At 38.9% G+C, this 60948-nt stretch overlaps 1 protein-coding gene across 1 annotated transcript; it reads right to left on the bottom strand.

The window, feature by feature from the left end:
- Positions 1-2818: 2818 nt before the first annotated feature.
- Positions 2819-38778, bottom strand: BOD1L1 (biorientation of chromosomes in cell division 1 like 1). Its single transcript, XM_027736215.2, has 25 exons — positions 38569-38778; positions 38107-38231; positions 36640-36830; positions 34752-35372; positions 34135-34281; positions 32608-32777; positions 31500-31623; positions 30996-31140; positions 30261-30336; positions 23265-29358; positions 21178-21245; positions 19640-19709; positions 17682-17725; positions 16677-16764; positions 15532-15608; positions 14809-14893; positions 14060-14133; positions 12729-12804; positions 12614-12648; positions 10646-10691; positions 7784-7818; positions 7585-7669; positions 6990-7143; positions 5249-5392; positions 2819-4198 (listed from the first exon to the last, which is right to left on the bottom strand). Exons 1-25 carry the CDS (start codon positions 38761-38763, stop codon positions 4090-4092), a joined length of 9078 nt encoding a protein of 3025 aa, XP_027592016.2. The 5' UTR covers positions 38764-38778; the 3' UTR covers positions 2819-4089.
- Between the last annotated feature and the right edge of the window lie 22170 nt (positions 38779-60948).

The following is a 60948-nucleotide window of genomic DNA, read 5'->3' as shown; positions in this document are numbered from 1 at the left end:
ACTGCTGAGCGCCCCTACTGACTTTGGATCAGGTTCTAGAGGGAAATGTCACCAGTTGCAAGAGTTACAAGCTTGCCAGACCCCATCAAAAAACGAAAACTGCAAATGAACTTTCACTGGTGACTCTTTAGCTGGTTTCAAAAAACACCAACATGATGAAAAACAACTGAACAAAATCCATTTCTGTGATTTAAAAATCTATATAGTACATAACCCCATAGTATTTTTAGGTTGATAACAGTTAAGACATGTAAATAGCCTTATTCAAGTAGAATGCACTAGAAATATAAAGAGATACTGAGAGCTAGCCAACAGTCAGCTGGTAACAGGTAAGCAGGACTCAAGTTCCTGTTCTGTAAAACTCAGCAGGGGGGACTTCAACTCTATCTCTCCTGAACCGCTTTCAGGACATTCTGTTTCATCACGGTGCAGGACAGAATTCTTTTCCTGACCTCTCTAAATTTGCATGGGCTAGGAAAGTATCTTTGCTTTACACATATCAAGATTCAAGTTGGAGTAGGAGCCTAACTTCCAAACAAGAGGAATGTGCATGACTGTGGGGAAAGACAGTGGAGTCTTTCCACGTATCCTCCCCCCCTCCCCTTCTTGCAATTGTCTTTGATGGGCCATATAATTTGTCCAAAGATAAGAACACCAGGTGGGAATTGCAGGAGGGACTGCCTGGATGCTCACAAAATAAATGCATTCTAGAGACCAGGGAGCTGTGATGATGGTAACTGATCTTTGGTACACCTGGGCTGCAAGAGGGTAGAAAATGCTGCCAGAGATGGGTGTCCTGGTTCCGGCCAGGATAGGGCTAATTTTTTGCAGTAGCCTTGAGGGGACATGGTTACGACCCAGAGGTTATTCTGTACCACCTCAAATCCCTGCCAGAGCATGGGGAAAGGGACTCCAGTCTGGGGAGAAGGGGCTCTTGCTGGTCATGGCATACATCAAACCTGAATATAGGGAACAATCCCTTCTGGATGTGTGCACAAGTAAAAGCACTAAGATCCAGTTACACATGGAATTAAAATCCTAAAGTAGCTCCCATAGGTGCTTTGTCACTTTGCCATTGTGCATTGGGCAAGGACAAAGACTGTAAATGTGAACGTTTCTAGCTGGACCTGCTTACATTATAACATTTTAGACCCGCTGATCTTATACACTGCATTGGCATTATTTACATACTGTCTTAGCAATAAATTTAATCATAATCATCCATATAACCAGCATCGCACTTCTTGTGCCTGATCGAGAGTCTCCTCTCTACTACTCTGCCACAATGTGACTCCTGCTGCATCCAAGGGAAGAACAATTCTCCCCCTCCCTGTTTTCTGCTCAGAAAGGACTTTGGGAGACAGAAGGTATGAAAGACCTGAAAACTGTAAACATTCACTCACAGAATCATTAAGGTTGGAAAAGATCTCCAAGATCATTGAGTCCAACCTTTGACCAACCACCACATGAACTAAATCATCAAGGTATTTCTGGAGCGCTTCCTGCAACGGTGACTCCACCACCTCCCTGGGCAGCCCATTCCAATGTCTAACACTTTCAGAAAAGGAATTCTTCCCGACATCCAGACTGAACCTCCCAAGTTATGCTTAACTACAGTAGACTATCCCTGTAAAGCATAATAGTAATTTAGATGACACTTTGAAAGTACTTGTAATTTGAGACTACTGAACAAACAAACAAAAACTCCAAATAGGGATTGACAGTGATTGTGGCCTGGCAGAAATGTCTATTTTGTTCATAAGGAAGAAGCTGCCAGTGAGTAAAACATGTGTAAGCTGAAAATTTATGGAACCGGCAGTTTTTACCCTCCCTTTAAGGAAAAGTGGCTCTCCTGCTGAAAGATAATTCCTTTAATGCCTTCATATTACAGAATAATTTAATGAGATACACTGCCTAAACAAGATGTTCCTAAATGTTATCCATCACTAAGGGGAAGGACAGTAGAAGATCTTCCAGGAGCTTAGCTTAAAGAGACTAGCATTGATCTTCAGAGCTGTATTTCTCTACTGAAATCATTAGACAACAGCCAGTCAGAAGGATGTGCCACAAAACACACAAGTGCTTTGTCAATCACTATAATCCATCAGAAGAGCTGTGCCTGTGAAATAGGCAAACACAAACTGTACCACAGCAGGACAGGTACTACCAGCAGAGAGAATAAATCATAACAACGTACAGTGTGCAACGGGGGGCTTCCTTAGGAACCTCCTGAGCAATCTCAGTACTGAATTCAGTGTAAGGAAACAAATGGAACAGATGCAGGGAAGGACTCCAAATCCCATCTACAAGACAGTAGATGCACCCTTTGAAAAACAAACAGTTCTTGTTGAGCCTCAAAGAACAAAGGCTGAGATGAAATCTACAGCTTTGGTCTATGCATACTGCAGGGGGTGAAGGGAAAGAAAAACAGGAAAAAAAGAAAATATTCAACTTATCCTACAACTGCACACAAAAAAGAGTATACGCATTAGTATCAGTAATATATAGGAATGTATCAAGCAGTATGTTAACAAGGTATGTATTAGTATGGCAGTTAGTAGGAGTTATTTTTCAGAGCAAGGATATTTTCTTTTTAGACTAATTTGCTTAGAAAAATATTATGTGTGCACTTTTACAGCGTGCTAAGCCAGGTAAACATGTTCCCTACCGTTTATATACCTAAAATATAAGCACCTGTAAACATTTTTTAAAGACATTAACCAGGTAAAACTTATAGATATGACTCCAACCACACGCATTTGTAAAAACAAGTTCCACAGCAAAACAATCAAAGGAAAATAAAATATGGCAACTCGGGTTTTTGGCAAACATTTTATAATTTTTATATAAAAATCTCAGTAAGAAACCTAGCAGAATATCTGACGGAAACATCTGCCTTACAACAAGTTCAAAAAAAACTCACAAAAAAAAAGAAATAAAGAAAAAAAAGTAAAATTCCAACCCCCAAAATATTTTTTAATTATAAACCAGAATATCAACAAAACACTTAAAATAATCTCAGATTGTTTGGCAATTCATCACATCATAACAAGAGACACATTTGATCATATGAAAAGTTTAACTTTATATACAACTTCACTTGAACATTTGCTCTTACCAGAGTTAATATACATTAAAAAAAGATTCTGGCAATAATACCAGGTTCTGTTTTTAATACCTGTGTATAAAATGTAACATAAAATGCTGAAGCTCTATAGTTAGGAGAAGTGACATTTGATTTCAATGGGTCCCTCTTTGTTGAAAAAGACAAATACTGAAAGAACAGCTGTTTAGTTGCAAAATAAAACTGTTTCATTTTAGGGTGGTGTTGGCTGTGAATAAATCTAACCTAATACTATTTACTTCTTGAGGTCGGTAGTAAATTTACAAGTGAAAATATAATCTAGTTAGATTACATTTTAAATTTCATACTTTGTCACAAATGTGAACAGAAAGGAACCAAGTCCCCTTCACTATGCTAAACTACTTTAATGCATGCGAGAAAAATACTTTACCAACTGTCTGAGCATATTTTAGAGAATTTCAGACTTTCGACAGTCCTGGGGGAGCAGAGGGGAAGTTTCCTACTGACATCTGCATAGAATGTAAAATATATAATTAAAAAACCCTAAGGTATATACTAAAGTTTACAGACCAATGCTTTCCATATAATAAATAAAATGTCCATCATCGATTAGATTCATACACAGAGTAAAATACAACCTATTTTTACAAGTTTATGTACAAAGTCTATTAGTAGGCACATGTGTGCCTTATGGGTTGGAAGCATTTGCATTAGCATGTCACATTGGGAAACTCCAACTTTCCAAGTCAGTGATAAAATATATAACTACTTTGTTTTTCATTCAGATACAAAGTAAACTTATTTTTCATCTGAAATAAATGTACATAATATTCTGTATAAACAATAGTTTATAAAGCTGTTTAAAATGTAACTTAAAAGTACTGCATTGTTTAACTTAGAGCTCTGAAACAAGCACGTGCAAATCCCTTTGCTTTAAAAAAAATAGAAGCACAGATGTTTTTCTTCCTTTTGACTTTTTCAGGAAGAGTACTAGCTGGTAGAGATTATCGTTTTGCTTTCTTTCCTGGTGTTTCCTCTGTTTTCTGCTGGCCTTTTCTCCGTACCACTGTTGGGCTGTCCTCCCTTTTACGCTTTGCAGACTGCGCCTTTAACCTGAAAGGCATTATTAATAATTATTTTAACAATGGTAGGGTCTGTAAAAAAAAGAAGTGGTCAGGCACAATTCTCTTTAGAGGACTAAACTAAATTGTCTATCTCTGATGAATTACGAGGATATATTATTTAAAAATACTACTAACACACTCACATGCTCCCATCACATCTTAACAGGACACTGTGTGCTAATAATTCTGTATTTTGAAGAGTGCACCATATGCAGAATTCTCCTTCCTTCTCTTCTTTGGAAAGATTTGTGGGTTATAACAGAATATAATGGACTACATTACCTTGTACCCTGTCTCACAAAGACAGAATAGCGGCAACAGCAGCTCAAGTCTTGCATACACAAGAGGGAGTAAAGGCCAGAGATCATATACCCTTACCTCTATTTAAGCATACATCTATAAGCACACCATATTTCAGATGCAACTGGCTTAAACTCTTGGCCATTCTAACCATTCAAAGAAATGAACATGAGGTGAACTGTGATGGCCCATCAGTGCACGATACACGTGTCTCGGTTCAGTTTGAAGATACTGCCACATTTCACAGAGGATGACAGATACATTTGGCATATAACACATTAAAAAGTGTACCAGGAAAGGAGGGAAAGGTACTCAAAATTTGATATGAGGACTCTCAGAGTTTCTCCTCTTTTTATCAGCTAAACTTAGACTTTTTTAAGCATTAGAATCATGTCATTATATTTGGCTTTAACATGAATTATCGATGTTCTTTCCCCCCATCTGGGAAAGAATCACGGCTGAAGTTAAAATACTGAATAACACCATTTTCAGATTCTCCCAGATTTCAGGTTTCTGAGGATGTAAAGAAAAAAATCTAGTCTTCCAAATGTTAAAGAAAGGAAGAAAAATAAAAACATAAACAGAAGAAAATCTTTTAAAAGCTTTTATATATCACAAGAGAACAGAACAAAACTAGACTGATGTTCAGATTTTGAAACAGTGTATTACATATAAGGAAAGGATCAATGTAGTGGCTTCCAAAACAAATACTCAAAGTGGATTCAACTTTAATACTTACTGTGTCAATGGAGGAGATTTATTAATTTTTGCATCACTTGGAGATCTTTTTTTAGTTGCTAGTTTCTGTCGTTTTCTAGGAGAAACTGAACTTGGACTGCTGCCTTTAGAAGTTGCACGTGTGGTTGGCTTGCAGGGCTGTTTTCTGTAATACAAAAGAATGATGAATGCATATATAACAAGATACTTTTACAAAGTCACTTTCTTCTTGCATTCCAAGTGCAGCAAATTAAGACTACACAGCATTTGCAACTAGTATATAAAAGTTGCCAAAAGAAACAGTGAAAAAACTGTATTTGCTGCTTCAAGACAAACTTCAATGCCAAGCTGTGTATTTTCAAATGGCTACTTTACTGACAATATTTAGCATTTAACTAAATAAAAATACTCATTCCAAGTCCGCAATAATTTTGGTACATAAGTGTCCTTGTTTAAAAAAGCAACTTGTTATGAATTCACTCATATGAGCTTTGGTATCCACTACTTCAGAAACACGAAAAACTTGTTACTGGCCACTAACTTCATAGTTTGGAAAACAGGTTACTTAAGTCAGAGAAACTGTTAATCCAGCAATGCTGAAAATGAAGCATCATCCCCTTCTACAGAATTATTCCCAAATGCTGCTTATAAAATGCAGACTGTATATAGCACCTTAAGGTAGAGATGCTTTGTTACAATTGGAGCTAGAAAGGCAGCACTGGAAAACTGAGACACAACCCCAAATCTATAAAAAGTAGATGTTTCCACAAGCAATCAGAATAAAACCACTAATATCTAAACCTTTATTACAATTTTAGAGTTAACAATTATGTGAGACTAACAGAAGTCCCTCTGCCTTTACCAAAACAAAACTATTGTTTACTAAGTGGTAAATGTTCTGAGTTTTTATTTAAATGAAAATCCCATAACTGCTTTCTGATTCAGCTCTGAAATTATCAGTTCAAGAGCATAGTGTGAACTGTGCTTCAAATAGGGCCCAGGGGCTAACATATAACATATAATATCTTTATGACTGAAGTAAAACCGGTCAATTTAAAGAAATCTCACACTAACATAAAAAAAAGCTTGGACTCCAATTCTGTTCTGGGTGGCAGCAACATAAATCAGAACTTTCCAAAGCTGCTTTCTTTCACTGTTTCCCCAATAAAATCAAGAGGATAAGCTCTGCTAGAATTCAGTTTGCCTACAAACTGTGCTAAGGGAAATGAGAACAGCTTCATAAAAGAGCTCTTGCTACCACACCAGTCTTTTACAGTAAGATTGCTCTCCAATCTTGCAGATAACCACACTAGAAATTAAATCCTCCAGCACTGCAGATTCATGTATTTAAAAACCAGGAACTTACATGGATAATCATATTTTCACATTGTTCCAACTCCAAATACTAAATGGTGAATTGCAGAGTCAAGTCAGAGGTCCCATTTTTACCTATCAGAACTAAGTGTCCTTAGACTCAGCTTCTGAGGCATCACTTAGGATGAAGACTGACAACAGGACCAATTCTTACCTTCTTACATACTCAAGTATGCCTTTATGAGATCCTAACAGTTTCCCCCCACCCTTCACCTTTTGTCTCTTCATCCCTAGGAAAGCTGTACTAGAATTAGAATCATAATTATTTGGGAAGCTCTCATCAATTTAGAGCACATAAACAAAAAAAAGACAAAAAAAGGAAGTAACAATCAGTTACAGTTAAGACCAATGCAGAAAAAAGCTTGCTATTGGTGTCTCTATGCAGTTACCTTTGAGCCTCTAATCTTGTGGCTGATCTAGTTGTGGCCCTGGAATGTGCATCATCATCTTCCTCACCATCCTCTTCCTCAGCTTCCTCTTGCTCTTTTAGTTCATCTTCAGAAGATGTTAATTTCCGACGTTTTTTCTCTGGTTCCAGTGTTTCTGTCCATGTAAAAGTTTACACATGTGTTATAATTTTCCAAAAGCCCTCCAAAATGACATGAACACTTAACTTAGAAAAGGTATTCTAGTCACAAATCCCATTTCCAGTAATTTTCCATTTCCTTCATGCTTCAACATTTTTAATTCACACTTGTTTGACTTAATCTTGCTAACACATTCACCATAGTTTACTTACACAGCTCATAGCCAGTATTCATAGAAAATTCATGAGGCTTTACAGAAGCATCTGGGATGTAGCAATTCTGACATGAGATTACAGCAATTTACACATATTTACATAATATTTACACTAGCTGTAACTCAATGATTTTTCCTCAAGAAAGGAAAATTGAATAAAGCTTATCTTGTTGCTATTAGTAAACAGAAAGGCACAGTAATATCTTCTAATTCTTATGGAGTAGCACAGTTTCATGCTTTTACCAGTTTCTTCTGACTGAACCAGAGAACGTCTGGACTTTCTTCCCCTTTTACGCACAGCCATTTCTGCTTTCTCAGCTTCATCTTCCTGAAAAAACAAAATGGAAGCAAGTAAGTCAAGAACAATTTACTTTACATAGAAGACAGACATTTTTCGTTACATACAGCTTATAGATTTACAAATTACAATGGTTGCACTTACATGTGTTGTTTCTTTCTTATCGGATACATCTGTACCTAAAAAAAGGAAAGAAAAAAACTTAATCCTGAACTTCAAAACTTAATCCTGAACTTCAAATCTTTCACCCATCAATTTGAAAGGGTGTTCTTTCATACTCTGTCAACTTCGCATAAACATCACAGAAGATCAGAAAGCATTTAAAGTCTCTTTTTAATTTAGAATATGGCTTTCTTGTATTTTGTTATATACAAAGACTGGGACAATGATTAATTTTTTTAAGTACTTAAGGCTTTATACGACTGACAGTATTTATTGCTTTGTTGCATATGTTGTTTTGTTTTCATGGAAAAGCAAAAGTTACTCCCTTTTAATTACTGTCAACTAATGACAGAATCACAGAAAAATTTAGCTTGGAAAGGGCTTCTGGAGGTCATCTAGTCCAACCTCCTGTTCAAAGCATGGCTAAATTAATTGATCTGATCAAGATCTTGTTCAGTCCAATTTTGAAAGTCTCCAAGTACATGGTTCCTCCATGTGTTCTAGGCAATCTGTTCTAGTGCTTAACTGTGCCCATGGTGAGGCACCAAGATGACTGTAGCTCAAAAAGACACTATTTAAAACCTGTCTAATACCTAGTATGCAAATTACATGACTCTCTGCTGAAGTACTTCTTACTTCCAATTCAGTAATTTTTGCTGACTGGCCTGTGCATGTTAAAACACATCTATAACTCTACAACTCATGTCTCAACCCAGCCTGTGTCTGTGGTTACCATTTCTACCATGACTAACTCTATATCCCCATATCACCACTGGTGAATCAGAGCTCAAATCAGTCCAGCAGTTTAATTACCTAGGTAGCCTCATCTCCTCAGATGGTAAGACTGATGGGGAGATAGACAACAGGTTAGCAAAAGCATATAGTGCCTTCGGAAAGCTTCATAAAAGAGTTTGGTGAAATAAACACTTGAAGAAAAGTACCAAGATCAGTGTTTACAGAGCCATAGTGCTGTCTACTCTTTTATATGGATCCGAATCATGGGTCATCTACTGCCAACACCTCCGACTCCTAGATCGCTTCCATCAACGCTGTCTCCGTACATCCTAAACATCCACTGGTCAGATTATGTGACCAATACATCTGTTCTAGAACAAGCAGCAGTCACAAGTATTGAGGCCATGTTGATGAGAACACAGCTGCACTGGGCAGGGCACATCTCCAGGATGAAGGACCACCGCCTCCCTAAGATCTTGCTTTAGGGTGAACTTGCCACCGGCTGCTGCAAGAGAGGAGCCCCAAAGAGGAGATACAAGGACTCCCTGAAACAACATCTCAGCCTCGGCCATATTGATCACCATAACTGGTCTACTCTGGCCTCAAATCGGGAGGTCTGGAGACACACCATCTACAATGCTGCCGCTTCCTTTGAGAACACACGCAGGATCGCTCTCGAGGAGAAAAGACAACGCAGAAAGAACCGTGTCTTGCAGAATATACCATCTAAGGGGTCTTTCTGCTGTGCCTTTTGCAACCGGACGTGCCTATCTCGCATTGGCCTTTTTAGCCACCAATGCACTTGTAACAAACGTGGGTAGAGCCCTCCCCAAATCTTCTTTCGTGAAGCCTGGCCATGATGAATTAGTTTCAAGTTCAGTGTCTGTGCTATGGAAGAATGCTGCCTTCAGAAAACAGATGTCTCAACTTCCTCTGCTGTACCGACCAAAAAGAAACTCTCTGCACCCCACTCCATATGCGAGTCTGTCCCTGCCACGAACACCCAGAAATCACCAGATTGAGTGAACTGCACAGAGGGATTCTACTTTGCTTTCTCTTCACTGCCAGGGGTTTTCAAATCCTTTTGTCACATGAATGCTAACAGAGGATGAAAAGTTTAACAGTGTATTTCATCTACTTTATACACTCTTTTTAACATCACTGTGACATTAACAGCCTTTTACCTGGAAAATGGAATTAAGCTTTAATTACACAGTCAAGTGACTGTCCTTGTCAATAAAAAGTAAACCAGAATGTAGTTTGACTCCTTTGTCACATTCTTGTTTTTTCTCTTTGTGTTGATAAAAGCCAAGTAGCACACAACCAGCTAACCCTTCAGAGACAATTCTGAAGCAAATGGATTAAAGCTGACATTTTAACAAATGTGGAGAAAATAGGAAACAGTTCATATGTGCAGTGCAGTCAGATTAATATCTCTGTAGAAACAAACTTTTGGAAACTCTAGAAGATTTGTTTTGAAGATTTGTTTTCCAGGTTTGTTGCATGTTTGTTTATATTTCTTTACAAACCACTTTTTAAAACCTGCCTTTCAGGTTCATCTGCTTCCTGCCATGGGTTTTAAAGTCTGTTTTATGAATGGTCATAATTAAAATGATATGTTTAAACAACCAGTGCAGTTCAGACTCTATACACAAGAAAAATTAGGAAAGCAATAGTAAAGTATTTCACTTAATTTGATTTTAGTTTGAAGCACCAAAAGTACATTTCTCAGTCAAGCTACGCAATCATCTTCTAAAGATCTTTCAGCAGCTGTGAAAGGGGAAAGAAATATCCCCTCGAGATACCACTAAGTTCTTTAGACACATATCCACAGATAGGTCAATTAACTGAACAAAATTTAAAATTTTAAGAGTTAATGTAGTGTGATTAATAGTCACTGTATGAAAGAAAATCAAAATTAAAAACTTGGTAGCAATTAGGGACAAGTCCTCAATTCATCTGTTTACTCAGATGTTTTTGTTCATGAATAACACTGACTGCCAGAGACGATGTTTAGGAAGGACACATGCGATTTTCTTTTTCTTGAAAACCCACCTCTGTTTCTTCTATCTTTTGTTTTATATGGTAAAGGAGATATAACTTTCTTACCTATTTGAGGTGTTTTCCCTCTACTTGCAAAGGTAGAAAACTGCAGCTGAAAATAAAAAAAAGTGGGTTTCTTAATTTAAAGAAAACCAGAAAAATCCAGCATTGTATTACATAATCACAGAGACTTGCTTACATGCATTGTAGAGCTTATCTGTCAATCTAGAAGACATGAACACTCTAATGAGCACCACAAAGTTTGTACTGAGTTTAACATAGGATACATTTTTCCATTTCTGATAAAAATCAGAAACAAGTCAAGTCAGCCCATAAACAAATAACAGCAGTTCCAGTAACCTAATTTACACTAGTCATTGCAATAAAAGACACAAAAGGTAAAAGTCCTTTCAGTCAAATACATTTCCGAAAATTTAACTATCAACAATACAAAAAAGTTTAGTTCAGTCACTTGATGTAATCGCACAAACAGATTTACAGAATTACAAATCACCAGAATTTTTAATTTACTCAGAATGCAACAAAGCTATGTATAATTACACAATCTCCTATGAGTGTCCAAAAAATCATATTCTTTCATCACTGAACAACTCCACTAGGATGCCTATGCTTCCTCTGAAGTAGCACCATGTTCCCAAAGCAGCCCTGAGGAAACTGTCATGCAAAGGTAGTATCTCACCTTACAGAACCCTCATCTCAGATGGGGGCAGGTAACGCTCCTCCCAGAGCCAGCCTGTAACTGACTGACACCACTCACTCATCACTAAGAAGTACAGGACCTTTACAACAGTTGAACCAGAACAAGATGGTTCTGTTCCAGTACTGAGGCTGCCAAGGTACATCTATTTCTGAGTGTGATTTTAAAATTAGTTTTAATTCTTAACCAAACAAAAAAAAACCCCAAAAAACAATCAAACAAAATCCAATCCAAAACATCAGAACAGAAAAACCAAATACCAAACCCCACACCAGTTCAAATTATATTTCATTAAATTAATATTGGGGGGAAAAAAATCAATTAGGAAACATTAGGAATTTTGAAACAAAACTGCAGTAGACCTGTAGAAGGGACAGGACTCAAAGAGTTGCCTGAAATGCTGTGAGGAAAGAGCAAGCAGGGATAAGAACTCCTGCTATCCATATCCGAGGTGAATTTCCAAGATTTCTGACAGCCATGCCAGCCGGTGCCTCACCAGGCAAGCAGGCAGAAAACACATATTCCAACACACCTTCACTTTTAAAATCATCCCTTTTCTACACAATAACGTTGATTCTGATATACAAGAATTCCCAAGGGAGGAGCCTTCCACTAGAATAAATCCAACTACTTGTACTCCACAAATATGCCTGATCCGTTACTACCCTGTGTTGTAATCCAGTTGGATTGCATAAACAATACCAACAGAACACTCTCTTAGCAGTGAATGTACTTCAAAGGGTTAAGAAATTAAACTACTGCTGAGCTTTAAAAGACATGTTTCATGAGCTCTTAAGTTACCAACCAGCATGTCTCAAGCTCTTGAATGAACTGTAATGTTGCAATACAGGTAATACAACTGCTTTACATAATATTTTATTTTACAGCTATTAAGAGATACTATGAGCTATTTTTATGATACATTCATTAGAGGAAAAAAAAATTCAAGTTTCTGAAACAAAGTCACCCTCGCTCTTCAGGACAAAATTAACTCTCAGCACAAGTTAAAAGACACGTGTGCACACAATCAAAATTTCACCCTGCCCACAGGTATATGTTGCCAGCTAGTGTAACAGTTGAGATTTCTACTAAGTGAACTAAGTTTGAAGCTGATAGGTTATTTGCTACATTCTGACTTTTTCCTTAAAAGGTTCAGCTATATTAGGAGATAACATTAATAGTTTTTGTTTGCTTAGAATGAACTCAATGATCAAGTTTTCCATAAGATGTTTCTGAAATGCTGTTAACTATTAAACAGATAAATGGCTCTTGAATTACTGTGTTTAAATGCACCCAAACAAAATAAAGGCACTTACATTCCCAGTGCTCATATCAGCTTTTGACTCCCCACCTGAGGGAAGAAATATGAGTTCAGAACTTGAATGTCACTATTTTCCTTGTTTTTCCACATAGGTATTATGAACTACTTACCACCAGGTTGTACTGCTTCAAGAGGGTATTTACGAGGCCGTCCCCTTTTCCTTTTCACTACTACAGGCTGATTTTCCTATTAAAAGTAAAGGAAGAACATATTTTAGTTACTGAAAGTGACATTTAGCATTTGAGCAATACAATGCAAAGACTGCTGATAACCAAATTCATAATGTGATAGCGGCAGAAGTACTGCCTGTCAGTTAAAAAATACAGATGAGGCAGATTTCACAGGAAGAGACACAGCCTTTTATGAAATCAACTAATATAGCTGAAAAGAAACAAGACAGCTCCCAGTTATGCAAAATTCTCTGTGGCTGAGCTCAGGCACAAAAAATGCAGTGCCTTCTTCTCCCTTCCCCACAATGGTCTCACAGATGCTGCTGCCTTACCCTATACAAGAACTCCAACCTTTGTATCTTGTCAGTCCCGTTCCCCAGTGCCTCACAGCATAGGCTACATCCTATAACAGTTGAGCAGGTGCTATCAAACAGTTAATATCCCAGTTATCCCAATACACAGATTGCTGACATTCTCTACATAAACAGGGTCTTTAGCAAAAAAAGGCCCCTTATTTTGAAGTTTGAGCTTTGAAGGACAACTTTAAGTAACAAATATGGTCAGATGTTCAGACTGCAAAATCCCCAATAACAGACTTTCTCCTATTTACGAGGAAAGATTAAATGCCTCATTCAGCATTTACTGAAGTCTAGCAGTATCTCCAGAAGGGTTCTTAGTGACTCAAGCCTTGAGTGAACAAACAAAAACATATTCTTTAAGTTTTCTTCCACTTCCAAATCTGAGGCAAGATGATGAAACCCAATGCCTTTATGAGATCAGCATCAATTTTCACCTCTAGGGTTCAGACATTTGTTTACAACCACCACTGCAGATTACCACAAGTATATGCCTAAGTGATAATGTATAGACTTTTAAAACTGCTAAAAGATAATATTTTTGTAAAGCCAAGTCATATTTGTTAGTGACTAAACTGTCCACATCAATTACAGGATTTTCAGGGAACATGATCACTATACAATACAACTCTACAGAACTGCTTTTTAGACAATTTGTAAGTACTATTAAGTGTATGAAGGGAGTTACTCTCACTTCAATAATCAGCCACTGATGCTTTATGGTCTGTGAGTTTATACTTTGTGACAAAGCACGACATGAGTCTTTGGTACTTTAGAGTACCAAACAAATTTCCACAACTATTTCTATGTAGGTGAAATCATAGTTTTAATATTGCTGTCAACAAAATTTAAAGTACTTATTTTCAGTGTGAACTTGCACTATCTTAGTTAGTTAATATGAATAAAACCACTCACCTCTGGAGAATTTTCATTTAGTTCTACACAGTGTTTTTTATTTTCAGACATTTCTTCTTCGATGCTAAATTCATCTTCACACATGCAAAAAAAAAAAAAAAGTTGTATACCTTTGCTTTATTAGGCAAAGAAGGCAAAGAAAAAGGTACAAGCCATAACCTCTGCACTGAAAACATGATTTCATTCTCTAGTCTAAAATTCCCTAAAAAAACCCATCAGATATTAACACTGTGGATACATCTTTTATTATTTATTTTAGTGCAATTCATAAGTCAACTACAACAGTGCAATTTGCATGCTCATTCCTAGTTGGTTTCTCTACAGAAACAAACAGGATTGATGATGGTGAATACATAATAATTTTTACACGAAAGGACACCTCTTGCTTGTGGTCAAAGCTAGGAGAAATTCTTGTCACATAATCCTAACTGTGCTATTTTTCCATCTACCTGTTTTTTTCCAAAGTTTATTTATTATCTCAGATTAGCTTTCCTTCCCAAGGTACATACTGAAGCAATAATGGAGCAAATGGGTGACAGCACAGCAGAAACATCAAAACTTCTCTCACCATTAAGGAACTAAGATTAATGCATTACTTGATAGCAGTAATAGAACAGACATCAACTAGAGAATATATGCAAGTTTTTACTGGGATCAAGTTCATAATTTTTCTTAAAATCATTCAAATGAAAAGAAATTAGCCTTTCGTATGGGTTCAGAAAATCTACCATAGTGGGCAGTTTCATTACCTTTTTCTTCTGCAGTACCTTTAGGAGGTGTACACATTACATCAATTTCTTTGGACACTTCCGCGGTATCACCTGAAATAACGTCCTACATTATTTTGAAACAAGAAAGAAAAGAGAATCTTACTACAAATTAAAGATCAGTCAGTTACGTACACTAAAAAACAACCACAGTCCAATACATGAGTATTGTACTCATCAAGATTTTGTAATGTCTCTAAAACACTTTGGTGCTGAGAAGCTTCATCAGAAATCAGTGTGTAAGCCAGTCTGAAAAATTTTCCACATACTCCTAAAAAGAATACCCGTTTTGTCCTGAATTCCTGTTTTGACTTAGTAGGAATCAGTGCAAACCCAAAACTCAGGTGAAGTCCAGTACCCTCTTGAGGATCTCAGATCAGTATGACCATGTAGGTGCTCAACTGACTGGACAGCTGGGATCCAGCAAAGTTCCACACTACCCTAAGCTCCTAACTATTGTGCAAATCAGCCCACCACACCTTGAAGGGATACAACAGAGACTCCAGCCTTTTTTTTTTTTAAATTGTCTCCCCCTTGAAAAAGTAACATTCTCTAGTCAGTTTGTATTCAAGACAACGCAAAAGTAGTTCAGAGTTAATAATGAAAACGTCCCCCAGAATAAACTCCTGTAGAAATAAAGACCTGGATTTTAATCTTATTTACATTGTAGTTGCAGAACATTAACAAAAAAGTTCTTGAAAATACCTTCATGTTATCAGGTTTTGTTTTGGAACACTGATTTTGTTCATCTTTTTTTACATCCTGAGCAATCAGCTGGTTGCCTGCAAAACCAAGTAATAATTGAAGTGTTAGAAAAATGTCTTCTGCATTTGTCATATTTTCATGCTGCTTTTATATCAGTTCATCATTACTGAGTTTCAAAAGTCTGAAAAGTAGCATCTTAAAAACATAGGAACAGAAGTTATTCTAACCACTCTTTGAAAAAGAAGACAAAACAATTCCAAAAGAGAATTCCATGTTTCTTTTATGTTACAGGTGTGGTTTGCTTTGTTTGTTTGTTTTTAAAGATAAGCTCAAAATTGAAATTTGACAGGTACCACATGAAGAAACAGAATGTCAACTTTAACTTCAACTCACCTAGAGACAGAGAAAGCAGTTAATGCTATGTGGGACACTAATGAATACGTGACTTCTAATTACTCACTTAACCAAATCAAAATTCTTAGAGGAAGAATAAAAACTGTTATAAAAAAATAATACTAATAATTCTACTAACTCTTTTTTTCCTAAATTGTTCTGATGGTGAAAAGACAAAAAGCAGTTAAAGCCAGAGCTTAAACAGATATTACACAGTCTCAATTACTATGTCAGCAAAATGCGTAACTTATTTCTAAGTTAACTTCATCTAAATTTAACTTAAAAATGTTTATGCCATTCAACGGACTGAATTCCTTCTCACTTTTTGCTTCTAGACAAATAGAAGGTTACACTAAAACTTAGTTCTTTCCAACCTAAGAGAAGGAAGCATCCAGCCCCAAATTCTACTCAATGTTTAGATTTTCCTCTAATGATCAGCTTCCGTCCGTGTTTTATTTTAGAAGGATAAAATCAGTAATTATTTTAAAGACCATACAAATATTTTTCTTCACTTACAATTGAAAAAGTTATAATATTCTCCTGTGCAGTAATTAAATTTGTCATAATATGTTTTTCAAATATAGTAAGTGTAATATTAAAAAGCTGTTTTGGGAGGATAAATTGCTTCGGACTTTGCAATGCCCTATATTCCATTCTTTTCTCCAAAATACCATTTTATGGCCTAACAGCAGTAGAACTTTGTTTTGCAGCAGAGAAGTTTGCACAAATTCGTGTAGTTCTGCGTCACTTACATTTTTCTTTACCCGTTGTTTCTGAAGATTTACATTGTATTCCTCTAGATCTATGTTCTTCAGTTATCTGGGTATCCAAGTTTTCCACCTACACATAAAACACAAAAAAAGATTAACTCCTTACCTTCTTTTAACTTTATAAAGTTTTATGAAGTTTATAAACACAGACTGGAGAAACTTTTTCCTTCATGCTACTTTCAAGTACAACATGCATTAAAATGGAAAACAGCAGTTTACAAAAGGAATTTATTCCTAGAGCTCAAGGAACATTACTTCTGCAGAATGGCACCATGAAAGAATTTCTAACTTGTAGTATTTTCAGAATTTGATCAATATTTTTACAGAAAAAAAGGCTCAGAATTAATTAAGCGCCCTACTAAGTGTTTTAAAAGCAGTTTATCATGGCAAATCACGTAAAATATTTCTGGATTTAAAAGGACACTCTCCTACGTGCAGGAACAATAGAAGTATCTCACTAGCACCAAAAATGTGGCCAATGAGCATTACAATACAGTAATAAATAAATTTACTACTCAAGTTTAAGAAACCACAAACACATTTTCAGCTTCCTAGCTGCGTTAAACATCTTGTTTCTGCTCCATAAGAAACTTTGCAACTTTCCCAGTTATCCCTCTTATATTTATGAGTTCCTCCGAAATCACAGCAGACTGCATTAAAACAGCATGTTTCTAGTCGTGATCAAAAGCTCCAAGAATAATCCCTACTTTTTTCCCCCCTCTATTCTCATGGAGGACAAGCAAGTTTATCTTTTTTGCCAGTTAACAGTCTTGAAATAGTCATAGACTGTGGAACAACAATACAAGATTTATTTACTGGCAGATTTGAAAGAATAATTAGACATCAACCTACACAGCTGCACAGTCTCAATATAAATAGCATATACAAAAATATTATTTTCCTTTAGAGAATATTTAATGTAAATAGAAGTAAATGCAAGTATGAAAAAAGCAGCACAGAGAATAAATTTAAAGAACAAGAACTTACATGAGAAGTTTCTCTTTCTAAAGCAATATTCCTCTGCAGCAAATCTATTAAAAAATAATTACAACACAATCAGAAAAGCTAAGCAAGAGCAAAGCATCACAAAGTATCCTCTACTTCACCTCTCTGAAAGGATTCCAGAGAACCTGAAACTATATAAAACTTACTTTCAATGTTGGAAATAAGAGACATCCAATCATCTTCTCTTTAACAAATACACAAACAAAGCAAAACAAGAGCATGGATTTCTAAAGCACAGGATAACTGAGAATCACTTTATGACTGAAATACAGGCCATCAAAGGGCTTTCATCTTTGAAATGTATGGTGACTTTGACATTTCAAATATAGTTCTATCATTCGAATGAATCAGAATTTCATCCATCAGAACCTCAGATGCTGGATCATGGGATGAAGTAAAACACGATCGAAACTATGCTCTAACATGCTTCCAGAGAACTAAAGTTTGCATAATTGTACTAGTGAGACCTGTAGCTGATCGAGTGCACATAAGGAAATTGTCTGATTGCTAGACTATAACTCTGACAAAGTAGAGCCTTAGCCTTCCATATCACAAAAATGGGGAAAACAATTATAAGTGCTGATTAGTGGTTTGGAGTTCTGAAAGAATTTCATAACTTCCAATACATAAAGAAAATCATAAAGAAGCTGCTCTATCGAGTGTTCTTAAAATCTGATTCATAAAAGCACAAATTAATATTCTAATTAAAAAAAGCTGCTAAAGTATTCCAAGCAGCTTTCCTTTCAGCTGCATAAGAACATAAACCTATAATCCAATAAAAAACGCTTTTTTACATACAGTTTTATACAATTTGTAGCTTATTTCTTCAATCTACATGTTTTAGCAACAATTCTTCCACAGCTATACTGCTGAGTTGCACATCCTTCAATTTTTAAAGCAGTGTCAAATGAAGAGCTAGTTCCTACCCACTCAAACAGCAATAATTTGTTTACATTCCAAAGAATCTTGGACTACTAAACTACTGTGTCTGCTGTTCATACTCCTGACAGGACACACATTTGTCTTTTAAACAACTTCCTTTTACGTACGTTGAGCTGTATGTATATATGCATGTATATATACATATAAGAGAGATTACTGTGGAGAAGAAAAAGAAAAAAAACTCTCTACCAAGAGCTACAAAGCATTATTCTTCAGTCTGTGTCATATCCAACATGATTTACACAACAAATGGATTTTTGTTAAACATTTTACAAGAAACAAGATTATCACAGCTAGTTCAATCTGCACATTTTAAATCTTAAGTACTGTCTGTCTGGGAGACTGAGCGATGGAAAGTGGCACAGTATTACAGGCACTTCAAGAAACCTCAGAGTACAGAAAAACTGGTTCAAATTTTAGATTTGCTGTCCTGAAGTCCCCAGTCTTTTAACCCATTCTCAGGTTTACATTTTCTCTCTTGTGAATAGAGCATGTCTCTTATCACCCAGATGAATAGATACCACCATGAAACCAGGTATGTGAATCTGACCTACTCTGAGAGTAAAAAAGAATTCCAGAGTTTTATACCAATGCTTGTATATCATATCCTCACAGGGTCTGTCACAACACCCAAAAAACCAGGATGTTCTAAATTCATAAGGAAGAAAGCCATTATTTGGGGAAGGTTCTGTATGCTTCCTGGGCAAATGTTTTTCAGTATTTATTGATTTTAAATGGAACGTTAGCAGTCTACTTTTTTAAAATCCTAAATGCTTTCCACCTTTCTTTCACCATATCATTGGAAGAAAAGTATGACCCTCCTTCTCTATCACAAACCAAATTCAAAGCCACCTGAACTCCTAGAAACATTTCAAGAAGATTCCTGAAGGCTTTCTTCAATTTCTCTACGCATAGTATATAACAAATCTGCAACCCTCCCATCACAACTAATAGTCTTTTCAGCATGAAAAGTAAGTTGCTATCAGTATAAAAATCACCTTTTTGCAATTCTTTAGCAGGAAGATCCACACATCCCTCTTCACTTCTTGCACTTTCAGGCTGTTGTGACTAAATACAAAATCAGAAGACACAAGTATAGCAGACATTCAGAACAAGTATGTCTCACTCCCCTCCCTCATGTCAGGATGAACATTGTCTTATCGTGATCTACAGAAGTCTACCAAAGCTTTAGTAAGACATCAGTACAAATATTAATAAGGAACACTGTCAGAGCTAAGTCACATTACTGTTCAACAGTGATCTTAGAGTTAACATCAGTACCAGAGATCAGTTTAAAAAAGCAGATGTCAAGAGAAATCTTAGGAAATCAAGGTGCAATGCAAGTTGCAAATACAAACAATATTCTAGAAATGTTCACATACATAGAAAAAAAAAAGAATCTGCAATGTATAACGAGGTACAATGAACTCTTTTCAACTCGTGTTTTGGGTGGCTTGGTTTGTTTGCTTTAAAAAAAAAAATAAAGTTGCAGATCAGCTCTAAGTTATTGCTGCATGGATAATGCTGTATGGAGCTAAATGTATTTAAGTCTGATCTAGACACTGTAAATTCAGCTATGGTTCCATATTACTTGGCTGTACTGACTCCAGAACCATGTTATGCTGGTAAACAGTAAGCTGTTTGCAAGTGGAACTGAAGTCTAATCAATAAATCCCATTGGACTGACTTGGATTTTCCTGAAGTGCATCCCAGGCACCAAAACTGTGGTTCAGAAATACTCAGCTGGTCTAAAAAGGACCTGCTGCCAGAAGCCCTGTGGAGACTCACCCTTCCATAGATGCTTGGGAGTCTCTGAACCATGTTATGCCTCAAAAAGCATATTTTTAGAGTCTGGCAAGATATGAATACATGGGTACACTCCTGTATCCAAATGAAGAATTAACCCATGTGGAATCCTGGCTACTATGGATCACAGCCCAGACAAACAGACTCAGCTTTGGTCTTACAGAAGCTGTAGGTGACCATGAGCCCCAGCACCCTGGATTATCAAGGGTGCCCAAATCTTCTGTAACAGCAGATAACGGGGCTGTAGTTATCAGAACAGAACAGCAGCAAGTGTTCCTCAAACACAGAGAATGGCAAGGAATCGATGCAATGAAGTGAAATGAAATGAAATGAACAGCAGTGTGTGTTTACTGTTTCAAAGCACTAAAAGAATACCTCCCAGCTGTAAGAGCCAGGGCATTGATGACTGTTTTACAAGCACTATCACAGGCAACATGCAGATGGTACAACCAATTTTTAAAAAAAGCAAACTTGGATGTTGTGGTCACAGAAGGAGCATGGCTGAGGGAGGGAATTAGTTCTAACACAGAAGAACATGGACAGCCCACAGTTTAAATGCCAGCTGCCTATAAAAGTACAGCTGAATAATCTGAAAAATGGCTCCTTTGAAGTTTTGCAGTTTAAATGCCACTTTTGCTGCACAAAAATCAAAAGGTACAGTAAGAAACCATAGGAAGATGTATGATAATACAAGAAACAGTATAGTAAAAATTTTCAAAACAACAAATACCTTGTCAGTTCTCAAGTTACTTTCAAATTCTAGTTCTTCTGCCAACTTTGGTAAAGCTGCATTATTGCCTAATGAAATACAAATATGTTAAAATTATCAGGTTATATTATGCTGTGTTTATCTTATGAATGCTATAGTAGAATGCTATTTCTCAGTACCACCTCTTGAATACAGCACATGAATTGAAACCCTTCCTGTAGACAATGGAAACAATACCAAGTCTGTTTGCTGGAAAACAGCTCAATAAAACTCCGAATTGCCATCTGCAAGAACACAAGTACTTCTATGTTTTCCTTAAATACAAAAGGCTTAGAAAATATGGGCTTTCAGGATTTACCATAGCATGCTTGTGAATTCTGACTTTGGCTTTTTTTTCTTGCTTTTCCTTTAAAAAGAAACTGTTAACAGCTTTTTCAGACCAAATAATAAACAGCAAACTACCTCTGTATTCATGAATGAACAGCTAAGAGTTAAGGATAATATTTTGCTGTAAGTGACAATTAGATCTAAATCCATAAGCTCTAGAACCATAACCACTGAAATTCCCCAATTTCTATAGAAATTGAAAACTCAGTAGCTCCTGTTAGCGTCAATATAATTTCAGAAATATCTTAAATCCCCACCCATTTCATTCCCCAGAGGAACAGCTTTGTGTTTATAACATCTGAAAAACAGGCCATGGCAGACATCATCTTCACATGACTTCTACAGACTTTTCTGAAACCTATTCAGAAGTCTGTTTATACAGTTTTTCCTAAACAAAAAGAAACACTTATAACATGACAATTCATCAATGGCGCATGTGAAGTGATTAAATTGTGGTTGCAATCCACAGAATTAGTACCATTACCCCTGGTACTTACAGAGGCTACATCAATGGACAACAAGGATTGAGGCAAGCACCGAGACAGAAATACTTTACTGTGTGGCAGTTTACACTTTCATGGCTCATGCTTATCTCTTATGTAAAAACTGAACAACATTTTTTAAGTTTACTAGATCAGCCTCTTTCCCCAACAAATTTGTAAGATCCCAAGATCTGCAGAGAGAGCTTTCCAAGTTGAACATCATTAAAACTAGAGAATAAAGCCAATTTTTGAGAAACTGGACCTAAAGTCAAGTGATAAAATGTTTTTGAAATAATAGCAAAAGACAGACATGAGAAGGAAAAAGCTTTACAAATAGAACTTGATCAGCACCATTCCATTTCCTGTGGTAGAAACAGATTCTTCTAGTATTTTTCCACAGTTTAATTTCTCTAAAATTTATAATGAAGTCATAATCTTGACTATAGCATCTACAGAATTTATAAATTTTCATAAACTTGGTGCTTCAGCTACTCTGGAAGGTCAAAGAGGAGAAAGGTTGAAAATAGCAGGATGTTCATTACACGGTATTTTAGGAACTAACAACCATGTAAGTTCATTTCTATTTTCTATAAGTTTTCTATTTAAAATAGACATCTATTATCATTGCTCACTTAAAATGCTTGTTTAGGACAACTGTCTGATTCTTTTGTAACCTAAAGGAAGTCTATTCACAAGACAAAATTTAGTGTAAGACAATGAATCTGAACATGACCATTAAATAACGATCCAGAGAAAATCTGCAGTTATGATTACAAATGGAAATTCTTAACCTTCAAAATTGCTACAAAGTTACATTTCTAAAATGAACATACATCTAAATGAAATGCACTCTTTCCTACAAAAACATTTTTGAATTTCACTACACATCAGTAACAAACCCATCTGTAGCTCCACAATAATTTCCCTTGCAAACCACTTCATATATTAGCTCACAATTTTAAGTCGATGTATTTTAGTAATTTCTTTGCACTCTTAATAATGTTTTCCAACACAACTCAGATAATTGTGTTCAATGTATACCCCCAGAATCACATGTTTATTTAAATATTTGTCACCAATTCTTATATATATTATTAACAGTTATTTTGCAAACAAGAAAGCAACAAGGTACATTTGAACAGTGCACGTTATTTCTAACTATAATAATGGCAAAATGCACCTACTTTTGACAGTGTTTAAACCAAAGAATGTAAAAAAAAAAAAAAAGGAAATCCTCACCTGCATTACTTTTTTGAAAAGTAACTTCAATGCCAGTATCATCTATTTTGACCAAGTTCGTTTTATCACCACTGCCACATAGCTCTTCTACATGTAACAAAGGGAGGTCACTTCTTTGCCCTAATTCTGCTTCTTTTGTTACTTCACCATGGTCAGTGTTTACAGTCACTTCGTTTGCAGAAACTAAAGAAAGAGTCTGTGCCTTAGGCAGGGGAGTCCTTGTTTCAGAAAAGTCACTTTCTAAAAGCAAGTTTGAGTTCAATTTACAGCTTACATTCTTTTGAGTTTCACTCTCTACCACTGCTTCTGAAATCACAGAAGAGGGTTCAGATGTAACATCCCCGTGCAAAACGTCTTCAGCTTGCTCACCATCCTCATGTGCCTCTGAAGAAGGACTCTCAGCAGTCTCTGTACTAATCTCCACGCAAAGGGCTTCATCTACACTCATGAGGTTCACTGAATTTTCATCAGTTTCTGTGATTTCATTGTCTACTGTGGTCTGAGGCGCTGCCGACTCTGCACCCACACCACTCTCATGCATCTCACTCTCCCCACCAATGGCAAGCAAAGAATTCCTGCCGGGAATCCTACAGGCCTCCTCTGGGCCTGTAGTTGATAGGATGCATTCAATCTGGTTAGCAGTATTAAAAATTTCTTCACTTTTGTCTTTTACTTCTGTACTCTCAGCAGCAAGTTGACTTTCTTCTATGACTGCGAAGGTGAAGACACTATCACATTCTTCCATTGTGCTCAGGGTGATCACTGCCCCCTCCTCCTTATCTCCTTCACTTGAAGCAGTGTCTTGATCTTCATTGTCGGTGGCGACCCTTAGCACAGGAGCTCCACATTCTCCCACAAAAATCACAGAACCTTTGTTTTTCCCATCTGCGTCAAAAGCAGCTAGTCCAAACTGTTCATCTACAGCTGCAGTGGTCTCCACAATCTTACCTTCCTCTGATGCATTTGGAGAAAGAATGGTATCTTCTCCTTCTGCTACAATGAGCTGACTTTCAGCTTGTGGTGCTGCACTGATCAGGACTATCTCACATTCTTCTGTCATGCTCGTAGTGATCATAGCAGCTTCGTATCTTCCTTCTGTTTCTGAAGCAGCGAGTTTGTTTTCATCTTGCATAGCTACACTTGACATAGGAGCTTCAAAACATTCTGCTGTACTTGTAGAGATGATTACTGTTTCATTTTTTGACTCTGTGTCTGACAGGTGTTGAATTGCCTCTTCTGTGACTTCACCTGACATTACAATTACCTGTTCTTCCGTAACACTTGTGGAAATCATAGCACACTCATCTTTTTCTTCTTTACCACTAGCAGTTGGATGACTTTCATCATCATCGTTTCCTCCTGTACTGGATTCACTAGGCATGGGAACCTCATATATTTCCATATCTACAGAAACCATAGCATTCTCATTTATTTCTTCTGTTTTCACAGAGGAGAGCTGACCATCACATTCAACAGCTGCACTTGACATAGGAGCCTCAAATTCCTCCACAATACTGGTGGAAATCATAGTGCACTCATCTTTCTCCTGCTTACTGCTGAAAGTATGCACACATTCTTTAAGCTCTGTAGCTGTACTGGGCATAGGCACCTCTGTGTCTTCAGAGTCTGTTAAGATCATAGAGCTTTCCCCACTTTCATTTGCTCTTGCAATAGCAAGTGGACCTTCTTCAGCATCCACTGCTGAATGTAAGGGAGCATCTTCCACTGTACTAGTAGAGATGATATCACCTTTTACTTTTACTTCTCTGTCACCAGGAATAAGAGAAGTCTCATCTTCCTTTGGAACTACACTACTTATAGAGGCATCAAGTTCTCTGCTGTCAAAGGAAGTCATGGCATTCTCATGTTTGTCTTCAGCACCAAACTGGGCCTTATCTTGCACGGCCATAGCACTCGTCATGGGACCCTCACATTCCTCAGCAACTACAGGAAGCAAGGTACCTTCACGCTTTGCTGTATGTGCTGCCAAGGTACCCTCATTTGCAGCATCTGCACTGGTTACGCTGCTTTCAACAATCCCCTTATCATTTTTACAGTTCGTGCCAGAATTGGCTTCTTTCTCTGCACTTGTAATGCTGTCAATAGTAAGCTTATTTGTATTTGTGCCAGTCACTCCTGACTCAGCTTCCATTTGTTCAGCAACTTTGCAGATAATGGAACTTTCACCTTCTTCGGCATCTATACAAATTAGTGCACTTTCACTTTCCATTCCTGTACAAGTAGAAGCATGCTCATTTTCTTCATTTCCTCTTCCCGTACTGGTCACAATATCCTCACCCTCTTCATCCTCTTCTTTTGAGCCTGTACTAGTCACAAATCCCTCATCATCACATAGACCTACACTGACTGTAGTGATATTGGCTTCTTCCTTTGCCCTTATACTGTCCATTAGGCTTTCACATTTTTCAGCTTCTAAACAAACTGCAAATCCCTCATTGCTGTCTTCTAGCCCTGTGCAGACTGCATCATCTTCTGGAGTTATGCCTGTGCTGGTCACTGTGCTTTCACCATTTACAGTATCCTCGGATTTGTCACCACCAGTTCCAGTAGTGGCACTGTTGTTTGTGACCACTGCAGTACATGCACCAGTCACAGTGCTTTCTCCTTGAGCATCCGTACCACTCACAGCACAGATTATGAAGTTATGACCTCTTTCTTCTGCACCTGTGCAAGTCACAGTACCTTCGTGTTCTTTCACTTGGCCAGCTGTCACACTGCCCCTAAATTCACCTGAACTGTCACCACTGGTTGACCCTTCACCTGTTTCTGTTCCTGCACTAGTTACAGCTCCATCGCTCTCCACTTCACCTAAGCAGGACACAGAACTTTCAAGTTTGCCTGTGTCTACACAAGTTGAGGTCTTTCGCTTTTCTTCAGAGCCTGCGCTAGTCACAGCATCATCTTTTTCTTCTGCTCCAGCACTATTCACAGTGTCTTCAATTTCTACTCCACTTGCATTGACTGAAACCTTATCACTTTCTTCTGCATCAACCATGGTACAGTCACCATTTTCTTCTCCTTCTGTGCTTGTTAGGAAACTTTCACTTTCTGCTAATCCTGCAGTGACAACACTGCTACCACCTTCTTCAGCTGCTGCAACAGTACAGTCACCACCATCTGCTCCTGTGACGAAACTGCAGCCCTCACTACTTTTTACCCATATGCCTGTTGTAAAACCTTCATCAGCCTCTATGCTTGTGCAGATTGCCGCCACCTCACTTTCCTCTGAGGAAGTGGTCGTAGCATCACTGCCCTTTTCAGAATGTGATGCACACTCAGTTCTTTCCTCTCCTGTACTAGTCGCCATTGCAGTGCTCTCAATGATCTTTTCTGTGCTAGTTCCTATCACAGTGGTTGGAGTTGTTTGTAGGCTGCAAGGTTTACTACTTCCTGCACTGGTACCTACTCCATTGCTTTCATTTTTGTCTTCCACGCCAACCAGACTATTCCCTTCCTGCCCATTGGCTGTAACAGAGTCTTTGACACTTTCCTCAGGAACTCCTTCAGGCACTAATACAGAGGAAGACTGTATCAGATCATCATTGTCATGCACCTCATTCTTTTCCACATTATTCATCATTACGCTTCTTTCTCCTTTTGTGGAAGGCTCTCTATTCAAGTGCTCTCTTTCTTTTCTTCTAAGGGGAAGTTCTTTTGCTGTTACATCTCCACATTCTTCAGTTACATCAGACATCAAGTTTTCCTCTTTTATTTTCAACTCCCTGTCCTGAGAGCTTTCTGACTTTGCTGCTTCATTATAATCTTCTTGACTAGGTAACCCAGCTGTACTGTCTTCCATTGCCTCTTCATCAGGCTGGGGGACCTTGCTATCTCTTCCTATACTGTTTGTCATGGTGTTGTCACCATCATCTTTCATGACAGAACTCGGCACTGCACTGTCTTGCTCCATGTATACAACCCGTGCTTCATCACTTTTCAAAGTGAAAGTGTCTTTCAATGAAGAAGTCTCACCAGAATTATGGCATTCTTTAGACATACTACCTAGGGAATTTGTAAAATCTGAGACATCCATATCCATGGACTTTGCATCAGCAGCATCTTCTCTGGAAGAACTAATTGCTAAAGGAACATCATCTGAATTAGAATTTATCACAGTTTTTGAATTCTTTGGTCTTCTGCTATCTTTTGAAGCTTGATCTTTACTGGGCACATTGCGTAAGATTCTACCACTTGTTTCATACACAACCCTCCTTTTAGAAGCCCCTTTTTTACTGGGTCCTTGATCCATGGAAGTTTGTTTGGACAAAGTTTCTAAGGCACCAACTTGTTTATTAGAAATAGCTTCTTGTTCAATAGTTTTTTCAGCTGCGGGCAGAAATCGCGATTCACGGGTTTCAGGATCTGCCAGGCTGTGTTTTATTCCCTTATTTGAAACAGAGCGAGATGCTTTTTGTTTTGCTGCATTTTTGACATCTGCGGCTTGGATTGAGTTTTGAATGTTTTTTCCTTCAATGTTCGATGTTTCCTGTACTTTTGTTTGTTTCAAATCAAGTTCCATCAGCTCTTCTGCATGACCGGAATCATTATTCATAGTTGCCTTTCGAGGGGCTGGAGCCTGGCTGCTTTCAGTTGTGCTGGTTGATTGCTTTTCCTCCTTAAGTAAATCTTGGTTTGATACACTGCCTTTTCTATTTTCACAGGATACTTTCTTGCTTTGTTTTTTATCCATTGCCACTGTGACATTCAATACCTTTTCATGCCCACTGTCCACTTCTTTAGCATCTTTATCTTCCGATTTGATGCTCTCTTCCTTCTTCTTTATTTCCTTGTTGCTGTGCTTTAAGTTCCTGCTTTTGTGACCTTCAGCAGAGAACCTTCTTTCTAGCTTGGAATTACTTAAATCTTTATCTCCTCTATATTTTTCTTTTACGGATCCCTTTTCTCCAGAATGTAACTTAACTCTGTGACTTAAGTCTTTTTGTGATCCCTGAGTTGACTGTGTGCCACTCACAAGCTCAGACTCAGCACCACTCTCCTCAAAACCTTTATCGTCGTTCTTGGATTTGTGTTGTTTATCTAAATCACTGTCCTCCAGGTTCTTATCTTTGTCTTTCTGTCCAATCTCTTGTTTTGTTAAATTTTCCTGTAATTCTGTTTCAGATACTTTGACCTGTTTACTATGACTCTTTGACTTGGACTTTAACAAAATCTTGTCTTCTACAAGGCTCTTAGATCTTCGTCTATCTTTATGAACGCTGTCTTCATGTTTTAAATTACAATCAGAGTTAGTTGATTCTATTTCATGTTTATCTTCTGAGTAGCTTTCACTCCTTCTGTGTGATGCAGAAGCAAGTTGCTTTGAGGCACTTAGGGAATCCTTTTGTGGTTTAGAATCACTCAGGGACCTTTTCGTCTTGCATTCTGCTCTTGATTTTTCTGTTGAGAGATGTCTGTCTTTTTTATTTTCTTTCCGCAGCAATTCTTCAGCTTTTAGGGTTGATTCAGAAGTGGTTTTCCCATCTTTTCCTGTTACTGATATTTTCCGTTCACTTCGGTGTTTACTTTTCCTTTCAGATTTGTCATCTGAGGAAACCTTTACTTGTTGATTATGTTTCTGGCCACCATCCTCTCCTTTCGAACTTCTCTCAGATGAATGGAGTTCAACATCTTCATTTGATTTATGAATACCATCTCCTTTATGTTTGTGCTTTAAAGAAAGTTTATCTTCTAAAGAAGTTCTTTCCTTTTCATTTTTATCTCTGTAAGACTTGGCTTCTTTTTTGGCAGCATTTTTCATATGTTGAATTTCTGTGTCAGTATCTTTTTTGGGGTGTTTTTCATTTTTAGATATAGATTTCTGCTTCTGTGGTTCTTCAGTATTGACTTCTGCTCTATCCGATTGTCTTTTTGGATCCCTTGCTTCACTGTCCTGCTGGACTCCTTCGGCCTGAAGAGAAGTGGAGGGTTTTCTTCTGTGTTCTTTTTCTGCTTTAGAATCACTTTTGGTTTCCTCAGTTGAATGCCCCCACTCTGAAAGTCTTCTAAGTTGTTTAGGGGTTTCACTTTTCCCATGATTATGCTTCAATTCTTTGGAAGAATTTTTTTCACAAGTCTAAAAAAGAGATTTTTTTATATATGTAAGTAAATGTTACACAGTTCCTTCACTATGTGACCTAACAGAACTGCTAAGGACAAATTCTCCATAAAAACAGTACACCAGAGGATACACTTAACAATGTAATAAAAAAATCACCTAAAATATAGTTAGTAAAAAAATGAAACTTGCCATTTTCATTTCAACTATCTGCCATTGCGTAAAAATCCAAAGGAAGAGAAGTTAACCTTAAGCAGACTTTCTGAACTTTATTATCTTTTCTTTATAAGATGATTTTTCTTTCTAAAATGATTTAAACAGATTTTTGAATGGACAATCACAATTTCAAGTACTCCATAAGATACTTTAAACAGCCATTATGCTGTCTGTTAAAAGAAAACCATAACTAAAAAAATCAAAACTAAGCAACACACCAAAACCTACAAAACACAAATCTAGACTTCCATTTGAACTTCCAACTGCTACTTTTTTTTTAAATAATGTTGTTTATAAAAAATTCTTGCCATAAAAATTCTCTTTTAGCATTCAGACCACAGTCAGTTTTCCTTTAACTTTCCAGTGAGAAGTGTAAACAGATCAAACTCCTCAAGTCTTTGCACATAAGACCTTGCTCTTTTTTAAAACCCAACCTCCTTTACAGATTAGGGCTTAAAACTCATCTTGTGTTCTACTACAACATGCATTAGCACTGAATCACAGCCCATGTATTTCAGTGGCTACTGGAATTCAGAAAGCACTACTACAGCAACGTCAGACCACTAATACGACTGAAAGAACTGTCAGGGAAAAACTAATTAATAAGAACGAATGCAATTATATGCAGTTTAGTGTGGACATATGAAAATGTCTATTAGAATTAAAAAGGAAGACCATAAAGTTTATATTTGAGAAACACATACCTCATTTGTCTTTTGCACTTCTTTAGAATCTTCTTCAGAGGGCTCATATTTCTTTCTGCAGCCATCTTCAGCACGCCTGAAACAGGTATTTGGACAATTTAATAAAGAAAAATTGCTATCAGCCTAACATTACTTTATAAACTTTCTGCTTTCAAAGCTGAGAGAGAAATGCCTACTAAAAATACGGAAACAGAGCTTGATCACCCCACTTCTGACTAACCAATTTGCTCAGGCTTTTCTCTCTTGTAAAATTATGTGTATCAACTTAAAAAATATTCTCTGGATATCAGTGCTTTATGAGTATGACAATATTACTACTGCAGTTCTCTCTGTAAAATGGGTAACAGCTCTCCTTGCCCCATATATACCTGTACATAGAAAGTTATTTACAGGTACTTATCTACATAAAACATCAGTTTCAAGATGAAGCCAAGTTGACTTACATATCAGATGCACAAGCATGTAAAAGCTCTCTATTCTCATGCCTTCATTAGCATTCTGTGTATGAAAAGTCAGTAAAGACTGCTACTGCAGTCTGAGTTGCAATATATTTAAGCAGCTATAATTTGACCTTCTGCCTGAACTTCATGCTTATTCGTAACAAAATTATGTGAATATTTTAATAGAAAACTGTTAAAAGTCAATAAGGCTAAGTACAAAGTTGAAAAGAACCTTTGAAATCTGCAAAAATGTATATTCAAAACTTTAATTCCTTTTGAGAAAATACATAAATACCTTGAATATCTTTTTCTTTTTCTGCTCAAGGCCACTTTTTTTTCTAAAATTTTCTGTTCTTTAAGCACATCCTTAATGCTGGTACCAGTAGCTTTTGACTCAAGACTTTTTGATGGCGGTTCTTCTAAGTGCAAGCCACTTTTTCCTAATATAATACACAAATGGTGAAATACATATGAATGTCATTATATTACTGTTTCAGCTATAAACATGACTGAAAGCAGTACAGACAGTACCAATGTGTCACAGAGAATACTTGCGTCTATGGGTATTCACTGAGTCTAAGCAGTGTAATGATATATGGAAAAGTGGAGATGAAATTTCATACAACTCATAATAATTTGCTTTATACATTTTTCCTTTACATCAGTGTTGAAACACTGGGTTGTTCACCAAAGGAAATTACTACAGACCTATGACCATTATTAAAAGCTGAAAGTTTTCTTTCTAGAGTGTAAGTTAGAGCAAGGTCATAGGGGCTAATCATACCTTCACTTCTCATACCTTTAGCATTTTGATTTCCAGTTTTTAGGGATTTTGTTTTTTCTGCAGCCTTCTGTTTGCGTTTTTCTTCAAGTCTCTCTCTGTTAATTTGTCTTCTTAGGAGTCTCTCTTCTTTTTCTTTGGCCTAGAGATAAAAACCAAGGAAAACTATAATTATCATTAGGTCGAAGAGCATTCTTTGATTATAAATATATATCTAAACCCCATAGAAACAGAGCATGCTAGCTTGTGATGTGAAATTAGCTGAGTTCCAGAGTTTCACTGCTGCCTAACACCGCAGACTGAAGGTATGAGACCTTCTCAAAGAACATATTTTTAATTATATATATAAGTACTAATATATAATATATACATAGTGTATATATACAACTATAAATATATTATATATATAAGTTTTTACCTGGCCAAAGGAGAAAATCTAAAAGAACTGCTGCTCCCTCTTCTGCGTGTTGGTCCCTTTTCCAAGGAACAGAGTGCACATGCTTAAATCTCTTTCCATTCTCAGTGGCTGCAGACTCGCTACAAACTGATTTCATGGACAGCAAGAACTACATTTTTAAAGACTTGGTGTAATGAAGTCGCCTGCAGTACTCAACACAAGCCTGACCTACTCCACATCCCACTGAAGGCAGAGGACAGGTAGATATGGGCTATTGTGTCCACCCGAATTGTCACTATATACGTTAAATCTACTGAAGACCAGATTTCTCGTAAGTGTAGCAGTTCTTACTCTCCCCATCAAATCACTCAGTTGAGAAAGAATTCACCCAATGTTGTGATTCTGTGAAGACCCTGCATGTAATTAGCAAGTCCTCTGTCAACATCAAAAGACTGTTTATTTCGGAGGAGGGGAAAGACACAGAAAAGTGTGTCATTGCTTTCACCACCAGAAGCCTTCAAACTATAACCAGCAGAGTAGAGCACTGTGCTGCAGAGCACATCATGCCATACTGATAGACACCTGAAGAAAGGGCAGTTGTAACACAAGGGAAAAAAAAAACAAAGTGAGAAAGAACAGAGGGCTCCACAACTCCCCCTCACAAACCACCACCACATCAGAAGTGGAATTTCTGCTCTATAAAGAGCAGTAACAAACCACAACACTTACAATGGACTGACGGAGCTGCTCCACAGTTCGCTCGTCATCAGAGTCACTGAAGTATTTGGAGTACAGGAAAGGCTTGTGAACGTACGCGTTGCGAACGGGCTTGGCTTTCCCATCGCTCAGCTCGTGAGCGTGAGGCTTCATCCTACTTTGACTCTTTTTCTCCTCTTCATCTAAAGAAAGGTTAGTGAGTATAGAGATATATTGATAAATTAGGGCAGTGCTTTCAACACGACTTTTGAGGAGGCAAAGCTACTCAAAATGTATTAACAATTATTTACTCTAAAAACGTAAACAGTTAAAAAATACTCTTATACCATCAAAATATCACTAGATTATGAAAAAAATGAAAGGTGCATTCATGTGTTTGTGTACATCATTGAGCCAAAAATTTGCAAGACACAAAACCCAAAATAAACTGGGATAGAAAAACTGGGCTTGTAATGCCATTGCCCTTTTATATACAATATTTTGTGGTTAACTACATGTAAGAAGTCAGAATGTAATTTCTGCTACGTGTTAAATTATGCTTCTCCCCACACCAAAAAAACTGTACAGTACTTGAATACCTAAAAACTATATATGCTTACTGAAATACATAAACAAAACACGCTGTTGTTTACACTCATGTAAGTATTAATCAAGTACAAAAAATAAATTTATTTCTGTTTTATCAGGATTATTAGAAATAGTGCAAAATCACTTGTGCTCCATACTGTACAGATTATTTCTATTCCCGAAATATACTTAAGGCTTGCTTATTTTTCACAAATGTTCAGTCATAACTGAACAACATCTGTCATATTTTAAGGTAAGAGCAAAGGCAGAGAATATGCAAGTAATTCAATGCCTCTAAATAATATTCTTAGAGCAGAAAAAGTAAGCTGTGAGCATACTAGAGAGAACGCATTCAGGTACTAAGGCACTCTGCATTATGAAGTGGGAAGTCTTACTAACTGCAGAAGTCACATCTGCAGAAATCAGAGTCTGAGGTCTGTACTGGACAGGGGGAACACAAAAACGTAACCCAGTCAGTGAAATGATCTGGTGTTTCTGAATTTTTAAGGCTAGATCCATTCCTGTTTCCTCTACTGCAGCCAAGTAGAATTTGGACATTCCTGCAATCCTAAAGCTCTAAAACCAACCTGATCTGCAATGCCAGCTACAACCACTACCTCAAAGTTGCAAAGCACTCTAATGTTACACCAAGTTCATGGCAGCATTGAGGGGAAAAAGACCCAGAGAGACTGACATATTCACCCTTAAATGCTTTTGTCGTCTATAAAATACGGTAGCATAAATAAGATTTACAATATTTAGAATACACCAAACTATTAAAAAATATTCAAAAAGTAAACGCCATACTTGTCTTTTTCAATTGCACGCATACTATCCATTCCACAGTCAAATTCTTTCCCACAGGTAATTACAATAAAACATACTGCAAGCCCTAATATTTATGATATGATGCACTCAACAACAGCATTACATACTCCTTGTTGCTGCTTAACAATCTAATTATTTTACCACCTGATGTGATCTCCCCCTCTTCAGTACTGTCAGAAATTACAGGCTCCTCTTCACTCTCTTCTTCAAAGGAAGAAAGGTCACTGGTGTGGACAGAGCTGACCGTGATGTCACTGAGTACATCCATGTCTGAATCTATGAATGAATTTTCTTGCAAAGAAAAAAATTGAAACAAAGAGCTGTAATGCAGTACACCATATTTGTGAAACTTTTTTTACCAAAACAGCAATTTTATCACTGAGACCAAAATTATCTTAATAACTAGGAATAAGAAAACAAAATTATAACACCTTAATGAAATGTTATTAGCCTAACTCTGGTTTACTCAAAACAAAAATCACCCTGAGGTACAACTATAAACTTTAAAATGAAGACTGGAATTGTCCAGACAACTTGCCAGATTAAAGCAGATGACCAACCACACACTTGAGGAATCAAAGCTCATCTGATTCCTAATTCGGGTGCCTCAGTCAAGAGATATGGACAAGCCCAACTGTGCTAGCAAGACAAATTTATCAGAAAACTTACATTCCAAATATACTTCTGATTCAACTTCTGAATACACTTAAAAAACCCACCTCATATTCATATTTTGAAGAAGAGTATTGCCCACACCATACCTTCTTTAGTTTCTTTCGTGCTTTCAGTTGTTTTATGTTTATTGCTATTTTTTTCTGGAACTAACTGTTTCCCTGGTTCTGATTCTTTTGCTTGCTTTTCTTCTTTTGACTTCGCGGTATCATCGCTTTTCTTTGAATGGTCAGACTTCTTGTCAAGCTTTTCTTTCTTTTCTTTTCTTCTTTCACTTTTTTCACTGCTGTCTGATTTCTTGTCACATTTATCCAATAATTTACTCTTTTGATCTTCACTGTCCTGCTGAATATCTTTATTTGTAAAAGTCCAAACATTAGTATCCTTTGCTGAATTTTTTATTTCTTCACTTTGGTAGGGAAGCTCATTTACATCTTCACACTTTGCAAGTGTTTCAGCCCCTTCTCCCGAAAGGTCACAAATTGCTTTCTCTCTGTCTGGCAAGTCCTCCATGTTTTTGTCTTTATCGGTGCTACCATCCACACTCTGCTGAGATGAGAGTTTTTTTGCAACTTTGTCACTGTTCTTGGAATTTGAGGTCTCTGTTGAAGCCCTGGCAGCACTTGCTTCTTGGTTAAGAGATGTAATTGTTTCCAAAATGGACATTGCATCACTAGCTACGTTAGCACTAGGAGTTGTAGCAGAGACACCTTCAAAAGTAAGAAAGAACAGTTTTACTTTACCCTAGTTTATGTAGTTCTGTTCAGATAGGATGTTAAACAAGTGCAAAGAAACAGAACAATTACTGTCTATAAAATATGCATAATTAACTATTTGACTAATTTTGCATTGAAAGATTTTGGGTAAAAAAAAAGACCAACCAGATAAAACCCCATGAAGCTGCATTCCTGCAGCAATTATCATGTTATTACCAGGGATTCATTCTGCTCTGTGACACACCTCTGTTCCTGAGGTCCGCTAGGGAATGCGGGGATTGCCAATGGGAAGGATGAACACCATCCTTGTTCATCTTTACCAACAGCCCAACTGGGATGATGACTCTGGATATATTTTATATATATATATATATATATATGCATATAAAGAATTATATATACATTCTCTCTCTATATATAGGTACACACACACATTGCAGTAGATAGTCTGCGTCTCTAGTATCTCCATAAAATCACGGAAAATGGACTCAGCATATTGATTATATAACAATGGGACAATCAGATATACCTTTTACCACTTTTCCACCCTCTTAGAACCAACTCTGAAGATGAATGAGAAAGGGTTAAGTGGACTAGAACTAAGAGTTGCAGCTGGCTTGTTAACCCACTTTAAAGGAAGTGGGTCTCACAGGAAAAAGCTTTGGATTTAAATAAAGGGTCTGGTTACAAATAGATGTACTGCTGTGGAATATCTTAGGATGTGAAAGAATGGACAGTTACCTGTAGGAGTGTTTAGAAGTTGACAACAGGCAACATAAATAAAAACTCTAAAGAAAAAGTGTTGTGTTGATAAACAAACCAAAGATTGGTGACCTATAGCACAACTTAAGCTCCTGAGAGGACCTTAGCCATTCAAACTTTAAGGCACACAGCAACTGCACAAAGATAGGGAACTGTCTCTTAGGTAATTTTTTTCCGATCTACCAATGGATAGAAAAATTGAATTGTTCTTTTATCTGTGTTTGAGGGCCAAACCCTGAGACCAACTTTTCTCCCTACAGTAAACTGATTCCTCATAATCTCAAGCAGAAGTGACAGTGACATGGTCATAATAGGGTGACATCTCTTCTGCCTTCTACCTTTATACATACAGTAACAGATAAGTGTTATGGTACTGCCTGGTGCTCAGCTTGCTAATTCTGATGCTAACAATGTTATGCCAGAAGCAAACTTAGTCAATGTTTCTGCTCTCTTAAACCCCACTTTTGTTAACAGACTGCTCAGAGAAATGGTAGAATACCTTGTACTGTAACAGAAGCATCTGCTTTTTCCTCACTCGGAGTTGTACTGGGCCCTGCCTCCTCTTTGTGATTCAATGTGGCTAAAAATTCATGGACAGCTTTTTCCACCTGAGGTCTAAATGTGTGGTTGATCTTTGGGTCCACAACCTGAGAAATAATTCTGTCAATTCCAGATTCCAACATTCCAGACCTGGAACAAAGTTACAGGAATTAGTAAGAAAAATTACATTTCAATAACCTATTAATGAAGTGTGACCATTTAGATGTGACGTAAACACTCGTAAGAAACTCCACGGAAGCATTAATGTTTTCTGAGCATCACTGCAGCTATGGATTTAGCCTGTGCCCTATCCATAATAAAAAAAGTGCTAGAGAAACAAACCAATCCAAGCACATGGAATTAACACAATAAACAGCCTGCTGTTGCATTATTACTGGTTATACCTACAATTGTTATTTAATTGCAAAAGCCACTTGTGGAAAAAATTAAGAAGAAAGCCGATATGATCAATTCCCATAGCATAAAAGAGATGACTTATAGAAGGCATGAGGGACAAACAGCTACTAGACCACTTATTGCCACTCTAAGTTACTTACTGCCCAGTAGAGTGCAGCAAGTTCTGCAGCTTAATAGAACACCTTTAATCTTCAGTAAAATAAAATAAATGGCAATAGAAAGCTTTATATCTCTATCAATGTCTTTAGACCCCTGTAATCTTCTGTGGGACATATACTGCCTCTTGTCCTCACTGCTTCTTTAACAACAAACAACATCCACTCTTCTCCCTACAAACCAAACAGCTCCTCAGTACAAGTTATCAATGGTACCACCACAGCATAACTAAGTTTGTTCCTATATCCCTGGTTTGATCCAATTCAACGACCAAGTTCACTGTACTCTGAAGAAATGTCCTAACTTTTCTTATCACTCTTAAGATTTGAGAAGAAAAACTGGAGGAAACTTCATGAAATAATGTAATATCAAGTAAGTGTTTGACATCATTTTAACATAACAGCAATTCTTAAAAGCCTCTTCTCTGTCCAGCTAGATTTACATCCAGGTTTTGCTACACGACTTTCGCCTTGTACTCTGCAGAGCTTAGTTTCTCAAATACCTTTAATTTTCCTTAGCTCTAAACATGATAGGTGCAATTTTAATACCTCCTTTAGAAGAAAAAGTAAAGGTAGATTTTAGCTAGGGGGTTACATCCCAAGTTAAAATCAAGGTTTCCACCTCTGCAGCATATTGGATCAGATAAAAAAATATCTGCAGTCTAATTCTAACTAATGCTGATGGCAAGTTGCTATCTGAATACCGCATTTTAAAGGTTACAAAAAACAAAATAATGAAAGAGCTTCTTCAGAAGTTTCTTTGAAGAAAGCAGATGCTTTACATTGACCCAGAGTCTCCATCACCTAGCACGGTAGAGGAGCATGTTTACAATAACCCCATGGCTGTCACTTACTTGAGAACCTGCTGCCTAATGTTATTTCTCAGCTGGTTCTTGTTGAGATGAGGACTCCAGGTATGAGTCGCCAAATGATTGGAAACAAAGTTGTCAACGCGCTGTCTCAGATTCTGGTAGGCAGGCTAGAAAGCAACAGCAGAGAGGTTGGACTGGAGGGGTTGGATAAACGGCTGGTTATTCCCCCGGAGGCCGGGCTGGCACGTCGGACCCCCCCGGTCCCCTGAAGGCACCACCGCTCCCGCTCCCGCTCCCTGGCGGCGATGGCAGCGCGTTAAACGCCGTATCTATCGCCGACACCACGCCGAGCCGGTCGTGTGTGCGCCCTGCGCGCCCCGCCGGACACGCCGCGCTCCCGCCGAGCGCGGCCGCTCCGGCTCTGCCCCGGCCGGGCCCGGCCCTGACCTGCCCGAGCCCGGGGCGCCGGGACCCCCCCGAGACGCTGGTGCCGCCCGCCCGAACCTTGGTGTCCACGTCGGCCAGGCAGTCGCGGCGGAACTGGTCGAAGAGCCCCTGGCTCTTGAGGTGGTTCACGATCATGGAGACCAGCTCGGGTTCGGCCGTACCGCCCCCCGCTCCGGCCCCGGCCCCCGGCAGCGGCGGCGGCTGCTGAGGGGGCGGCGGCGGGGGCGGCGGGGGTTGCGGGTTGGTGGCCATGGGGGCGGCGGGGCGGCGGGTGCTGCCGGCGGTGCCGGGCGGGCCCCGGAACGGGGCTGCTCACCGAACCGCGGCGGCGCTGGCCCCGGAAGCGGAAGGGGACGGCGGGAGGAAGCGGCGCGCGGCGCGGGGGGGGCGGGGGCGCCGCCGCCGGGAGCGGCGCCATCGGCGCGGGGCGACACTGGGGGGACCGCGCGCAGCCGCCGCGGGGCCCGCGCGGGGGCGGGAGGGGGGCGGGGCCGCGCGCGGGCCCCGCGCCTGAAGGGCCCCGGCCCGCCGGGCCGAGGCTGCGAGGGTTGGGGAGGGGGAGAGAGGAGCGGCCGCGGCGGCGCTCGGCCTCTGCCCGCCTCGTCCCCCGCCCCCGGCGCGGCGCGGCCGCCGCTGGGCGCTGCGGGCACGGCGGGGGCGCGGCGCCCGCCACGGCCGCCCGGCGCCGCTGCTGCGCTCCCGGCGGCGCCCCCGCCGCCCCGCCCCGCGGCCCGCCCCTTCCTGCGCCCGCCGCCATCGTGGTGCGGGCGGCGCCGCGCGCTTCCTCCCGCGGGCGGGGGCGGGGCCGGGGCGGGGCGCGGGAGCCGCGGCTGGTGCGGCCCGAGGGGCGCTGAGGCGCGGCCTGTCCTTTGTGCGGGGTGTGCGGCTTAGCGCTCCCTCCTCCGCCCCTGGGAGAGGCGGGGGGGGGGGGGAATTCTGTGACATTGGAAATACTTGAGTTTAAACATGCCGCCTTTACGTGTCAGTGCATTCTCGTGGTTTTTTGTGATACACATGTTTTAGGGCTGTCTCCCGCTTGCTGGCTACTTTTTTCGTGTTTGTTGTTTGTTTTGTTTTGTTTCTGGGGTTTTTGTTTGGTTTGCTTTGCTTCGTGTGTGTGTCACTGTTATGGTCATAACTGTCCAATGTGCTGAGATGGAGATTTAGATTAGATATTAGAAAAATTTTTTTCACTGTTAGGCTTTCGAATGGGTTGCCCAGGGAGGTGGTGAAGTCACCACCATTCCTGGAGGTGTTTAAGGGGTGTCTGGATCTGGCACTCGATCATGTGGCTTTAGTGGTTACAGTGATTGTGCTGGTTGATGGTTGGACTTGGTCTGAAAGGTCTCTTCCAACCTTGATGATTCCATGATTCTATGTGCTGCCCTGAGGTCGTCACTCTTGAGTATCTGCTGTTTTCATCATCTTTGAAGTTGAATTCAGTGCAGACTGTGGTCTGGTAATTCCCTTTATGACTAAAACAGGACCCCAGAGGCAGGAAACGAAATCTGGAAATAGAGAAATTTCATTATACCTGGAACAGTAGCTGTGGGACAGTGTCTGTCCTACTGCTGGTTTGGCTCTCCAGGCTCTTCTTCACTAGATCTTAAATCTTCTCTTGCCTAGAGAATCTCTTGCCTCTTAGATTCTTCTTTCCTCTTATATTCTTCTTGCCTGAACTCCTGTCCTAACCAGGATGGGTAAGGATGAAAGGAAGTTCAAAAATGTACTTAAAAATAGAAAAAGTGGACTTGGCAGTAATAGTATTTTGGTTGTACAAATTTTGTGGCATGAATATCTTGTCCAGGTACAAATGTTAAGAATTGCCCTTTTCAATAATTATTAAAAATCAATTTGAGTGTAAAGGCAAGCATACCAGGATTGTCATTGCAGACTTAAATGCATGTTAGAAGTGTAAATCTTGCTGCTGGTTTTACTCCTGTAAACTAAGTACTCCTCAACTGTTTAGAGCTTCACAGAAGGAAACAAATCTGAGAGGTATTTTAAAAGTATTGCAAGATTTTAATCTCTGGATTTAAAAATTTAAAATCAGTGTTTTGAAACAATCTGGCCTCTATTTGTGTAGTTTCATATTTTCTACATGGACATCTAGAAGGAGTAAAGCATGAAAGCTTAAGAAGGGTGGGGAATCTGCAGCCTGGTGCAACCCCTACTGGTATATCCTAGTGTGCTATCTACTGACTCAGCTTCATTCTTCTCAATAAAAAACGTTTCTTCACTGCTGACTAAAAATCGTATAGCAGTAAACAAGAAAGGGCAGAAGTGAAGAGTGTAATTTTAGTAAATGCATCTGTTAATTTCAGGCTTTACTGAGAAATTCACGTTTTCAGCATTTTGTGTTAGGCAAAGGCATTTTAGTCTCTCTCCCCCAATCAAAGGTGGTGCAGAAGATGTGGAAAAAAATATTATTCTTTATTTTAACAGCACAAGCAGATCCCTGACTTGCAGAAGGATGTACCATTAACACACAAGGTATCACAGACAACCTGGAATAGCTGTGGCCTTTGACTATGTCAGTGAATGCACTCTGAAGGATACATATGAGAGAGCAGGAATCCATTAATGAGATTTGGGAATTTAAAGGCTATCAGGGATCAGTTATGCCCAGTGGTCTGAAACTATTGCAATGAGTAGTCCATAGTGAAATTGATTCAACAGCTGAATGTAAAAAATAGTTCTGTGCTCTGAATTAGGTCCCATCTTGTGTTCATGCAACTTATGGAGTGTTGCAGGCTTATGGGATATCTTATTTATCAGAGAAAATATCTTCATCCTAAGTGCTGAATGAAAATGGCTTTTTTTTTTTTTTTTTTTTTTTTTTTTTTTTTTTTTTTTTTTATGTCTAGCTGTACCTTGTCCTAAACGAAGCTGTTGCAAAGGAAACTAGAAGGTTCCTGAAAATAAACAAAACAGGAGTTCAAATTAAACAGAAATCAACCCTTTGTTGTTGATTTATTTTAAGGATGCTGAGATATGATTACATGAAGTCTTGTAAATAAAAAAATAGATTATTTATTGGTTGCACTATAGTATAGTTATACTAAGAATTATGAATGTATGGCTTACTGTTGTTATTACTGTTATTTGATGTAGTCACTTAGTGATGCCTGATATCCAGTGCTTGTAAAAAATATTTTTATTTGTGGGATAACAGATTGAAAAAGACTCAATAGATAATTAACAGAAATGGTTAGGAGTGAATATAAAGGACTTGAGATTTTTTTCAGTAATTTGTCATTCTGAGTTGAGTACTCTCCTTGCTTACTTTCATAGCCCCAGTTAATTTTCTTAAATTTTCACATGCTTCATAAATTCCCGTATGCTTGGAACAATTTTTTTTCCAGACAGACCCAAGAGTACTTCTCCTTTTGCTTTTTTCATATTCACCTTGTTCGTCAATTTTCAGTTATATAAACAGTTGAATTATTTATAGTTTCTGTTTGGCTTATGTCTCACACTGCAGATTTTCTGGACATTGAATTATACTTTTTTAAAAGTAATTTGGAGTGTTTCTGGTGTTAAAATCTGCGATCCCTAATCACAGTATGAGAATCTTCATTTTATACCCTGAGTTCTGACTACGATGCATTTTACTTTGGAACTTTTAGTGAAATGTTTTTGTTTTTAAAAAGTCATGTTACTGTTATTTATTCATTTTTTCATATACTGCAACCTGTAGCCCCTGCTATGCGTATTTACGAACTGGTGATGACTACAGTTGCTTTTGCATTCTCTTTTAGGAATAGTTTAGTTGTTAAATATTTTGACATATGTTTAATGTGAGAAGTCTCAGCAAGTTTCTTAATATCATCTTACTTAATAAGGTAGATAACAGGTATTTCTGGGTTCCATCTGCAGTTCCTAAATTTCAGGCAACATTTAAATTGCTGAAGAAATACTAAAATATGAGACAGAAAAAGGGAGATTCGTCTGATATTGTGGGAACAGAAATTTTTCATGGCTGCAAGAGGAGACTGGACAAGTACACAGGGAAAGTGCTTGTGGTCCAGAATGTACCTGTACTGTGTGCTCCCAGGGGCTGGAAGGGTATTTTGTTCTCTTCCTAGCTCTAGGCTTGCTTTTGGTCTCCCTGAATCCAACACAGGACTGTAAGGCTGGGCAGACTCATTTCAGCCATTGCTGTCAGGACAGCAGAGCCACACAGCTTGTGATTGCAGATTAACATCTTTTTGTCCCAGGTTATAGTTGAGTAATTTGGGACATAAATGGCATGATTCTGAAGCAGAAAATCTGTTCCTAAATATAATGTATGTAATAAAATAGAATGTTGAATTTGAAAATGGTAGTAGCGTAAGTCAGCTCATTCTTTTTTATTTAGACAGTGTTGCAGAAATCTTATTCTGTGGATGCCTACCTCAAGCATCAAATTCAGAGTGGCCAACATGCCCAACTGATTCTATGAGTGTTAATAGAATTAAACTGTCTTAAAGCCAGTTCATACCATAGTTGATAAAAGTGGTAACTTGGTGGCTGAACTTGGCAGGTTAGCTAATGTTTTCTAATTTGGCTTTTTCTGTTTGGATTTTCTTTTTGTCTTTTTTTTTCTTTTTTAGTTTGGTTTGGTTTGTTTGTTTGTGTGGGTTTTTATTTGGTTGGTTAGGTTTTGGAATTGTTTTTTTTTTTTTTTTTTTTTTTTTTTTTTTTTTTTTTTTTTTGTTTGTTTGTTTTGTTTTTTTTTTTTTCCAGTGAAACACTTTGTGCAATTTTTTCCTCAAAAACTTTGCTCATGCCATGTATGCTGATAATGAAACTAAATGTATGAAGTATCTGAAATCCAGGTGGCTAGATTAAGAAAGTAAAAAACTTTGCATAGATGTCAAGTACCAATCTGAACAAGTTTAATTTTGATAGGAGATGGCCTTCCTCTGTGATGAACTCTGTGGCAAAATTCTGTGCTCTCAGAAGGTAAAGTATTGCTCCCAATGTTGAGCTTACAAGGGGGATGTTCCTCTTAAACCACTGTAGTCTTTTACAGAGGAGGATACACAGAAAGGGAAGCTATTTAGGAACAATTTGAGTTTTCTAGGAAAAATAAAGACTTTTTACCAGGACTGACTGAAACGCCTGAGCAGATTCTTGGATAGTAAAAACTCTCACGCTGCCCAACACCAGCAAGAGATCTGTCCCAGAAGAATTACTCACTTTTTTCTTTACATATGTGGTAACATGTCTGTGCGTTGCACCATCTGTGTTGCTGCCGTTGCTCCATTCTCCGAGTTTATTTTCTTTTAGTGTGTAGCTCATTGGTGTGCTGTTTATTATGGCACAATAAACCCCAGAACTGTGGATGATGAATTGATTTGTTGTATAAATGTGCATCACCTGATGCATATTTCACATTTGTTTCTCCCTGTGCATAAATAGGATACTTTTATGATCGTCTCTAATTAGAGAAAGCCTCAGATTTTCTGATGCTTGCTGTTACGGGATTTTTTCCAAAAAAGGCAAAATTATTATGCCTAGGAGCAGCACTAGTAATCACAGTCCAGTCCACTCTGTTTTGGAACAGCAGAGAAATGGTGCCAGCATTGCTGAGGTTTTATGCTTCATCGATAACAGCATATGTGGCTTCAGCTGAGCTGCAGCATGAAATGCTGTAATTGCAAGACTGAAATGTAGCCAGGACATGGACTATACCTTCAGCAGTGATGTGATCAGAGTGATGTCCATATCCTTACATGGGAATAGTCACAGTAGATGAAATGTTCTTGGACTTCCATGAATGGAGGATATGATTTTGTCATCCTTTTTTCTTGTATGTAAATAAGAACATTTTGATAAACTGTTGTTTAATAAAGTAAAGCATACCTGAATTGCTCTTTCTGGCTTCAGAACCATGTTTCTTTCCAGGTGTTAATCATGTATTTATTTGTTCAAGCACATATACGTGTATATATTTTTTTTAATTTGGCACTGGCAACTAGGCCCTGTGTAAATGGTGAAGCTTGGTGGCCTAAGTGAATTATCTGTGGAATGGCAAATATATTTAGATTCAATGAGAGGCTGCCTGTCCTAAGTGTTTTCTACAGGCAAGCCTTTGACAAGTTCAGAAATGAAAACAGTGACTGGACATCATGTATTAAAGTGATGAAAGGAAAGCTGTTGTTTAAAGCAGGCTTGTCATGACCTTGCGCTGACACCTCTAGAACTTTTCGGTCACTTCTAAAGAAAATGAGCAAAAGTGAGATCCTTTTGCTCCCACTGAAGCTGAGCAGGGTGATTGTTGTCAGTGATGCTTAAGTTCAATAGACACGGCACATGGTGGCTCCTCAAAGTGGCTGGTCAAATAGATAGACTGAGGTGCTCTTTAAAAATATTAAGGTTTTCATGTTCAGCAGCTAAAGCTACTGGTTGTATTTGCTGGGAAGTTAAAGTTTCTATGCCACATTTCATCAACTCACATTTTCTAATGTTTTTTTCATAGATGTGCAGACAAAGGAACTCAACTTTGTTTAGCTTAATATGTAAGTTTAACATGTAAAAGCATTTAAAGTTACACATGGGAGTGTAACTGTATCTGAAGGTTTAGGATTATTTTTTTCCAATTTCAGAACTTCAATGTGACACCAAGTTTGCACATAGTGCTTTTAAAGTACATTATTTTGAAGGTACAGCTATGCCTCTTCTCCCTTTTTTTATTTTATGTCTCTGTCAAGGCCAAGAAATTGAGTTCCTTGTTGCCCAAGTTCTGCAAGAAGATGAGTAGGGCCTATTTAGTGAATGACATTTGAGAGCAAAAAGAGATTGCTGTCACAAATAAATTTAATACACAGAGTTACTTGATTTGATTTGGTTTGTTTGTTTAGGGCTTTTTGTTGTTGTTGGTTTATTTTTGGTGTAACCAAAAAGGAATCTTCAAGAGCAGAAGGAGCCTTGACCTGTCAGAGAGAGGAAAGCCCGTCTGTGTGGCCATGGCTGCGACTGGTGCGATCCGGTGCTTTGTGCTGTTCCCTCTCATGGTAATGAGAAGGGAGAGGTGCACTACAGCTTTCTTACCTCTTCACAAGCAATCAATGGCTAATTGATGCAATATGGTCGGGATTGTTATTGGCATCTACGGGATTGGGAATCTAATTCCTGCTAACGTGATTGATAATCTCAGCTTTTCTCTTTTTTCTTCTTTTTTTTTCTTTTTTGTAATGTGGGTTCCTCTGTGCTGGAGAAATACAAGTTTATTTCTCTATGCAGATGAAAAATGTTAGAGTGACTGACTGTGCTCCCCTTAATAGAGTTTTTACTTTGCTGTTTGTTTTTGACTGGAAAATACATGGTTTTGCTATTTGTGTACAGGCAGATAGAGAAAAACTTAATGGAGGCTTGTTCTCCAGAGAGAGCACAAGAGATCATACACTCTTTCTACACTCTTTCACTTTTGCCCAAATGTAATTTTAATGGTAAGGTAAAATGGTACAGCTTAAACATGAAAGCAGAGTGAGTGGATACACAAAAGCACGACACCTTTTATATCAGCATTCTTTGCTGACTACAGCAAGGTGAAATCAAGGTGGAGGCATTGCTTAAATGGGATGCATGAAGCTTAAAGTAGAGCTGATGGACTGCATTTTGCTTTAATTTATACCTAGTGTAGTTCCATTGAAGTCAGCAGGGGGATGGATCAAAGCAGGACTTTGCTGCTAAATAATAGGGTGCTCAAAATTGCTCATGCCATCATTTCTGCAACCTTGGTTGTAATCCTCAAGTAAAAATGGGAATTATTGTATTTAGTGCAAAAATAGTCTTTTCTGTGGAGAATTTTTGAGGGTTTGTTTAGGAAAATAACAAAAATAAAAAAAAAATTGGGATTTTGACTTGTTCTTTTGTGTTGGGGGTGTCACAGGTTCAGAGGAAAAGGAATGATGAGGAGAAGGGATGGTGAGTCACTTTTCAACAGCATTCTTTTAGGAGATGTGGGGTGGAGGGATGGGAATGAGATGGGTCATTTTTCTTCTGGTGACCTACTTTCCGTGCTTGGTTCCTGGTACCTCTGGGCAATTAAGAGAACTCTGTCCAAAGTCATTGGTAAGGCGAGAGCACACGTAGAAAGGGCTGGTGCGAAGGAATTGTAGGTGAAAGACCATCCCACTGGGTCCAGCTGTGAATCAGGGCAGTGGGTCAGGTGTAGTTAAGGATGTTCCCCATTCTCAGCCTGCTGCAGATCCCAGTGGATATCCCAGCAGCATGCCTGGCATCCTTGTCTGTCTCTCCATCAAGGGGGCAGAGAGTAGGAGGAGAGTGTTGCCCACCTGAGGCTGGTCCCACTGTAAATTCAGGTGGTATGCCTGGGAGTCTGGAGATTTACTACCTACCCAGAGGAGTACCTCCAAACTATTGCAGTGGAAGCCCTTGGGACTTGTTCTGAAGAATGTGGAAAATGCAGAGAAAAAATCTTCAGTGAAACAGCAGAAATAATAATGATTGCTCAAAATCTTTCCTCCTCACCTATTGATTTGCACAAAGATGATAGGAATTTAATGTCTTTAAGATTTGTGCTTTTCTACCAGATTTTATTAAAATTGGCCAACCGTTTCAAAAGTTATGGGGCAGGGATTGGAGAAAGACTGACAAATGGTGAAATAACTGTTTCCTGAGGAAAAAAAATAATAGAAGCCTGGATCGACTATGATATATTGTATATGGAGATAACCAGTTCTGAATCTATTCAGAGCCCAGCTGCTTTCTGAATAGGAACTGATATAAGAGTCAGACAAGGGAAACAATCCTAGACTCATGCTGGGGAGTGTGACAAATGCAAGGTTTTCTATTTACTTTGTTTAACTGGAGGAAAATGGAAAGTCGGGGAAAAGTATTAACGGTATTACCAATGCTAAACCCAAGCATTCAAGCATCCCAATTTTGATCCTACAGTAGGAAGAGAGCATTTTTAAAATTTATTCTTGTGAATGTGTATGTCAGTAAGAAATCTGAATGTATTGGGGTTTTTAGCTTTTCTTTACTCTTTGCAAGGTTTGAAACCTTCCTGAAATGAAGAAGTGTCATGTTTGCTCCAGCAATGGGATTAGTAAAAACACATTTGTGCTTAGCAAGAAGGAGCTATTGAGGCTGTAAAAAGGGGAAAACAACTGCAAGAGCCTTTTTTTCCTGTTTGAAGGGTATGTTGTCTGGAAGGAGGATGGGTGGCTGAAGCACTGCTGCTGTCACAGAGCTGTTGGATCCAGCCGGTTCAGCTGCAGCCCCTTCTGAGAAGTTAGGGCAGGACTGCTATATCTGCAGCCTCTTCTGCAGACGTTGCATCAGGTATCCTTTTTATGTTTTACCCCATAGTCTTTGTTGCTATGTGTTAGTGATCATCACCTGACTGGCTTTGTTAATGTCACACAGCTTGTTTTGTAGAAGGAATTCTTAAGAGAGCAGTGTTACACTTCAGCGGATTTATTTTGTAGTTAGAAATGTCTTAAAGCTGCCTTCTTTTGCCGCAGGCTCTTTTATCCAACTGTATGGTACATTTTGCATAAAGACAGTTCTAATTTCTTTCTCATTATACACTGACTTGAAAGGCATATTCTTCACTTTTATCAGTAAGGTGATGGGAAAGTTTTGGGCAATGCCCCTCTGTCCTGTATGTTGTGTAACAGCGGATCAGTGGAGGGAAACCTGATCATCCAAAGTACCTGCTTGCTTAGGGTTCTTTGAAGTGTCTTACAGTTTAAACTTCAAGAAAAGAAGGGGTAGAAAAACAATGAAAGGCTTAGTGAATTAAAATACAAACTGTATGCCAGTAGCCCTCCTCTCTCTCCTCTGCAGCCTAAACTCTACTTCCTCCTCTGTCCTAAGGGCTCCTGAGCAAGAACCCACTCTCTGTCTTTCACAGTAGCAGTAACACCAGTGTTTCCAGCTAGTGCCAGTAGATGTTTTGGTAGAGGGAAGGAAATGCTTCTGCATGCTGCATGGGGACAAGGTGGTTTTTGGCTTGCTGAAAACATGTGTGTCAGGTTTGGAGGCTGGTACTTGAGGTGCCTAGCCTGAGAAAAGAGGACAACTCTCCTTGGACCTCAGACTGCTCTGCTGCCCTCAAGTGACACAAGCAGCGGGATGTTTTGCAATGTTTATCACTGATAACAAAGTTTTCCAGTCCTGCCAAGGCTGCTGGCATCAAAGGAAATGACCTAAAGTAGTGATGATTTTCTCAGTCTGAATGTTGAGAATAGATGAAAATTTATTTCTTTGACTCTCCATAAGTCTGAATTCCTTTCCCAGGAATGTTTGATTTCTCTTGTGAGAAAACAGTCTGAAAGTTTCCAGAGTTTTGATTGTATCTACTGCTGTCCATTAATGAAAAAAGCACCAGCTTCCAACCCTTCCTCCACTGAGACAGAATGAGTAATTGCCCACCTTGAACAAGGATACTTTAGTAGTCTTTTCTTGATTTCCAAAGTAAGAAGGAAGGAGACCATGAAGCTGTGCACCATTGAGAGTGCTAAAAAGGAAAGGAGCTTCTCAGGACTGGTGCCTCCAAGTCAGTCTGTTAGATTGTCCCACAGTCTGTCTATTCATATGAACAGCAAAACGCTCTGTATCCTGCTCCATGTGTCTCTCCTGGCATGAGTTTGGAAGGTATTTTTCTCAACTTCGATTACTGAGTGATTGTTATTATCATTTTTATATAAAAACTAATACAAAGATCTTCCTGGCAAGATTTGGAATTTTTTTCTGTACTTCTGTTTGTCCTTCTGTGCTTGCTTGTTTCAGCCAAATTTGTGATATATTGCCTGTTGAAAAGAGTCTGAAGAGACAAGATTATAAAAAATATGATGTACACACACTCCCCATAAACTAAAATTCTATGCAGCATAACAGAACTTTCTTTATGAGCCTGCAATAAAATACGTCCAGAGAGAAAGGGAGTCAGGAAAAAGATACATGAACTTTCAGAACTCAGTAAAGGCTGGTAATAGTGACAGTTTGTGAAATTTACCATTCCTGAAAAACATGTATATTACTGGGTTATGCCTTGACTTTTTCTGACACAGTTCCATTAGTTGTAGTGGTAGAGTACTGCATGTAAATTAGAGTGGGATTTTACCTTATATATAGCAGAGGAGGGAAGGACATTTGCCATATGCCAAATTTCTCACTTTGCCCGAGGGATGGATTAAAATAATTTATTAGACAAGTAATCCAAGCCTCTGGGACAGGTGAAAGTATTTCTAGATTCTCCTGGGATGTATATAATAGATTACTTCTCTGATATTAAACGTGTCAGGGTAAATAGGGAAGGGGGGGACCTCCCATATCTGTTTCCTCTATAGAACTATTCTCAAATTCTCTTCCTGTCACAAAACAGCAAAGAGAGTCTGCTGTCTAGGAATTCCAATGAACCTTCCTTCCTTCCTTCCTGTTTGCCTTCCTGCCTGCCTTCCTTCCCTCTCTTCCTTCCTTCCCTCTTTTCTTTCTCTCCCTCCACTCCATATCTTTTTAAACTCCAGTTTAACTGCAGTTAGAACTTTCTTCTCACAATTACATTCTGTTGAAATACTGCTTTGTGTACTTGTGACACTATTTGAGATGGCTATTTGAACTAGCATATGAGCAGGCTAGAAAAATGTAAATAGTGCATTAAGTGAACAGGGGTTTTGGATAATTTTAAAATATTAATTTTATGCACTTTTGGATCCTTTTGCTCCTGGGCAGACAAAGGAAACTTAAGTTATGGATACTAGAATTATTCCATATACTTATCTAGGCTTATTCTTCTATTGTTCAAACCAGCTCCCCATGGATACATTTGTATAAACAGAAGCATGCTAATTAAAATTGCCGGAGAGACATGATCTCTTTAAAGTCTCAAAGCACAATTTTACTTTTAGCCTTCATATTGTGATAGTGTAAAAGAGCAAAGTTTCTCTTCAAGATTTAAACATAATGAAGTGAAAATTTTCGTTAAGTATGTGCTATTTGGCTGCATGCTGCTCTTATCTCTGCTAACATGCACCTGATTTCCTTTTCTATCTTGCCTTTGTTCGTTTGTAAATCTCCAGCGTCTTTCATGTTTTTTAAAGGACTGCAAAACTCATTAAAACTTTCCAATTGTTTATTTCCTTGTGCTTTCTCATTTAACTCTCTTTTCACAGTTCCTGCAGTTTGACATAAAGTAACAAACTTAAAACAGTTCAGGCATACTAATGTCTATACTGATAGTATTTCCAGGTCTATTTATAGTAAAGTTTATTTCTTCTTCCAACATATAGGCTTAGTTCTGTTGATTTGGGTTTTTTTCCAATCTAATATCCTAATTTCCCAAACAAGGACCATGTAATTCCGTTTCTTCTGGGCTATAACAATGCTCTCTACTTTTTTTTTCCAGGATGACTGTTCTCTTATGGTTTTTCTCCTTGTGTCTTCTCCAAGATGCTGTGTCAAAATCTTCCACTGGGAAACACCCGTGTAACTCAATAGGTGTGCATATTTGAACTTTGGTCTTCAGTGGAAGAAGCTCTCCAGTGTTTATATAAAGGGGCACATTGCCACCTGTAGCCAGAAAACTTAAATTTGTTGTTGAAGGAAGTATTCCCACATTTGCTGTGACAAGAGACAGGCAGTAATCCACTGAGCTCATCCAACCTTTCTCAGCCCCAAATTCACCTTCACAACGAAGTGCTCTGTTTGTGCAGTGGTGTGTGACTTACACATTTTGGCTAGAGTCTGTGAAGCAGACAGAATTCTTAGGTCCTTATCGAAAACATGTATAATAACCAGTTTGGGATTTATGTGCTACTTGCTGCAAAATGGCAATTCTGAGACAAACATCAACAGCTTGTTCAGTGGGTGATAAGTCTGTTGGCTGGAGGGGCAGGAGGAAGCAAGAGAGTAGCTGAATGAATGGCCAATACATACTTGTACAAAATAAATAACTTGCTGAAAAGCCACGAACACAAGTTGGCAGTGGGAAACCTGCGGGTTCAGTATATATGCTTGTGCCTATAGCACAGAAAAGTTCTTTTCACTTTGAGCATTATTGCAGCAACATTTTTTTTCACAATATATTTTCTGACAGTTTGGGAACTCCTGGTTTTGCTTAACGTATGGTTTTGATTAGAGTAGACTAGACTAAAATAGAATAGAATATTTCAGTTGGAAGGGACCTACAACAGCCATCTTGTCCAACTGGCTGACCACTGCTGGGCTGAGCAAAAGTTAAAGTGTGTTGTTAAAGACATTGTCCTAAGGCTATTTAAACGCTGACATGCTTCAGGCTTTGACCACCTCTCTGGGAAGCCTGTTCCAGTGTTTGACCACCCTCTCAGTAAAGAAATGCTTCCTAATGTCCAGTCTGAATCTCCCCTGATGCAGCTTTGAACCACTCTGACATATCCTGTCACTTGATCCCAAGAAGAGATCGGCACCTCCCTCTCTGCTTCCCCTACTCAGAAATCTGCAGAGAGCCATGAGGCCTCTGCACCCCTCAGCCTCTTTTTCTTCAAACTGGACAAGCCCAGAGTCCTCAGCCACTCCTCACAGGTCATTCCTTCCAGCCTTTTCACTGGCTTTGTTGCCCTTCTCTGAACATCCTTCTTAAATCGTGGGGTCCAGCACAGCACACAGCACTCCAGGTGAGGCCACACCAGCACTGAGCACAGCAGGACAGGCACCTGTTTTGACCATCTGGTTGTGCTGTGTTTGGATGCACTCTCTGGGCTGCCAGGGCTACTGCTGGCTCACATTGAGTCCTTCCTTCAGGGCTGCTCTCCAGTCACTCTTCTCCCCACTTATATTTGTGTTCTGACTTTGGCATCAAAGCTGACTTAAGAAATTTCAGGAGTGCCTACCAGCTGAGATTGCTCATTCCTACATCTGCATCCGTGTTTTACCTGCCATCACGTAACTTTTAGCAGCTCTTTAGTGTAGGCCAAATCACTGAACTGATCCAGGTTAAAAAAGTTACCCCTCTCTGCAGAAAAAACGCCTGGGTCAGTTTAATGAATCATTTTACAGTAGAGATCTGTACCAAGCAAGGCTGCATTGTGCTGCAGTCACAAGAAACATGAGGCTGAGTTGTGGGACAAAGGGAGGGACTCCTTAGGACAGTAGGGAGTTTGGCATAGTTCCTGCAGCGTGGTCTACTGGAGAGGTTGGATGCCAATGACAAGCTGCTAGTCCACACAAGGTCTTTTGGGGCCATACAAACATAATTTCTCTCCAGATGTACTCTTAACATTTTTGTGTGGTTTGATTGTGTTCTTGGAGCCAGGCAAACTCATATGGCCCCTGGCCAGTGTCCAGTGGCCTCTTGCAATTACCTTTGAGCACATCAGGCTGGATTTCCAACCTGGAAAAATGTGACATTTTGATTTCAATTCAACTCTGAATGAAAAATTAATTTCCAAAATCTGAAAAAAAAGAAGATAATAAAAAAATTTATATTTTTATGGATATTTTTATATGTTTTATATTTTTACATATCTCTAGTAGCGTGTGCAATGCATGTCTTGTTATAATAGACTGTTGTATTTCAGAAACAAAACAAAGCAAGCATTTCCTTGAGTATTTATTTTCTCTTGTCATTATGGAAAGGAATTAGCAGCATAACATACTGATGCCTGGTCTCCCTGGTAAAGTAAGAGACACTGCTCTGGTATAGTCTGATTTCCTCTAGATTTATAGAAGTGATTAACTTTGGTATTTAAGAGCTCTGGTTTGAAGCTTCTTCTGTGGTTGAGGCATTTATAAGGTCCCCATTCTATGTGGATCCTTCGATAGCTCATGAGGGGTGACAAGCTGCAGTCCCTCTTAGAGGAAAAAGGGGGGGGGTCCCCCTCTCCTCCCTCTTGCCCATTATTCATTCAGAAATGCAGTGCAGTCCAGGACTTGGATTTCCCGGTGCCTATGGCTATTCCAGCTGTGTTTGCAGCCCTCTTTCTGGTGTGATGAGGAGCCTCCACACTTGTACGAGACAGAGCAGCAACATGCCCCTGACTGCAATCCAAGGCCACCTCCTTGTCTCCACCAGCCATCTCATATGGGGCCCTCCTGCCACTGCAGGATCCCACTGATCACATGTTCCCCTTCACTTGATCAATTGGTAGATGAAAAATTGGACATGAGCTGGTAATAGGTTTTTGCAGCCCAGAAAACCAACCTGGGCTGCATCAAAAGCATTGTGGTCAGCAGGTCGAGGGAGGTGATTCGGCCCCTCACTCTGCTCTCATGAGACCTCACCTGGACTACTGCATCCAGCTCTGGGGTCTCCAGCACAAGAAAGATGTGGACCTGTTGGAGAGGTCCAGAGAAGGGCCGTGCAAATGATCAGAGGGCTGGAGAACCTCCCCTATGCAGACAGGCTGAGAGAGCTGGGGTTCAGCCTGGAGAAGAGAAGGCTCTGGGAAGGCTGTATAGCAGCCCTTCAGTACATAAAAGAAATATAAGAAAGACTTTTTACCAAGACCTGTAGTGACAGGACAAAGGGCAGTGGTTTTAAACTGAGAGAGAGTAGGTTTGGATTGGCCATAAGTAGGAAATTCTTTACAGTGAGGTTGGTGAGACACAGGAACAGATGGTGGATATCCCATCCCCGGACATGTACAAAGCCGGGTTGGACGGGGCTTTGAACTACTTGGTCAAGTGAAAAGATGTCCCTGCCCATGGCAAGGGGGTTGGACTTTGTGATCTTTAAAGGTCTGTTCCACCCCAAGCCATTCTATGGTTCTATGACAATATGACTCTATGACTCTACGATAATAGAAGCTCATCAGCTGAAGCTGATGGGACCAGAGACCTGTTGTCCATATCATTTTCCTGTTCTGTCAGCTGTTTTCTTATGAAGATAAAGTAGATGGCTTTGGGTTTGATTTTGTTGTTGTAGGTTTTTTGGGGGTTTTGTTGTTTTTGTTTGTTTGTTTTGGTTTTGGGTTTTTTTTTGAGTATACGGCTTGATTTGGCTGGCAAGGCAAATTGAGGGCAGGGGTGGGACGCGGCTCAGTCGAAGAGAGCGTCAGAATTCCGATAATTTCGGCAGAGCCTGGATTTCTTTGCGAGTCCCTGATGCTGCCCTGCGTTTGGCCAGGAGGTGGCAATCTCTACTTTCCGTCCGAACTTTGGGAAAGTTGTGCCCGCACAGCACCAACTCTGTGTTCAAAGAGCTGCGTCTGTTCTGACTGGCAGCAGGGCGAGATCTCATTCCAAATCTCTCTTAGCATTTAAACGCTTACTTAGTCATCAAAGTATTTTTATAAACAGAACTTAGAAAGCCTATTGCTTTATAAGTCATAGTTGTTCCTTTCCCATTCTCTGCTCTCAATTACTGACAGAAACTCCCACAACTCAAAACCCAGCCATATAAATCTGGTTGGGTGTATCATATCTATTACTGTGAACCATAGACATTAATTAATATGCCAGGACTCAGACCTCATAAACTTGCATGTTCAAACATCCAGACTTAATGTCACTTATTAATATTTTAAATTAATCTTGTAAACAGGCAATAGAATGAGAAAAAAATGCAGGTAATTTCCATGCTGTTGTTAAATGCTTGCCTCGCTTATTAGGTCTAGGCAGTCTAATGTTCTTTCCTTGTGGAACAATTGGCCAGTAACTTACCCAAGGTCAGCAAGTCCTTGAGCTCTCTGCCGTGTAAGTGCAGTGCTGCAAACCAGTTCTAAGGTTCTTTCAGTATTGACATCCCCTCTCCCTGCCCCATTCTGAGACCTCTTTTGCATACTAAAATGTACAGCAGTGCATGGTTTCATATAAAAATGAATGAGTACTGATTTTTTTTTGCCTAAGCTTTGTGGGAAATTTGAATTTCTCCTTGAATTTGGGATAGACATATGTATAAGTCTTTTCACAACAGGTATTTTGATTTTAGTCTTTCTGTCTGAGGCACATAAGCGAGCTAAAATACCATGATTGCTTGTCTATTGGCAGTGTCAAAAATAGGTTTTTCATTGTTTAACTGCCATCTGCTCTGGACTATTAATACCTAGAATCTGCTATTTAAATACAGTCAGTATTGTGGCAGCTTGAGGAAATTTGATGAGGATTATTAGGAAATTGAGTCAAGTTACAGTTAAGTTAAACAATTACACTAAGGGCATGCAGTCCACCAGAATAAATAAACCTGCACAGATTCATTCTGTCTGTTGGTCAGAAGTGAAGTATGTAACATTACTTTTGTTCAATTAAAGAAGTACAGTGAGAGTTTTGTGGCGTTTGTGTAGTTACTGCAACAGATAAAGAAAAATGTGTAGGTCATTACATTTTCTAGTGTAATTTCTCAGAGAAAGTTGCTGTTTTTAAGAACCTCCTGTGCTTTGTTTAGGACCTGGATGTATCTCTGTGCTGCTTGTGATGATACCTGAGCATCTGCTGGCAGCTTGAGAACCGTTGCCTGTGTTTACCGCAGGTAGGCAGCTGGAGGTTTCATGCGGGAGCGCAGTCGCCCATGTTTAGAGGGAAATAAGAGTGTGCTGTTAGCCCTTGGCAGCCTGCAAATGCACTGGGTAGTGTGTTGTCCTTGAGTCCTCCTAGCTGTGCTGGGAGCTGCCTTGCAATTTCGGTATTGTTCCTTAGGTGGTTGTTTCAGGTGCTTGGGTGCCATGGTGACGACTTCTGTCAAGACAGATAAGTAGGAACGGTTGCTGACTTAAAACCAGTGGGATATTCAGGCTTGGAATAACTGCTGTTCTGAGGCAGCGCTTGAACAACAGATGTTTTAAATACACATTTTGGCTGGAGAGGTTCTGCGGTCTCTGTCCTCAGAGGTTTTCAAGACCTGAGTAGCTAAATCCCTGAGCAAGCCGGTCTGATCTCACAGCTGACCCAGCTTTGATAAGCTTGGCCTGGAGCCTGCTGGAGGTCCCTTCCAGCCTGAGTCATTGTGGTCATGCACATGGATCTCTGCAGTGCCTCAAGCCATGAACCTGGCCAAGCCCTGTTGTGCCTCTACGAGTCCTGGCCCTAAGAGTTACACCTCTGCAAGAACTATTCATTTCCAAGTTGTGCTTCAAATGACACTTAACCTTCAGTAGTTCTGGGACCTGCTATCTCATATTACTGTTGGGGAAACCATGGAAAAGATGACCTGGCTGAAGCCCCAGGGAGGCCTCCACGAGGGCTGAGATCAGGATTTGGTAATAGAGCTGGGGAAGGAACTCTTTTCCCTCCCCAAATTCATTTTCTGTTTTGAACTAGGTTGAAACCAGGACATTTCAAAGAAAAGACAGAGAAAGACCTTTTTTTTCAGAAGAAAGAATAACCATTAACTCATTGAGACGTGCACTGATAGGACATATAAGAGACTAGGTTACCAACTCTGGACCAATGAGACACACCACAGGTTTTTTGACCTTTAGATATTCTAGGTTTGCCTAGTCTTTTTGTAGAGGTTACTAGAAGCTTTTATAGCTTTTACAAACTTGTTTGGCTTTCTGGGCCCAGCGCCCCCTCTTTCCCCACCCCCAAATCTATATGTAGTCCTATTACATTTTCCCCTTGTTAATCTGTCTTTTTATCAGAATATACCTTTTGTTAAATTCCATAACCTCATCTAGTTGGGAAACACCAGCTCCTAATCGTGAGCTGAAGGCATTAGACAACATAGTCTCTTTCTTTTGGGAATGGCATTGTTTGAACTGAGTGGCTGATGTAGGTGGAAATCACAGTTCACTTGAACTAGCACCTCTGGTTATCAGTGAATGAAATCCAGACTCCAGACTCTAGCAGAGTTTGCATTTGGTTGAATTAACAATCCTTAAACTCAATTTTACAGACATTTAATGCTGTAATCATTTCCTCTGAGAGTAAAAAGACAAACCACACCTTTTCTTATTGGAGCAATTTGCCTGTAATGGAAAGCAGAACAACCCCCAAACAACTGCCCTTGACTTTTACACCTTTTTTTTCTTATTAGTTTTGTATTTTCCTTTTGAATGTATTCCTTGGTACAAGAAAATTCTTTCGAAAAATCAAATCAAATAATAATAATAATAATAATAATAATAATAATCATCCAGTCATCCTTGTTCCCAGCTATTTGTTCATGCACATATTCTGTCTAAGCAGTAGATCATATTAAAAATCTAAGTAATAGTGACGTTTCACTTTTGAAACAATGTCAGGCTCCACAAAGATGTTCCAGGACATTGTGAGCTCCTAAATGTGCAATAAATGGCCACAGATTTTTCTCTTGTATTCGTACCTGAGAAAGACAAAATGGGGTATGATAAAACAGGCTCATGAAGAACAGATTCTTCTGGACTTCTCTCATGTCACTGTTTGGTAAGATCAAACTTTTGGTTTAGCCCCAAAGTGAAAGTTGCTGGAGTAGAGGCTACCTGAGGGAACTGGAAGGCAGAGAACACAACAGTTATCAGTGCTGGGAAAGGAAGTATCAGAGAGAGAATCAAATATTGTTCATGGGGCTTTTCTTATTCCATACCTTCATTAATACTTTATTTGAAACATAGGGAAGCATGCTGGTCGGCTGGAGCTGGGCAACACTGTGCATGCAGAAAAAGGCTGGGATATAATATGGAAATGAGGACTGGAGTAAGAGGAGTGAGATGAGATTCACTAGTTCAAAATAAAATATTATTTAGTTCTTCTGTACCCAAAGTAGTTATTGTGAGAAAATACCTGAGAGAGATAAAGATCTAGGCATACTACATTAATGGATTATGAATCCAGTTTTCTAATATGATTAATCTGTAAATAAACCCACCTGTTGTGCATGAAAAAAAGGTTCTTCCAGGCTAGACAGGGAATCCTCCAGAAGAATTGACTCCTGGAAAGGAATATGATTGTTCTCTATATCTTTGTGGTCATAAAAGTTCTGTGACTGGTTTGAAACACTGATGTAGTTTCCCTTTAAAAAATATGCCATTGAGACCTCAAGCCCCATGTTTTTGCAGAAAGCTTAAGGGAGCCAGTTGCCTGTGAAAAGGGGAGAGATTTGCTCCATGACTTACTAACAATTTTTTCTTTGGAGCATATTCAGGGAACTTTGCAAGATGAGCCTTGCAGAGTTCCATGAAAATTTCTGTCCCACAGGAGAAGAGCAGCTTGGCTAAGCATGAGGTTCATTAACTTTTGGGTGACCTTTTCACAGTAGATACATGGCTGTTGCAGAAGCAGGTAATGAAATGCTGATAATTTTGCAGAAAACATTCCATAAACGTGGCTAGAAGCAGCAAAGTGGAATCTAAAGAAATAGGTTTCCTGCTTCTAACTTGGAGTTAAAAAAGAAGCCGAATTCAAAGACAAATCAAATTGTGCAAGATTATGAATATGATTTAAAGAGAACCAGTGTTGTTGGAGGTTTTGTTTTGTTCTTAGCATGGAGACACAGTATTTTCATTAAATGGATGAATAATAAACGGATTAACCTGTCAGGGAGGAAAATGACATACTATGCTCAAATTCTGCTGCTATTTTGGGGAAGTTGACAAATGTGTGAGTGGAGATTAGGCTGTTTTTCTTTTAACTCTTTCTTTCCCCTCCAGAAAATGCCCTGTAACTGCGAGTCGAAAACACAAGGCAGGTGTGTGCAGAAGGGTGGGGGTAACTGTGGATGTATACATATTTTCTTTTAATGGGAGAACTTCCTTGTAAACAGAAGGTTGCATATCGAGTAACCAGGGATTCCAGGACCAAGGGAAGAGAGCATTCAATGCTATGGCACATCTGATTGTGTCCTCCTTGGGAAAAGGTACCCAGATTTCACCTTTTGGTGAGCCTTACCAGTTACATGTATCTATCAATGAACCACAATGATTAGTTTCGTCAAAAACTGAAAAACCTAAAGAAAGGTCCACTAGTTTGTGTGATCAGCAAATGAGCTCAAATGAATCATTAAAATACATCAAATCTGCTGCCAAGTGTATTTATAATGCCATTTGTGTTACTTGTTTTTAAGTAGAGAGGTTATTACAAATTGAAGAAGTGAAACCTCAAGCCTATTTTTTGTTTGCAATGGGATTGGGAAAGGGCTGAGAAATTCCTGTCTGACTCATGAACATTTTTGTATACAGCTTCTTAGGAATTCAAGCAAAGAAATACATTTGTCATCCTGTAGTCCTATAACAAGAAGTTTTGAAGAGCTATCCTCCATCAGTGAAATTCCATTAAGGGCCTCATAAGTACATGTGAAGACTTTGTGGGTTTCAGGTTGTACTGTAGAGTTCAGAGATCTGCTCTAACATTCTGTGGAGAGATACACAGGTCCTTGGGGAATGGGTCTTTCTCTGTAAAGTCCACAGAATTATCATAAAAGAAGCTTGGTATTTCCACTACTGTAAAATGAAATGCCTACAGCCTCATTATAAACAATCAAATTACTATAATCAAAATACTGATATTTCTGCTTTTAAAAGTTAGTCTAAAATATATAGCCAATAGTCAGAGGTGGGACTGAGCTCACCCTGACCTCTGGAGAGAATTGGGCTGAAGGTCTGTGGATCAGCCTCCTCAACGGATGTTTTCAAGCATGAAGACAATGCTTTTAAGATGGGAGGGAGAGGAAAAGGGATTATGGAAATCCCAGTGAGCTCTCCTAGCTTTCACATTAGTTATTTGCTTTACTTTTCTGGAGTGTTTCTGTGGGGCATTGCAAGTGTCATCTTTTGTGACCAGACCATTAGCTATAACTTGAATTAATTTTAGAATAAGTTATAGAGTGATAATTGGTCCTTTATAACATTTTTTCTGACTTGCTGCTCTCCTAGGAACATTTTGGGTTGAATTGATTGCGAGGAGTTAGCAGCCTTACAGGGGGGTAGCTTGAAGCTTCCACTGTTTCCTTCATAAGTGTTTTTCTTGTTATATTGAAGACTCATAAATTTTATAACCTCCTAATTTGGAGTTCTAAATTGCCATCCGAAAACAAACTGAACCACATCCAGTCCCTGTGTAAATACACTCAGCCACAATTTAAGTGACTTGAATTTTCTTGGTGAAGTACAGCAAGGGCAAGTCTATATAGATAAATTTAATAAACCTGAGCCTCTCTGCCCTCACAAGTGGGATATATGGCAATGTTAATATCTTGGCCATTGGTTGAAGTACTTTAAGCTTTGTTGAGATGCTCTGTAGATCAGAGCTAGTTCACGTTCACACAATTTAAAGCTTTGCTGCTGAATTTCAGGGACTGGAAGGTAAACAATGGGCCAAGTATTTAGTTTGGGCTAAACCACAGTTTGGGCTCTGAACTTTGGTCCAGCAGCAATGTTGAAGCACTGTTGTTATGTCCTCAGATACAAGTTTCAGGTGGAAGAGAACAGGTACCTACAATATACATTATGCAAATGTAGCTTTTAGTATGCTAGAAAATTAGCTCTATAGTGACTGCATGTTTATAGATTTGCAACTTGTTCTTTGCATTTGTTTCTTTTTCCTTCTTTACAACAGTAAACAATCACAGCAAAGGAGAGTATTTAATGAAAC

This window comes from Pipra filicauda, unplaced genomic scaffold (assembly GCF_003945595.2).
Source record: "Pipra filicauda isolate LSUMZ 115617 unplaced genomic scaffold, ASM394559v2 scaffold43_size3849885_pilon, whole genome shotgun sequence".
Taxonomy (NCBI): domain Eukaryota; kingdom Metazoa; phylum Chordata; class Aves; order Passeriformes; family Pipridae; genus Pipra; species Pipra filicauda.
This window is presented reverse-complemented; position numbering and strand designations above follow the sequence as displayed.

Excerpts from the sequence above, each read along its gene's own strand:
- BOD1L1 (XM_027736215.2), bottom strand. The coding sequence starts at position 38,763 with ATGGCCACCAACCCGCAACCCCCGCCGCCCCCGCCGCCGCCCCCTCAG. Across the intron at positions 35,373-36,639 it reads TGCTTCTGTTACAGTACAAG|GTGTCTCTGCTACAACTCCT; the intron begins GTATTCTACCAT and ends TTACTTTTGAAG. Across the intron at positions 12,649-12,728 it reads TGAAGCAGTACAACCTGGTG|GTGGGGAGTCAAAAGCTGAT; the intron begins GTAAGTAGTTCA and ends TTCTTCCCTCAG.